This window comes from Pongo pygmaeus, chromosome 11, assembly GCF_028885625.2.
Source record: "Pongo pygmaeus isolate AG05252 chromosome 11, NHGRI_mPonPyg2-v2.0_pri, whole genome shotgun sequence".
NCBI lineage: Eukaryota > Metazoa > Chordata > Mammalia > Primates > Hominidae > Pongo > Pongo pygmaeus.
Window position 1 is genome coordinate 52,349,964 of NC_072384.2, and position 72,089 is coordinate 52,422,052.

Sequence of the window (72,089 nt, forward strand, 5' to 3'; positions counted from 1 at the left end):
GAAGGGAGACGGGAAAATCCTGTGGTGCTGGAGTTGTCCTAGACTCCAGTGTGATTGTAAAGGATGGTCACTGTAAGAGGATTAAACATATGTAAAAATTTATTGAGGTGTATATTTCAGATTTGTACATAATAATGTAAGTTGTACTTTGATTTAAAAAATTGACCATCTTGGGCAGGCGCAGTGGCTCATGCCTGTAATCCCAGCACTTTGAGAGGCTGAGGCAGGCAGATCACGAGGTCAGGAGATTGAAACCATCCTGGCTAACACGGTGAAACCCCATCTCTACTAAAAATACAAAAAATTAGCTGGGCATAGTGGCACATGCCTGTAGTCCCAGCTACTTGGGAGGCTGAGGCAGGAGAATCGCTTGAACCTGGGAGGCAGAGGTTGCAGTGAGCCGAGATTGCACAACTGTACTCTAGCGTGGGCAACAGAGCGAGACTCCGTCTCAAAAAAAAAAAAAAAAAAAAAAAAAAAGCATCTCTCTGATTTCTTAAAAACCTTTTTTTAGTTACAGAGAAGGAGAAAGCAGGCAATAATCAGAGCTTGCCTCCTTGACCATGACTTTGTGGGCCTTGCATATTTCAGGTAAATCAGACTAAGTGACACACCCTCACTACACCGAGTAACTGATTTTTCAGTTAGGAGATAACAAGTGTAATAACTGAATATTTATTGGATTTAAAGTAGTTATTAAAGATAAATTTGATTTACAGAGCCACAGAGGCTTTGAGAGCATTCTGTAAATAATCTTTCTGAATTTGCTGCATAGGCCTTTGACCTTGACCATTTTTATGTCCCTTGATTTGCTCTTTTGGGACCCATGGCCTTATCTAGTCCTACTCTAGGCTTTGCTAGACATCCTTTCATAGGCTTTTTTAATGGCCAGATTTCACCTTCCTTACAGTTTGACCCATGAACTTTGGAAATACACAAGGAGGTAAGACTGTACTTTAGAAAGCACAAGAAATTTAGAATGTCTGGAATTTTAGAAAATGTTAGGGGAAGACCTAATTTTCACAACCGCAGTCCGTTATTTCAATGGACGATGAAGTTTGCATGAGGAACACTCTCTGTTTCCAATGTGGTTGAAGAAATTGAACTTGGTTGTAGCAAAACACACAAGAATGATGAGGAAGAATTTGAAAATAGGAAATGACTTTGGAGATCATCTCACCCTTATGTTTCCAAGAGCATGAGCAACATATAATTTAATTAAGGTTACTGTCTTTGGATCTCTTCATTTATTATGCCTGTTGATATTTAACTGATGGAAGAATAGAAGGCATATGCCCTGGCATCACTAGAAGGATACCAATACTTTTCACCTCTACTGGATTTTTTTTTTTTTTTGAGACGGAGTTTTGCTCTTGTTGCCCATGCTGCAGTGCGATAGCACAATCTTGGCTCACTGCAACCTCCACCTCCTGGGTTCAAGTGATTCTCCTGCCTCAGCCTCCTGAGTAACTGAGATTACAGGGGCCTGTCACCATGCCTAGCTAATTTCTGTATTTTAGTAGAGATGGGGTTTCACCATGTTGGTCAGGCTAGTCTTGAACTCCTGACCTCAGGTGATCCACCCGCCTTGGCCTCCCAAAGTGCTGGGATTACAGGCGTGAGCCACCGTGCCTGGCCTCTACTGGATTTTAGTGTTTATTTGGGCTATGAAATTGTAACAGTGTAGAAGATAGACTCTGGAGTTGGAGTAGAGCGTTCAGGGTCTTCTGTTTACTAGTTCTATGATCACTGACAAGTTACTTAACTTCTCTAAGCTCCAGCTTCTTTATATCTAAAGTGGCGTTTATACTAGTGTCTGACTCATTAGAATGTTAGGATTAAATGAGATGACATGCACAGCACTTACCACTTAGCAGAGCAAAGCCTGATACGTCTTAGGAGCTCGATAACTGTTGCCTAACATCACCATCAAACAATAATACTAATAGAATACTGCTACTAATAATAAATATCTATTTATTAGCTTATATTTATGCAGTTACTCTGGTGAAAATTTCTCCATGTGCAACTGCCAGTGTGTTTAAATGACCAGCACATCCTATCCTTTTTTTTTTTTTATCCCTGAGCCCGCTAACAGTGTTTACCCTCCATGCAGAATTGAGCCAATTTATATAATGGTTTTAGAAGTGAGGTAAATAGGATGAGATTCATTACTGTTGGACTGATTTGTGCCTAGAAACCCCATGGGACATTTTTTGACAGCTAAGCCACCTAGCCCCCATGGCGCCAGTTAATAGAAAAGCTTCATCTATAGTGAATTCATTTGTTATTGCAGTGGGAACATTCAATTTCCTGCTCTTTTTTATCTGCAGTTGCATTAGACTCAGAGTTTCTGAATATTTTTGTTTTAAAGGTATTGTTTAGATTTGAAATTAGTATTCGGAGAAGCAAAGGCTCTTCCTAATTTGGAGGCAGTGTACAGGGTAATACAGACTTTATGGCCCCATTAGAATGTGACAGTGATGCAGCAGTGGGAGCTGGTGGGGCATAAGCCCCTGTCGAGTTGAGCAAAGTACCATGTACCTGAACTTTTGTATATTAAATAGATGGAAGTATCTATCTGTACTAAATTGAGCATTATAATCATCAACAATTGTTCAGTGATATTGAATGAACAAAAGAACCAACTATAATCAATGCCCGAACCTAGCACTGTGTGATTGCAGCTACATGACACCAACCTAAGTAATATATTTAACAAAAATATTAAAAAATATATATATTCATCTCAGATTGTTCCTTGTATTTGATTAAAATTTTTATGTCTCTTATATTTTTTTAGATGGGGTTTCATTTTTTTAGATGGGGTTTCACTCTGTCACACAGATTAGAGTGCAGTGGCATTATCTTGGCTCACTGCAACTTCCACCTCCCAGGCTCAAGCGATCCTTCCACCTCAGCCTCCCTAGTAGCTGGGACTACACAGGTGGTCGCCAACACACTGGCTAATTTTGTCTAATTTTGGTAAAGACAGGGTTTTGCCTTCTTTCCCAGGTTGGTCTGGAACCGCTGAACTCAGGAGGTCCACCCTCTGTGGCCTCCCAAAGTGCTGGGATTACAGGCGTAAGCCACCACACCCAGGCTTTTATATCTTAAATAGTAATTTTGTTATGGAAAAACAATTTAAATATGATTTCCAGCTAAAGTTATAGGTTCAATTTTACAGTCCTAATGTAGAGATAATTCTGTTTTTGGAGAATCATTCTTTGAAATTGAAGAATGGGTTCTTCAATTAGGAGAAATATGAATTACATGGAATATTTAAAGGAATATTCCTAGTGACTTTCACTTACTTTACTTTCATTTATTTTGTGCCAACAAAAAGACATAAGGCTCTGTGGACATGAAACACCTCTGATCATGGATATTAAGATTCTTCAATCTGTGACCTGTTACCTATTCTGTAGCCACTGTTTCCACTAAGACATACTGTATTGTTTGAGTCACTAAGGCATCCATTGACTCAACTCTACTTGTTTTGATACCATACAGATTTTTAAAAAACATCAGAGCTGGAGTGGAGAAAGATGGCCGAGTAGGAAGAGCTCCAGTCTGCAGCTCCCAGCAAGATCAATGCAGAAGGTGGGTGATTTCTGCATTTCTAATAGAGGTACCCAGCTCATCTCATTGGGACTGGTTAGACAGTGGGTGTGGCCCACGGAGGGGGAGCCAAAGCACGGTGGGGCGTTGCCCCACCCAGGAAGCACAAGAGGTTGGGGAACTCCTTCCCCTAGCCAAAGGAAGCAGTGAAGGACTGTGCCATAAGGAATGGTGCATTCCAGCCCAGATACTATGCCTTTCTCATGGTCTTTGCAACCCACAAACCAGGAGATTCCCTTGGGTGCCTATATCACCAGGGCCCTGGGTTTCAAGCACAAAGATGGGCAGCCATTTTGGCAGACACCAAACTAGCTGCAGGAGTTTTTTTCATACCCCAGTGGTGCCTGGAACACCAGTGAAGCAGAACTGTTTACTCCTCTGGAAAGGGGGCTGAAGTCAGGCAGCCAGGTGGTCTAGCTCAGTAGATCCCACCCTCACAAAGCTGAGCAAGCTAAGATCCACTGGCTTGACATTATTGCTGCCAGCAGAGCAGTCTGAAGTCGACCTGGGATGCTTGAGCTTGGTGGGGGGAGGGGCGTCCGCCATTACTGCGGCTTGAGTAGGTGGTTTTCCCCTCACAGTGTAAACAAAGCCATTGGAAAGTTCAAACTGGGCAGGGCCCACTGCAGCTCTGCAAAGCCGCTGTAGCCAGACTGCATCTCTAGATTCTTCCTCTCTGGGCAGGGCATCTCTGAATGAAAGGCAGCAGCCCCAGTCAAGGGATTATAGATAAAACTCCCATCTCCCTGGGACAGAGCACCTGGGGGAAGGGGTGGCTATGGGTCCACCTTCAGCAGACTTAAATGTTCCTGCCTGCTGGCTCTGAAGAGAGCAGCAGATCTCCCAGCACAGCACTTGAGCTCTGCTAAGGTACAGACTGCCTCCTCAAGTGGGTCCGTGACCCCTGTGCCTCCTGACTGGGAGACGATTCCCAGTAGGGGTCGACAGGCATCTCATATAGGAGAGCTCCACTGGTATTTGGCGGGTGCCCCTCTGGGATGAAGCTTCCAGAGGAAGGAACAAGCAGAAATCTTTGCTGTTCTGCAGCCTCTGCTGGTAATACCTAGGCAAACAGGGTCTGGAGTGGACCTCCAGCAAAGTCCAGCAGACCTGCAGCAGAGGGGCTGACTGTTAGAAGGAAAACTAACAAACAGAAAGGAATAGAATCAACATCAACAAAAAGGACGTCCACACAAAAACCCCATCCGAAGGTCACCAATATCAAAGACCAAAGGTAGATAAATCCATGATGATGAGGAAAAACCAGCGCAAAAAGGGTGAAAATCCTAAAAACCAGAACGCCTTTTCTCCAAAGGATCACAACTCCTCACCAGCAAGGAAACAGAATTGGACAGAGAATGAGTTTGATGAGTTGACAGAAGTAGGCTTCAGAAGCTGGGTAACAACAAACTCCTCTGAGCTAAAGGAGCATGTTCTAACCCAATGCAAGGAAGCTAAGAACCTTCAGAAAAGGCTAGAGGAACTGCTAACTAGAATAACCAGTTTAGAGAAGAATGTAAGTGACCTGATGGAGCTGAAAAACACAACATGAGAACTTCATGAAGCATACACAAGTATCAATAGCTGAATCGATCAAACAGAAGAAAGGATATCAGAGATTGAAGATCAACTTAATGAAACAAAGCGTGAAGACAGATTAGAGAAAAAAGAATGAAAAGAAGTGAACAAAGCCTCCAAAAATATGGAACTATGTGAAAAGACCAAGCCTACATTTGATTGGTGTACCTGAAAGTGATGGGGAGAATGGAACCAAGTTGGAAAACACTCTTCAGGTTATTATCCAGGAGAACTTCCCCAATCTAGCAAGACAGGCCAACATTCAAATTCAGGAAAAACAGAGGACATCTCACATGCAAAGACACACATAAGCTCAAAATAAAGGGATGGAGGATTACTTACCAAGCAAATGGAAAGCAAAAAAAAAGCAGGACATGCAATCCTAGCCTCTGATAAAAGAGACTTTAAATCAACAAAGATCAAAAAAGACAAAGAAGAGCATTACATGAAAGTAAAGGGATCAATACAACAAGAAGAGCTAACTATCCTAAATGTATATGCACCCAATACAGGAGCACCCAGATTCACAAAGCATGTTCTTAGAGACCTACAAAGAGACTTAGACTCATGCATAATAATAGTGGAGACTTTAACACCCCACTGTCAATATGAGATCAACACGATAGAAAATTAACAAGGATATTCAGGACTTGAACTCAGCTCTCAACCAAGCGGGCCTAATAGACATCTACAGAATGCTCCACCCCAAATCAACACAATATACATTCTTCTCAGCACCACATCGCACTTATTCTAAAATTGACCACATAATTGGAAGTAAAACACTCCTCAGCAAATGCAAAAGAACAGAAATCATAGCAAACAGTGTCTCAGACCACAGTGCTATCAAATTAGAACTCGGGATTAAGAAACTCACTCAAAACTGCACAACTACATGGAAACTGAACAACCTGCTCCTGAATGACTGCTGGGTAAATAATGAAATGAAGGCAGAAATAAAGATGATCGTTGAAACCAATGAGAACAAAGACACAGCATACCAGAATCTCTGGGACACAGCTAAAGTGTTGTTTAAAGGGAAATTTGTAGCACTAAATGCCTACAGAAGAAAGCAGGAAAGATCTAAAATCGACCCTCTAACATCACAATTAAAAGAACTAGAGAAGCAAGAGCAAACAAATTCAAAAGCTAGCAGAAGACAAGAAAAAACTAAGATCAGAGCACAACAGAAGGAGATAAAGATTAAAAAAAAAACCCTTCAAAAAATCAATGAATCCAGGAGCCAGTCTTTTGAAAAGGCTAACAAAATAGATAGACCACTAGCCAGACTAATAAAGAACAAAAGAGAGAAGAATCAAATAGACACAATAAAAAATGATAAAGGAGATATCAGCACTGATCCCACATAAATACAAACTACCATCAGAGAATACTATAAACACCTTTATGCAAATAAACTAGAAAATCTAGAATAAATAAATAAATTCCTGGACACATACACCCTCCTAAGACTAAAGCAGGAAGAAGTCAAATCCCTGAATAGGCCAGTAACAAGTTCTGAAATTGAGGTAGTAATTAATAGTCTACTAACAAAAAAAGCCCAGGTCCAGATGGATTCACAGCCAAATTCTACCAGAGGTAATAAGAGAAGCTGGTACCATTCCTTCTGAAACTATTCCAAACAACAGAAAGAAAGGGACTCCTCCCTAACTCATTTTATGAGGCCAACATCATCCTGATACCAAAACCCGGCAGAGACACAACAAAAACAGAAAATTTCAGGCCAATATCCCTGATGAACATCGATGCTAAAATCCTCAGTAAAATACTGGCAAACTGAATCCAGCAACACATCAAAAAGCTTATCTATCATGATCAAGTTGGCTTCATCCCTGGGATGCAAGGCTGGTTCAACATATGCAAATCAATAAACGTAATCCTTCACATAAACAGAAGCAATGACAAAAACCACATGATTATCTCAATAGATACAGAAAAGGCCCTTGATAAAATTCTACACCCCTTCATGCTAAAAACTCTCAATAAACTAGGTATTGATGGAATGTATCTCAAAATAATAAGAGCTCTTTATGACAAACCCACAGCCAACATCATAATGAATGAGCAAAAGCTGGAAGCATTCCCTTTGAAAAGCAACACAAAGCAAGGATGCCCTCTTTTACCACTCTTATTCAACATAGTATTGGAAGTTCTGGCCAGGGCAATCAAGCAAGAGAAAGAAATAAAGTGTATTCAAATAGGAAGGGAGGAAGTCAAATTGTCTCTGTTTGCAGATGATATGATTGTATATTTAGAAAACCCCATCATCTCAGCCCCAAATCTGCTTACGCTGATAAGCAACTTCAGCACAGTCTCAGGATACAAAATCAATGTGCAAAAATCCAAGCATTCCTATACACCAATAATAGACAAACAGAGATCCAGATCGTGAGTGAACTCCCATTCACAATTGCTACAAAGGGAATAAAATACCTAGGAATACTACTTACAAGGGATGTGAAGGACCTCTTCAAGGAGAACTACAAACCCCTGCTCAAGGTAGTAAGAGAGGACATAAACTAATGGAAAACATTCCATGCTCATGGATAGGAAGAATCAATATTGTGAAAATGGCCATACTGCCCAAAGTAATTTATAGATTCAATGCTATCCTCATCAAGCTACCATTGACTTCCTCCACTGAATTAGAAAAAACTACTTAAAATTTCACATGGAACCAAAAAAGAGCCCATATAGCCAAGACAATGCTAAGCAAAAAGAACAAAGCTGGAGGCATCATGCTACCTGACTTTAAACTATGCTACAAGGCTACAGTAACCAAAACAGCATGGTACGTGTACCAAAACAGATATATAGACCAATGGAACAGAACAGGAGCCTCAGAAATAACACCACACATCTACAACCATCTGATCTTTGGCAAACCTGACAAAAACAAGCAATGGGGAAAGGATTCCCTATTTAATAAGTGGTGTTGGGAAAACTGGCTAGCCATATGCAGAAAACTGAAACTGGGCCCCTTCCTTACACCTTATACAAAAATTAACTGAAGATGGATTAAAGACTTAAACATAACACCTAAAGCCGTAAAAACCCTAGAAGAAAACCTAGGTAATACCATTCAGGACATAAGCACGGGCAAAGACTTCATGACTAAAACACCAAAAGCATGGCAACAAAAGCCAAAATTGACATATGGGATCTAATTAAACTAAAGAGCTTCTGCACAGCAAAAGAAACTATCATCAAAGTGAAGAGGCAACCTACAGAACGGGAGAAAATTGTTGCAATCTATCCATCTGACAAAGGGCTAATATCCAAAATCTACAAAGAACTTAAACAAATTTACAAGAAAAAAACAACCCCATTGAAAAGTGGGCAAAGGATATGAACAGACACTTCTCAAAAGAAGACATTTATGTGGCCAAAAAACATGAAAAAAAGCTCATTATCACTGGTCATTAGAGAAATGCAAATCAAAACCACAATGAGATACCATCTCACACCAGTTAGAATGGCGATCATTACAAAGTCAGGAAACAACAGATGCTGATGAGGCTGTGGAGAAATCGGAACACTTTTACAGTGTTGGTGGGAGTGTAAATTAGCTCAACCACTGTGGAAGTTCAACCAGTGTGGCGATTTCTCAAGGATCTGGAACCAGAAATATCATTTGACCCAGCATTCCCATTACTGGGTGTATACCCAAAGGATTATAATTCATTCTACTATAAAGACACATGCACATATATGTTTATTGCAGCACTGTTCACAATAGCAAAAACTTGCAACCAACCCAAATGCCCATCAATGATAGACTGGATAAAGAAAATGTGGTACATATACACCATGGAATACTATGTAGCCCTAAAAAAAGATGAGTTCGTGTCCTTTGCAGGGACATGGATGAAGCTGGAAGCCATCATTCTCAGCAAACTAACACAGGAACAGAAAACCAAACACCACATGTTCTCACTCATAAGTGGGAGTTGAGCAATGAGAACACATGGACACAGGGAGGGGAACATCACACACTGGGGCCTATTGGGGAGTGGGGGGCTAGGGGAGGGATAACATTAGGAGAAATACCTAATGTAGCTGATGAGTTGATAGGTGCAGCAAACCAGCATGGCCCATGTATACCTATGTAACAAACCTGCATGTTCTACACATGTATGCCAGAACTTAAAGTATGTATATATAAAAAAAATCAAAGCCAACAGGGAATACAGCTGAAAAATGTGCTGTAAGAAGACAGAGAAAACAAATAGAACTTGGAACTCTGGGAGCTTCGTTCATCTGTATGTATTGGGAGCCAATTAAATAGTGAGAACAAAAGCACAGAGAGCACAAAAGTTGAAAGATTCAACTATAAAGTGTTGTTTTGGGTGAGCAGGGAAATAATCTGTTTATTTTTAAATTAGTATTTTTTCTCTTATTGTCATACTTTGGAGAAATGTTTTTGTAGTGACTCCGAGAAGCAAGGTCCTTTTATAGACATTGGAATGTGTCTGTGATCTAGCAGGGGTATGGTGTGGCCTGAGATCAAGCTAGGAGACTGCTTGTTTCTTCTAGATTTTCAGTCATTGTTAGGACTGTGATGAGAAGCTGTTAGGGAAAGCAGTGTTAAACAAAAGGCAGAAGACACAGGCTAGGCTGTGAACTACAGGTGGTGGGCTCTTTTCCCTGTGTCCCTTCTTCTGGCTATGAGCACCCTGGTCTCTGGTTTTGTCTCTCTAGTTAACAACACAAGTGTAGTCCAGGTTTTTATGGGGCTGACAAGTTATAAACAAAAATTACGAAATGTTAAGTGTCAGTGAAGAAATGAAAGAGAGATGTTTGATAGGACATAAATTTGGGAGAGTACAGTCTTAGGTAAGACGGTCAAGAAAGATTGACCTGGAGTGGGTGACATTTGGTTTGATACTTGAATGGCAAGACAAAGAATATCTGCAAAGGCTCTCAGGTGGGAATGAACTTGAAATTTTCTAGAAGTAGGAAAAAAGGACAAGAGCAAATGGAAAGGTGAGGAAGAGATTAAAGTCATTCAAACTGCGGCATAGCTAACTGACTAACTCCCAACTCCTTGCCTTTCTCCAGTATCCTTGGGGTTAGAGAAACAACAGCCTGCATCAACAAAACATAGTACTCATTCATTCTTTCAAGGGAATAATTTATAACTGCAGCAGATTTTGGTAGAACATGAAATTTATGTTCCTGGAAAATTTCCTATTTTAGAAAATTACATACTAAACATAACAGGGTTGTGAGAATATAGAATTAGGGCAGACCACTTCAAACCAATGTAATTTTGTAACCAGAGCATTAACAAAAATAATGGTATCTGAAGGCATAACAACTGGGGGCTGCCTCATGGAATATTAAAAATGTGTAAGCAAGAGAGAACAGCAGTGAGAGGCTGAGCCCAGAGAGGAAGAACAAAGAACAAAGACAATCGGTAACAGCCTACAACATGGGTCATGAGAAAGCCTACTGAGGAAGACATTCAGCTTCTGGTAAAGGAACTGAACATCTGAAACAATCCATAAGAGTATAAAGAGGCTGACTGATCATGGAATCTGAAGAAAGAGATCATTTATTAAATGTGTCAAAAGTTAAATAGCATTTTCTCAAGTCCAGCTACTCTAGAGAGAGTAAAATCACAGGTGTACATTCTATCAACATGCTTTACTTTCCGCTTTCTAACGAGTAAGGAAGGAGTGAACAGAAAAGGAAAAGGTTCAGGCCTCAAAGTGTCTAGGAATTTCTGCTTTTACTCACCTGGAGCTCTCAGCTGCTGTGTAAGGAGTGTAGCTGCCCTGCCGAATAAACCAGTTATAGAGAGCGGCCCAGGCAGGACCACTGTGTTCTGGCTTTCCCAGCCATGAGTGACTTTGGATTATCCAGCCCCAGTTGAGCCTGCAGATGACTGCAGCTGCCTGAGTAACCTGAAGATGGGTAGAAGAACCACCCAGCTGAGACTATTCCGGAGTGAAGAACTGATGGAAAGCTCAAAATGAAGGCATGTGGTTAAAAATGAAAACAAAATGAACTGGTGTAATAGGATCAGCGAAGCTAAAATTACATATGCATGAGGATTACAGCAAGGTACTCCTCAGGTTAAAGGTAAGGAGAAATGAAATTAGGTAGATTCAAAATGTAATGGATGAGTTCAGCCACATGTGCAAATGTACAACAAAAGAAATTATCTTCAAATATTAACTGACAAATTTGAAAATTTTCCAAAGTCTAATCAGTGTGGCTTGTATTAACTTCAGGGAGGCATGTTAGATGTTGCAAGTAGGAAGATGTTAGGCAGGGGTCAGAAATTCAAATGCCTAAAGAGATCATGCAGATAATATAAATGCAGATAATATGAATATAATCATGCAGATAATATGAAGCTGAGCCTTATAAAAACAACGATAACAACCAATGGAATGGGGGGAATATTTGCAAATCATATATCTGATAAGGGTCTAATATCTAGCATATATAAAGAACTTCTATAGCTCAACAACAAAAACCAAGTAACCCAATTGAAAAACAGGCAAAGGACTTGACAGACATTTCTTTAAAGAAGATATACAAGTGGTCAATAGATATACAAAAAGATACTCAACCTCACTTATTATCAGAGAAATGCAAATCAAACCCACATTTAGATGCTACTTCACACCCATGAAGATGGCTATTATCTTAAAAAAAAAAAACACAGAATAAGTGTTAGTGAGGGTGTGTGGAGAAATTGAAACCCTTGTGCCCTGTTGGTGACAATATAAAATGGCATAGCTGCTATTGGAAAACAGTATAGGGGTACCTCCAAAAATTAAAAGTAGAACTAACTTATATCAACCAGGCACAATGGCTCATGCTTATAATCCCAGTGCTTTGAAAGGCCAAGTTGAGAGGATGGCTTGAGGCCAGGAATTCAAGACCAGCCCGGGCAACATAAGAATAATCCATCTCTACAAAAAATAAAAAAAAATTTAGCCAGGCATGTTGTTGCACACCTGTCGTCCCAGCTACTTGTGAGGCTGAGGTAGGAGGATCGCTTGAGCCCATGAGTTCAAGGTTACAGAGAGCTGTGATCATGCCACTGCACTCCAGCCTGGGTGACAGAGTGAGACCCCATTTCTTTAAAAGAAAAAAAAGAACACCGTATAATCCAGAAATTCCACTTCTAGATATATGCCCCAAAGAATTGAAGAAGAGACTTGAATGTATTTGTAGATCTGCTTTGGCTGCTATAACAAAATACCTTGGACTGGGTAATTTATAAACAACAAAAAGTTATTGCTCACAGTTATTGAGGCTGGGAAGTCCAAAATCAAGATGCAGGCAGATTTAATGTCTGGTGAGGGCCCATGTCCTCACAGTTGGTGCCCTCTATGTGGCCTCACATGACTGAAGGGGCTAACAAGCTCCCGTGGGTCCTTTTTAAATGGCACTAATCCCAATCATGAGGATGGAACTCTCATGATCCGATCACCTCCTAAAGGCCCTACCTCTTAATACTATCACATTGTGGAATAGATTTCAACATACAGATTTTGAGGGGACACACACATTTAGATCATAGCAAGTAGGAAGAATTATTTTGACATTGAATTCTTTCAAGAATACCACATCAATTACCATTTTTCAGAATGAACTGCATGTAAGTTAACTAATCAAAACAAACTGAAAGTTTATTAGTTCATTGGAAATGTCTAAGGGAAAACTGTAAAAGATTATAATTCTATGGTGAGTGCCCATGGAAACTAAATAATAATTATATTATCTGTTTTGTTCAGTGGGAATATCTGCTTCAATCAGAAATACACTTTTCAGGGTAGCTCTTTGGTTTTCTCTGGTGAAGTATTTTCTATGATGTATTCTGAAAAATAGTCACTTTCAGTGGTTGCTAACAAGCATTAAGTAAGTAGAGTCCATAACCAAGTAAGTCTGGGAAGTACTGATTAAGCAGAGTCAAACACATATCTTTACTATTAATGCCTCTAAGAATTTTAATATTTTAACGTGACTTATGAATTTTCCAGAAAAGGATATGGTGTGCATCATTTACCAAAATCATTTGTCCAGAATTCTAGGTGAGACTGGCGTTCTAAAAACTCATTTTGTGAAATTCCAATCTATTTTGCATGACTTGGAAGTAAATATACCATCCTGTCTCCCTCGTTTCTTCCCTCCCTCTCTTCTTCTCTTCCTTTCTTCTTTTCCTTCGCTCCCTCTCTACCTCCCTTGACCATGAGAACAAGTGGAAACAAGCCTATATATTGACATCCTAACTTCAACATGTCATTATCTAAATATTCATGAAACTCACCATGTTTATAGGAAGTATTATGATGTGCAAATCAAGTAGTATGAAAAAACTGCAATTTAAAAAAAATTATGGACGTAACTAAGGCTGAGGTGTCTTGTACAGAGATTACGGGGGACATTATGTCAGAGCGTAGGTACAATTTAGCAGTTTTGTATTCAATATCAGAGTGTTTGGAAAACAGTTACTTGAATGTAATACTGTACTTTCGATTTCCGTCAATGGTCAGTTAACATTTGTGTTCATGCCAAAATCCCATTTTGCCTACTTATTTACTAGTTTCAGTTTTGTGTGTAAAGGTTTTTACCAGTGGCACACTCAATGATGAGAACACTTTTGACAACATGTCACATTATTTTATGCATTTTCGCCAGATTGTATGAGAAAATTGAATCCCAAACTAAGCATGAAATCACCTATCTTAAAAGATCTAAGAGTGAGCTTATTTTAAATTTGAGATATTTATTTGATTTCATTAGATTTTTTCTCTACTGTTGCTTCCTCTAGGAATACACTCCAAATGAAGTTAGCAGTTGGCTAAGGGAATAGCATGTGAGATCAGCAAATTTGTATGGTCTAAAGAACCTTAAAATATTCTGTAGCTTGCCTCAAAATATAATATACATAATTTACGTCTGTGGCCCTGTATACTAATTCTTATTTTTGCCAAAGATTGAGAGTCACTGAGCTATATTAAAGGAAAAAAATAGTAGGACAGACTACAATGCAGATATCTAGGCATTCAAATGAATTGTCTTTAAACTACCTCTTTGATCCCTAGCAGGTGAATAGAAGCTAGGTGGAGAATTCTAAAGCACTAATTTATCTTTAGTTTCTTTCTTCTCATATTACTGTTAAGCTTCTGTAAATTTTATACAAATTAATACATTCATATATTATAGTCGTATCTCATCTTTAGAGATGGTAGTTTCTGTAGCTCAATAGATAAATTAAATGCTGAAACTCCTACTTCAGTGTCCCATAATACTTTGTACGTATCTTTATTATGGCACTTCTCACAATATATTACAATTATGTAATTATATCCTTACCCCATAGGTAAGATATAGGTGTAATTTACTTTATACTACCAGTACCTTGGACAGTGCCTCCAATGTGGTTGATTCTCTTTTTTTGTTGTTGTTGAATTAACAGATCTGTATTTCAGACTTTGTGGATGATGCATGCTTGCCCAATAGATTTTAATTGTTTTTGCATTATTGTTCATATTTTAACCTTAATAAACTATTTTTAGAGCAGTTTTAGTTTCACGGAAATATTGAACAGAAACAAAGAGTTCCCTTAAACATTCTTCCTTTCCCCAAAAACTCCCCCACTAACATCCCTCACCACAGCAGTTCCTTTATTACAACTGATGAACCTTATATTGACACAACGTTATCACCTAGAGTCCATAATTTACATTAGGATTCACTCATGGTTTTTCACATTCTATGGATTTGGATAAATGATGACATGTGTTCATCATTGTAATATCGTGAAGAATAATTTCACTGATCTAAATATCCCCTGTGCTTTGCCTGTTCAACTCTCCCTCTATGCTAACTCCTGGCAGACACCAATATTTTTACTATCTTCATAGTTTTATCATTTCCAGAATGTATAATAATTGGATTATACAGTATGTAGCATTTTTTCAGGTTGGCTTCTTTCACTTAGCAATATGCATTTAAGTTTCCTTCATGGCTTTCCATGGCTTTATAGTTCTTTTATTTTAATAGCGCTGAATAATATTCTATTGTCTGGATGTATGGCAGTTTATCCATTCATCTACTGAAGAACATCTTGGTTGCTTCCAAGTTTGGCAATTTATCAATAAGGATGCTATAAACATTCATGTGCAGGTTTTTGTGTGGGCATAATTTTTCAATTTATTTGGGTAAATGTTAAGGACTTCAATTGCTGAACTGAATGGAAAGATTGTGTTTAGTTTTACAAGAATCTGCCAAACTGTCTTCCAAAATGGTTATAGCATTTTGCATTCTCACCAGCAGTGAATGAGAGTTTGCTCTATATTCTCATCAGCATTTGGTGTTGTCAATGTTTTGAATTGTGGTCATTCTAATAGGTGTGTAGTAGCATTTTGTTGTTATTTTAAATTGCCATTTCTTTCTTTTTCTTCTTCTTTTTTTTTTTAGATGGAGTTTCACTCTTGTTTCCCAGGCTGGAGTACAATGGCACAATCTCAGCTTACTGCAACCTCCACCCCCCAGGTTCAAGGGATTCTCCTGCCTCACCCTCTCGAGTAGTTGGGATTATAGGCATGTGCCACCACATTCAGCTATTTTTTTTTCTATTTTTACTAGAGATGGGGTTTCACCATATTGGCCAGGCTGGTCTTGAACTCCTGACCTCAGGTGATCCGCCCACCTTGCCTTCCCTTAAATTGCAATTTCTTATCAACATATGTATATTTTCATACACTTAATCCTCATCTGTATATCTTCCTTGGTAAGGTTTCTGTTAAGGTCTTTTGACAATTTTTAAATTGGGTTGTTTATTTTCTTATTGTTGAGTTTTGAGAGTTCTTTGTGTATTTTGGATAACTGCCTTTTATTAGCTGTGCCTCTAGCAACTATTTTCTTCCAGTCTCCAGCTTGTTTTCTCATTCTCTTGGCATTATCTTTTATAGATCAGAAGACATAAACATAAGCTAGGATGCAATCTAGCTTATCAATCATTTTTTTCATTATTTATGACTTTTGTGCTATATTTTAAAAGTCTTTGCCATACCCAAGGTCATCTGGATTTTCTTCTATGTTATCTTCTAGGAGTGTTACCGTCTTGCATTTTACATTTATTCTGTTATCTATTTTGAGCTGGTTTTTTTGAATGGTGTAAAGTCTGTATCTACATTCAAATTTTTTGCATGTGTGCATCCAGATGTTCCAGCACCATTCATTGAAATGATTATCTTTGCTCCTTTGTATTGCCTTTGATCCTTTGTCAAAGATCAGTTGACTATATTTATGTGTATCTACTCTCAATTCTCCATTCTGTTCTATTGATTACTTTATTCTTTCACCAATATCACACTATCTTGATTACTGTAACTATACTAAGTCTTGGGGTTGGATAGTTTCAGTCATTCGCTTTGTTCTTCTCCTTCAATATTATATTGGCTATTCTGGCTGTTTTCCCTCTCCACATGATATAGTTTGAATATTTGTTCCCACTAAAATTTCATGTTGAATTTTAATCTCCAGTGTTGGAGGTGGGCCTGGTGGGAGGTCTTTAGATCATGAGGGCAGATCCTGCACGGCTTGGTGCTGCCATCACGATAGCGAATTCTCGTGAGATCTGGTCACTGAAATGTGTGTGGCCCTTCTCACCCCACTCTCTGGCTTGCTCCTGCTTTCACCGTGTGATGTGCTTGTTCCCGCTTTGCCTTCTGCCATGATTATAAGCTTCCTGAGGCCTCCCTAGAAGCTGAGAAAGTGCCAGCACCATGCTTCCTGTAAAGCCTGCAGTGCCATAAGCTAATTAAACCTCTTTTATTTATAAATTACCCAATCTCAGGCATTTCTTCATAGCAATGAGAGAATGGCCTAACACACCACATAAACCTTAGAATCAATTTGTCTATATCCACAAAGTAACTTGCTGGAACTTTGATTGGTACTTCATAGAATTTATAGATCAAATTGGGAAGACCCGATACCTTTACCATATTGTGTCTTTTTATTCATCATAATGGAATATCTCTTGATTTATTGAACTCTTGATTTCATTCATTGGAATTTTGTAGTTTTCTTTGTATAGATCTTATATACATTTTGTTACACTTATAGTTAAGTATTTAATTTTTAAGTGCTAATGTAATTTTAGTATGTTTTAAATTTTAAATTCCACTTGTTTATTGCTAGTATACAGGAAAGCAATGTATTTTTGTATATTAACCTTGTATCCTGCAATTTTCCCGTGATAGCTTATTGTTATAAGAGGTTTTGTCTTGATTCTTTTGAATTTCCTACATAGGCAATCGTCATTGGTAAACAAAAACAGTTTAATTTATTCCTTCTAATCTGTATACCTTTTATTTATTTATTTCATCCCCCCCCACCCCCCAGTTTCATTTGCTAGGACTTTCAGTATGATGTTAAGCAGTGGTTAGAGAGGACGTCCTTGCCTTGTTCCTGATCTTAGGGGAAAGCTTCCAGTTTCTTACTATTAAATATGATGTTGGCTGTAGGCTCTTATAGGTGTTCTCTATGAAGTAGAGGAAGATTCCCTCTATAATTAATATGCTGAAAGTTTTAAATCAGTAATGGGTGTTAGAGTTTGTTAAATGTTTTTTTCCGCATCTATTGATAAAATCATGTGATTTTTCTTCTTTAGCCTGTTGATGGATTACATTAATTGATTTTCAAATGTTGAATCAGTATTCTTGCATACCTGAGATAAATCCCACTTGATAGTGATGTGCAATTTTTTTTTTACTTTTTTTGATTCAATTTGCTAATATTTTGTTGAATATTTTGTTTTTATATTTGCAGAATATATTGGTTTCTAGTTTTCTTTTCTTGTATAATATTTGTCTGGTTTTGGTATTGGGTTAATGCTAAACTTATAGAATGAATTAGGGAGTATTCCCTCTATTTCTATCTTATGGAAGAGATTGTAGAAAATTGGTATAATTTCTTTTTTAACTGTTTGGCAGAATTCATAAGTGAACCCACCTGGGCCTAGAGCCTTCCATTTTAGTAGGTTATTAATTATTTATTTAATTTATTTAATAGGTATAAACCTATTCAGATTGTTTATTTCTCCTTATGTAAGGATTACATACAGATTGTGTTTTTCAAGGAATTAATCCATTTTATCTAGTTTATCAAATTTGTGAGCATAGAATTATTCATAATATTCTTTTTATTATTTTTTTTATATCAATAGGATATGTAGTGGTGTTCCTTTTTATCATTTCTAATACTAGTCATTTGTGTCATCTCTTTCTCTCTTAAAGTAGCCTGGCTAGAGGCTTATCAATTTTCTTTCCTTTTTAAAAAATAAACCTTGAATTTGCTGACATAGAGTCTTTTCAATTTTGTTGATCTTTTTCACAATAGCCACAAAAAGAATAAAATAGCTAGAAATACGGCTAACCAGGGAGGTGAAAAATCTTTACAACAAGAATTACAAAACACTGTTCAATGAAGTTAGAAATGATACAAACAAATGAAAAAACATTCCATGTTCATGGATAGAAAGAATCAAAATTGTTAAAATGGACATACTGCCCAAAGAATTTTAAATATTCAATGCTATTCCTATCAAACTACCAATGACATTCTTCACAGAATTAGAAAAAAAAAACTATTTTAAAATTCACATGTAACAAAAAAAGAGTTCAAATAGCCAAAGCAATTCTAAGCAAAAAAAAATAATAATAATAATAAAGTAAAGCCAGAGACATCACATTGCCTGACTTCAAAGTATACTACAAGGTTGCAGTAACCAAAACAGTACCATATGGTACTGCTCAAAAAACAGACATATAGACCAATGAAACAGAATAGAGAGCCCAGACATAAGGCCACACACCTACAACCATCTAATCTTCAACAAAGTCAACAAAAACAAACAATGGAGAAAGGACTACCTATTCAATAAATGCTGCTGGGATAACTGGCTAGCCATATGCAAAAGTTTGAAATGGGACCCCTTCCTTACATCGTATACAAAAATCAACTCAAGATGGATTAAAGACCTAAATTTAAAACCTAAAACTATATAAACCCTGGAAGTTAACCTAGGAAATACCATTCTGGACATAGGATCTGGTGACGATTTCATGACAGAGATGCCAAAAGCAATTGCAACAATAGTTTTTTTTTTTTTTTTTTTTTTTTTGAGATGGAGTCTCACACTGTCACCTGGGCTGGAGTGCAATGGTACGATCTTGGCTCACTGCAGCCTCCGCTTTACAGGTTCACATGATTCTCCTGCCTCAGCCTCTGGAGTAGCTGGGATTACAGGCACATACCACCACACCCGGCTAATTTTTTGTATTTTTAGTAGAGATGGGGTTTCACTGTGTTGGCCAGACTGGTCTTGAACTCCTGACCTCGTGACCCACCCGCCTCAGCCTCCCAAAGTGCTGGGATTACAGGCATGAACCACTGTGCCCAGCCGCAACAATAGCAAATATTGACAAACGGGATCTAAGTAAACTAAAGAGCCTCTGCACAGCAAAAGAAACTATCAACAAAGTAAACAGACAACCTATAGAATGGGAGAAAATATTTGCATCCTATGCAGCTGACCAAGGTCTAATATCTAGCATCTATAAGGAACTTAAATTAATAAGCAAAAAAAAGCAACCCCATTAAAAAGAGGGCAAAGGACATGAACAGACATTTTTCAAAAGACATACGTAGCCAATAAGTATGTAAAAAAATGCTCAACATCACTAATTATTAGAGAAACGCAAATTGAAACCACAATAAGATACCATCTTATACCAGTCAGAATGGCTATCATAATAAAGTCAAAATATAGCAGATGCTTGTGAGGTTGCACAGAAAAGGGTATGCTTATACACTGCTGGTGGGAAAGTAAATTAGTTCAGCCATTATGGAAAGCAGTTTGGTGATTTCACAAAGAACTCAAAGCAGAATTACCATTTGGCTCAGCAATCCCATTATTGGATTTATACCCAAAGGAAAATAAATTGTTCTACCATAAAGACACATGCATGCATATGTTCCTTACAGCACTATTCACAATAGCAAGGACATGGAATCAACCTAAATGCCCATCAATGATAGACTGGATAAAGAAAATGTGGTACATATACACCATGGAATACTATGCAGCCATAAAAAAACAAGATCATGTCCTTTGCAGCAACATGTATGGAGCCATAGGCCATTATCCTAAGTGAACTAACTTAGGTATGGAAAACCAATACTGCATGTGGGAGGATGCGGTATTTTTTTTCTTTGTGTCCTTATGTACTGAATGTTTAGCTTCCACTTTTGGGAGGTAAAGGAACAACATACACTGGGGCCTACTAGAGGGTGGGGGGAGGGAGGAAGCTGAAGATAAAAAAACTAACTGTTGGGTACTGTGCTTATTACTTGGATGGTGAAATAATCTGTACACCAACCTCACACGACATGTAATTTACCTATATAACAAACCTGCACATGTATCCCTGAGCCTAAAATAAAGACTTTTTTAAAAAAAGAACCAAGTTTTGGTCTCAGTGTTTTTCTCTATTGATTTGTTTTCAGTTTTTTTTTTTTTTTGCTCTAAATTTTGTTATTTCTTTTCTTCAGCTTACTTCGGATTTAATTTTCTTTTCTTGCTTTTAGATTTCTAAAGTAGGAGGTTAGATTATTGATCTTAGGTCTTTCTTCTTTTCAAATACGTGCCTTCGATACTATGAATTTCCTTCTAAGCACTGTATTCACTGCATCCCCCAAATTTTAAGTTTTATTTTTATTTTTACTTAATTCAAAATATTTTTAAATTTGTCTTGATATTCCTTTTTTTCATACATTTGTGATTTAGAAGTGCATTGCTTAATCTCTAAGCATTTTAGGATTTTCCAGCCATCTTTCTGTTATTAATTTCTAGTTTAATTCCATTGTAGTCTGCGAGCAGAAATTCTATAATTTCTATTCTTTAAGCTTGTTAAGATGTGTTTTATGACTTAGAATGTCATCTGTATTGGTGAATGTTCCAAATGAGTTTGAGAAGAGTGTGAATTCTGCTGTTATTAGATGTAATCTGTAGATGTCCATTATATACAGTTAATTGATAGTGTTGTTGAATTCAACTGTGTCCTTACTAATATTCTGCCTACTGGATCAATCCATTTCTAATAGAGGAATACTGAAGTCTCCGACTATAATAGTGGATTACTCTATTTCTCCCTAAAGTTCTAACCATTTTTGTCTCATGTATTTGGATGCTCTTTTGTTAGGCAAATACATGATAATGATTACTACATCTTCTTGGAAAATTGACCCCTTTATTATTATGTAATGTATCTCTTGATTCCTGATAATTGATTTGCTTTGAAGTCTTCTCTGTCCCAAATTAATATAGCAATCCCAGTTTATTTTGATTGTTGTTCACATGATATATCACACTCCATTTATTTACCTTTGATGTATATGTGTCTTTATAGTAAATTTCTTGTAGACAACATATAATTGGGCCTCACTTTTTGATCACTGACAATCTTTGTGTCAAACTTTTGGCCTCAAATGATCCTCTTGCCTTAGCCTCCCAATGTGCTGTAATTACAGGTCACTGTGCCCAGATATTTGTCTTTGAATTGATGCATTTAGACCATTCATATTCAAAGTGATTACTGATATAATTGGATTAATATCTACCTTTTTTTTATTGTTTTCTATCTGTTGCCCTTGTTCTTGGTCCTATTTTTATCCTCTACTTTTTTTCTGCCTTTTGTGGTTTTAATTGAGCATTTAATATACTTTTCTCTCCTTTGTTAGCATATCAATTATATTTCTTGTTTTATTTTCTTTATTGGTTGCCCTAAAGTTTGCAATATACCTTTACAACTAATTTAAGCTAACTTTTAAATAACTCTATACAACTTCACAGGTAGTGAAAGTGCTTTGTAATGACAAGATAATCCTAATTCCTTCTTCCTGTCCCTTGCATTATTGCTGTCACTCATTTTACTTATACATGTAGATTTGAATAAGTTGTTGATACTATTTTGAACAAAATGTTATCTGTTAGATCAATTGAGAATAAGAAATATAAAAGTTTTTATTTTACCTTTACTTTTCCTTCTCTGATGCTCTTCCCTTCTTTTCATAGACCTGAGTTTCTGACCAACATTATTTTACTTTTCTCTAAATAACTTCTCTTAACATTTCTCACAAGGCATGTCCACAGGCAATAAAGTCCGTCAATATTTGTTTGCCTGAAAAAGACTATTTCTTCTTTATTTTTGAAGGATAATTTTTCGGGCACAGAATTCAAAGTTGTTGTTAGTTTTTTTCTCAACATTTAAGTCCCTTAAATATTTCACTCCACTCTCTTCTTGCTTGCATGGTTTCTGAGAAGAAGTTGGATGTAATTCTTATCTTTGCCATTCTATAGATGAGGTATTTTTTCCTCTCTAGCTTCCTTCAGGATTTCTTTTTTCCTTATTTTGATTTTTTGTATTTTGAAAATGTTATGCCTAGGTGTAATTTTTCTGGCTTTTAACCTGCTTGGTGTTCTCTGAACTTCCTGGATCCGTGTTTTGGTATCTCATATTAATTTGGGTAAATTCTCAGTCATAATTGCTTCAAATATTACCTCTATTCCTTTCTCTCTTTCTGTCATTCCCATTACACATGTTACATCTTTTTTAGCTGTCCCACAGTTCATACATATATATATATATACACACACACACACACACAGACACACACACATACATTTTTTAAATCTGTTTTTTCTCTCTCTCTCTTTTTTTTTAGTTTTGGAGGTTTCTACTGAGATATTCACAAGCTTGGAGGTTCTTTCCTCAGCTGTGTCCAGCCTACTGAAAGCCCTTCAAAGGCATTTTTCATTCTGTTGCAGTGCTTTTGATCTCTAGCATTTCTTTTTGTTTCCTTTTTAGAATTTTTATCTCTCTCCTTACATTGTCCATCAGTTCTCACATGCTGTCTACTCTATCCATTAGAGTCCTTAGCATATTAATCATGGTTGTTTTAAATTACTGGTCTGATAAATCCAACATCCATACCATGTCAGGTCTGGTTGTGATGCTTGCTCTGTCTCTTCAAAGTGTGTGTGTTTTTTATTTTAGTATGTATTGTATTTTTTTCTTAATAGCTAGACATGATTTATTGGGTAAAAGGAAGTGTAAATAAGCCTTTAGTAAGATGGTTATAAGGTGTAGGGGAGGGAAAGAATTCTATAGTCCTATGATTAGGTCTTTATTAATTCTGTACATCTGGACTGTGAACTTCACACACGATTCTCAGTATTTCCCCTTCTTCCCCACTTAGGTGGGACAGGATCGAGTGGACTGGTGTTGAGTATTCCCTTCCTCTATGTGGAGGGCGAGAGTCAGCTAAAGTTCCTTATTTTCCTTTCCCCAGCTCAGTTACACTCAGATGAAATCCCAGCAAGTCAGACTTTGGTTAAAAATTTCTCCTGAGGGGCAGACCTTGTAAAGAAGAGAATTCTCTGAGGTATTCAAAATGGTTCTTTTCCTCTCCCCCTGCTGGAGGAATGAGGGAATTTTAATCTGATATTCAGTGGGAGGACCTGGTAGAACTCCTTGAGGTAAATCTCAGAGAAGTGTGGGGGTCCCACTATGACTAGGTCACCCCTTCCTCCCCTACCCCGGAGTTTTTAACTCTCAGATTGTCTACTCCAAGTTTCCAGCAATATACCAATTATAGTTAAGGCTTTCCTAGCCCTGCACTGGTTCCTGCCAAGCTCTGGTATGCTAAGTTGTGATGCTCTGTATCCACCTGTCTGTCTCTTCAATTTTGAGGGCGCTGGTTTGCCCTGTGACCTCACTTCTCTGACGCATCTAAGAAGAACTGTTCATTTTTCAGTTAGTTCAGTTTTTTGATTCTTGTGAGGATGAAGTGGTGACTTCTAAGCTCCTTACATGCTAGGCTGGCGTTCTTTTATTTCTTATTGTTTATTTTTAAAGGCATATGTAATCCCCAGTTTCTATTCCTTCTGAGCTCCTAATTATTGACGTGGAATAATTGTTGAGGAGTTGTGAATGACTTTGCTATGGTCTGAAATTCACATGCTGGAACTTAATTCCCAATGTGATCTATTAAGAAGCGGGGCCTTTGGGAAGTGATTAAGTCATGGAGGCAGAGCCCTCACGATGGGATTAATGCTCTTATAAAAAGGGTTGAGGGAACTTGCTGGCCTTTGGTGCCATGTGAGGACACCGTGTTCCTCCTTTTTGCCATGTGACTATGCAGCAACAAGGTGCCATTTTGGAAGCAGAGACGGGACTCTTACCAGACACCAAATCTGCTGGCTCTTTGATCTTGGACCTTCCAGCTCCTATTACTGTAAGCAATAAATTTCTATTACTTATGAGTTACCCTGTATTGGGTATTTTTTTTTGTTATAGCAGCCTGAATGGACTGAAACAGAAATTGGTATGTAGAAGGGGGTGCTGATGTAACAAATACCATGAAGGCTTTTCTAATGAGAGCTCAGAAGAGGAGAGCTATAGAGAAAGCTTCAATCTCCCTAGAGATTACCAAAGTGTTTGTGACCAGAATGTTGGTAGAAATATGAATATTAGTGGCCATTCTGATGAGGTTTCAGATGGAAGAGAGGAATATGTCATTAGATAATGGAGGAAAGGCCATTCTTGTCATAAAGTGGCAAAGAACTGGGCTGAAATTGTGTTCATTTCCTAGTGCTTTGTAAAAAGTAGAATTTGCAAGTGATGCAATAGGATATTTGGTCAAATAAATTTCTAAGCAAAGTGTTGGTGGTGTGGCATGGCTTCTCTTGGCTGCTTAAAGTGCAAGAAGAGACATGTAAGTTAATTTAATTTATAAAAATTAATTAATATAATAATAAATATGATCAAAAGGGAAGCAGAATTTAAAGATTTGGAAAATTTTCAGCCTACCCATGTTGTAAAGATAAAAAAAGCATGTTTGGGAGAAAGCAATAGGGTTTGGCCAAGCAAACATTTGATAAGATTAGTGTGGATATAAGGAAGACAGATGCTATTAATCAAGACAATGGAAGAATGACCCCAAAGGCATTTTGGAGAATGTTGGGGCTGCCATTCCCATCATAGGTCCAGAGTTACAGGGCCTTGAGGGCAGAACAGTTTCAAAGCAGATGCCCAGGGGACATCATGACTCACTGTTCAGTGCCATCTCAAGTCTCTGCTCTCTCTATCCAGATGCAGTGCTCTTTGGCTGCCCCACATGTGGCTCCAGTGGGCCCAGATGCAATGTGGGCTATAGTAGTCTTCCTTCTGGAGGCCACACACAAGTGGTAAACCACAGCAGCATTCACATGGTGGTGCATTGTCTGCAGGTGCACAGAATGTAAGGTCTGTGGGTGGATGTAGACCTCCACCTAAATGTCAGAGGATACCATAGAGAGCCCCAAAGCCCTGACAGAGAGCTGAAACATGGGTGAGGCCACCAAGAGATCTCTCACCTGGGCAATGCCTAGTGGAGCCATGGGGTTGAGGCCACAGCAGTGAGTCCCAATTAGGGCAATGTTCAATGGAGTTGTCAGGGGAAGGTTGCTTCTGAGACTCCAGCCTGGTAGGGCCATTAGTGTGTAACTTCAGCCTGGGAGAGCTGCAGGTATTTGACTCCAGTGCATGAGAACTGAAGCATGGGCTGTGCCCAGCAAAGCCATGGGGGCAGGGCTGTTTGAATCCTTGGGAGCCCAATCTCCCTCCTCATTGTGTCTGGAAAATAGGACATAGAGTCAAGGAAGGTTATTCTGAAACCTTAGGATTTCATGTTTGCCTTTTTGGGCTTTGGACTTATTTGGGACCAGTTACACCTTTCTTTCTATTTCTCACTTTTGGAATGGAAATGTCTATCCTATCCCTGCCCATCATTGTATTTTAGAAGCACATAATTTGTTTGATTTCACAAGTTCACAGGTGGAGAGAAGTTTGCCTACAGATAAATTGTACCTTGAGCGTCACCCATATCCGATTTAGATGATATTTAGATGAGATGCTGGACTTCAGATTTTAAGTTGTGACACTTGGAGCTATTCAGATGGAATAAATATATTTTGCACGTGAAAATAACTTGCAATTTGGGGGGCCAGCGCAGAATGCTATAGTCTGAATGTTTGTTTGCCCCCACCCCAAATTTATATGTTTGAAATTAATCCCCAACATGATGTATTAAGAAGTGGGGCCTTTGAAAGGTGATTAGGTCATGAGGGTGGAGCGCCCATGAATGACATTAGTGCCCTTATTAAAGGATTTGAGAAGCTTGCTTCACCCTTCTGCCCCTTCTGCCATGTGAGGACACAGCTACAAGGTGTCATCTGGGAAGCAGAGACTGGGTGCCCTGCAGAATTGTGAGCCAAAAATTTCTATTGTTTCTAAATTACCCAGTCTAAGGTGTTTTTTTTTCTTCACATCAACAAAGCAAAGGCAAATAGTCTAAGGTATTTTTGTTATAGCAGCCCAAATGAATGGAGACAAAGTTTATACATATATCTTATAACACATTGCTTTTCACTAAGTTTATTTCCATATTTTCACAATGTTAAGCTTAACCTATAAAATTTTAGATGATTTAGACTTCATTTATATTAGTATCTGCCCATGATAAAGACAGCAGATGGCTGACAAACTTCAAATCTGACCTTTTAAAGCCAAAATCAGAAAATGAACTGATCAGAATGTTTTGCACTGCTACTTTTATTTTCCGAAGTCTGAAACTCACATTTCTTCTTAATGTCTTTGTTTTTTAGAAACTAAAAAAAAAAATTACCTTTTTCTTTAAATTTGAAAAGTAGTTGGATTGCCTATAATAAAATCAATCCTTTGACAAACTACGTTCCTTTTCTCCTTACAACAGGGTAACCTTTTAAAGAAATGAGTGTGTAGGAGCTAGAAGTGGTCAGTTCCTATAAGCACATTATAGTTCCTGTCTTAGCTTGGACTAGAAAGTTGAGCATAAAATTCTCACAAACGTTCTTTAGGAAAAGGGCTTTACAATAACTGCTTTATAGCCATATCCTAATGGAATACTGAGACATTTCTGTTTTCCTGGGTTCTGTGATCACATATCCAAGCTTTCCAGAACAATTCTGTTTTTGTATAGTTTTGTTCTTTCTCAGTAAAAGCAGTGCATTAAGGGTTAACAAAAGTGCTCTAAAACTATACCTTTGCATATTGTAAATAAAAATGAATTCAAACATCAGGATAACATATATTGATATCTGGTTTTTCCTTTAAAAAGTAAAAGTGGTAAAGTCTTTTACTGTGCAATATTAGGAATATTGTGTTTCTTGTATTCCCTCCCCTCCCCTCCCTTCTGCTCCCTCTCTTCCTTTCTTCCTCTCTCTCTCTCTCCTTCTTGCTTTTGTTATTCCTATCAATAGCTATTTATTAATATATATGCCAGGTGCCTACAAAATGTGGGTCTTGTTTGTTTATTTTTCAAATTCACTTTTGTTGTATATTAAGGAAATATGGGGGAGGATTAAGAAGCAGAAGCAGTGAAGAACAAAGCAGGCAATAAATTCAGGTGAGGAGACCATGTCTGGTTGTTTCTCTCCGAGCCTTTCTAAGGAGTGAACTATGAACTCTAACTCCAGCACACATTTCCACCCCATACAGATCTTTCTGGTGCTCCCTGGGAGGGCTTTGAATCTCTGGTCATTGGAGTGTCTCAGTTAATCTCTACCAAGTTAAAGATCTGGATTCTGCAACTTTCCCTATCAAATTATCTAATCTAGTTCAGGTTTGGGTTCCTGTTCTTGAATTTTTCTTTTCATAGACTCTCCATTTCTAATTGCAATAATAAATGGTATTTCTCTGCCCCCAGACATCTGCTGTATGAGTCTTGCTTGTAAAGTCTCCCAGGTGAATTCTGACAATAAATGACTCGGTAGCATTACATTTCTCCAGAATGCTTTCAGGTTGAGAAGGAGAGCTCTAGGAAGCTGTTTCTGGTTTGCTTCTGCTGGCTTTGCTTGGATAGAAAATAAAGTAAGTGGATCTCTAACTTCTGCTCCTTATCTGCCACTTTTTCTCAAAAGGACAATGTGCCTTTTAGGTGAGGGCTTCTCTAATTTGTTTTTTGGAGACTTTAATATGCTCAGGGCAGGAGTGGTGCCTCTGTGTTCTGCACAGTGTCTGGCTGCCAAGGTGATGCTGAAGCTCCTTTCACCACTGCTCCTTATTTAGTGCTGTGCTGCTAGCTTTTCCACTCATCCCATATGACTCATGGGTGAGCCATAGCACCATGCCTTCCATGGTGTACCAGCCTTTGCTTTGATTCATTCTGTGCAGGTTACATAGGGTGTTCTAAGCTCTCCTTGTCCTTTGAGTCTGAGCCTTATTTTTCCTTGCCTGATGAACATTTGGACTGTAACACTCATGCTGAGGAAATTGGCCACATTAAGCTAAGTTACTGTCTTTGTTTGTTTGGGCTGCTAGAACAAAATGTCATAGACTGGGTGACTTCTAAACAACAGAAATTGGAAGTCCAAGATCAGGGTGCTGGCAAGACTTGCTGTCTGGTGGGGGCCTACTTCCTGGTTTACAGACAGCTGTCTTTTCCCTGCAACTTCACATGGTAGAAGGGGCAAGGGATCTCTCTTGAGCCTCTTTTATAAGGATACTAATCCCATTCATGAGGGCACCACTGTCATGATCTGATCACCTCCCAAAGCCCCCACCTCCTAATACCATCACACTGGGGATTAGGTTTCAACATAATTTTGAGGGGACATAAACATCATACCATAGCAGTTGGAGAAGGAGAGTAAGATATAGAGATACAGAAATAAAGGTGATAATCTGGACTGGGGCTGTGGATCTAAATAGAAGAAAAATGTACTCGACTAAAATTAACAAAAAGGGCAAAATAATAATAATAATAACAACAACAAAAAGCCTTATCATGGCAAAATGCAATCTGGCATTTCTTATGATCAATCAAGGATGCCTTATATAGTTAAGGTAAGAATAGAAAGCAGTCAGAAGCATTAGTGTTTTATGATGATACAAGGGAAGAAACCCGAGAAGGCCTTCTATCAAAATAGAATATCCAAAGACATCTTTCATGTACAGATAGGGAGTCCTTTTGCTGTCAGTCAGTGCTTAGCAGAGTTCCTGGCTAGGTCCAAGCTGCGGTTCATGTGTCTGGGAATGTTTAGTCACCTGGTAAGAGAATGGAGGGTGGGTGTGCTTGAATGAACTGACTTCAAGGGTTTTGCTCCATGAAGAAAGGAGAAAACTTTCCTTAAGGCATTAGAGTAGGAGTGGAGGACAGTATAGTATTTGCCTCAGCTGTGGTCCTCATACTGGTTTGAAGGACTTGAGTTTGAACCCTGTGGAGAGATGGGCTATAGGCAGTAGCGGAAAGATTATTTTCCAGAGAGACTTGAGAGTCAAGGGTCACTTCCATCACCGCATCAGAGGGGAGAGGAGTGCGCACTGAGACTCCAGGGACATCCTGGCTTCTTGCTACAGATTTGGAAATCCAAGAGGCAGTTTCTTTGACCCTGCCATTTGTAATATAACAGCCAGTATCCACAGGCCGCTGAGATCTGGGAAGCTTCCCTTAAACTGTATGCCATTGTTGGTGCGTAGAGAGATGCTGGGGGTAGAAGTCATGGTGTGCAAAAGAAGCACAGGCCACTCAGTGACTTCATGAAAACAGAAACATCCCAGAAATTCACAGAAATCTTAGAACAGGTATTGGGATTTTTACAATTTGAGGCATGGAGCTTAGAGTCTATTTTATTTAGATCTAAAGATGATACTTGGGTTCCTTCCTTCCTCCTTCCCTCCATGTGTCGCTCCTTTCCTCCATCTCTCCTCTCATTCCATCCTCCCTCCATCCCATTCTTCTTTCCATGATATTAAAAATAAAGTAGACTATAGTTATTTTTTCTTTACTTCATCTTCAATTTATTTTTTGTTACATTTTTTGTGTTATTGAATGGGCCTCAGGGATTGACTAGACAGTGCCTGAGAACTCTGTCGGCTGCATCCTTAAATCAGCCATCCAAGAACTAGGCATATATTGAATTTTTTTGCTTATATTTACCTTCCCTTCCCCTTCCCCTTCTCCTCCCTGCCCCTTCCCTTCCCCTTCCCCTTCCTTTTCCCTTCCCCTTCCCCTCCCCTACCCCTCCCCTTCCCTTCCTTTCCCTTCCCTTCCTTTCCCTTCCCTTCCTTCCCCTTCCCTTCCTTCCTTCTGTCCATCTTTCCATATTTTCTTTTCTCTCTCCTTCCTTCCTTCCTTCTTTCCTTCCTTCCTTCCTTCCTTCCTTCGTTCCCTCTCTCTCCCTCCCTCCCTCCCTTTCTCTCTCCCTTCCCTTCCCTTCGCTTTTCATTCCTTTCCGTTCCTCTCTTTCCTTCCTCTCTACAGGGTCTTTTTCTGTCACCCAGGCTGGAGTGCAGTGGTGTGATCATGGCTCACTGCAGCATCTGCCTCTCAGGCTCAAGTGATCCTCCCACCTCAGCCTCCAGAGTAGCTGGAACTACAGGTGCGTGCCATCATACCTGGCATTTTTTTTTTTTAAAGTGGAGATGGGGTCTCAGTCTGTTGCTCAGGCTGGTCTTGAACTCTTGGGCTCAAGAAATACTCCCTCCTCAACCTCCCAAAGTGCTGGGATTACAGGCATAAGCCACCATGCCTGGCCCATTCCCTGGGTTTTCTTTGTGCAGCTACCCTGTCATCACTCTAAGTCCAAGTCATGGAGGGTGAGGCTGGCCCTGACCTTGGTTCCCAGGATTCTCATATGGCACAGGATTTGGCCATGAGAAACTTATTGCCTTATGCTTTTGATGAAGGTGAGAAAGAGGTATGCTCTCTTTTGCTGGGACTCCTAACTGGGCAGAATGGAGCTGGAGCTGCTAGTAGCTAATTTTGCCACCACACTGGAAGAAACTGCCTGAAAAGGAAGCCCAGCCGAGGAGAGCAGATCTGAGAGGTGAAGAGCCAGATTCCTGACTACAGTGTTGGACTTTTGGACCCAGCTGTGCCAGATGCACTTCAGATTTGTAAGTCCGCATAGACCTTTTCTTCATAACGAGTTTGAGCTAAGTTTCTGCTGCTTGAAGTTTTCTGCCAAACATAGCACCTAAGTCACAGCTCCTGGTGGTGTATTGGGAAGATGATTAGTTGAAGAGCGAATGCCAAGGGATTAATGTCTATAAAATGGGCATCCTAAAATAAACCTAAGAACTAACGTGATCTGGCCTTATTAAATTTGGGGTTGATGCCAGGAAGTACCATGGTGCCTCTGGTCATTAATATCCCTCTCCTCATGCATCAAGTCCTCTCTCTCTGTCTCTCTCTTTTAAGTTTACATATTGGTTCAAGACAGAAATTCGGGGGTTTAACACTTTGAGCTTGTGAGAGGGCCACTTCGAGATGTTTTAGCACACCGTGAGTGCCTGGTTGCTCATTGGCAGGTCCTATGCTAATAAGCACACCTGCCTGAAGTGTGCTTATACCTTGGCTCAGCCAGATTGTCTTGTTATTTAGATGATGGCTAAAAAGTAGGAGGGGGTGGAACAGTAGCTCCCATGATAGGAAAATGAAAGCCTTTCTGTATTTTTCTGTCTCTTCCAAGAGAACTATTTTTAGGAAGTGTGAAATTGGCAGGTATGTGCTGTCTTCCATTCTTTATACCTGACGGCTTCAAGGATACAGGCCAAACTGCAAAGTGTTTAGGAAGAAAAATGCAAATATATGCCTTAAAAAATTAGTCAGATAGGGGAGAGATTTGGAGATTCAAATGTGTGACTCTTGCCTTGTTAAATGTAAATATGAAACATGATTACTAGCTATAACCGATTGGAAAGGTGTGGCTTCCCAGAAGTTCAAGCAGCAACTCATGGCCACAGTTGCGGGAAATGAGGCAGGAGTGTTGTGTAAGGAGGCTGGCTGGCACACCACCTGGCAACCACTGCCAAACATTAGAAATTGGCTCTTGAAATTAAACCTGTTTGAATCACTGGCCTGAGTCAGCCTTGTACACTGCAGCCTTGTCAAGGGGGCCAATACTGGGGTTCAGATTTTCCATGTTTGGGATCATCCTCCTTGCATTGTCATATTGTTCTCTTTCAGGTGCTAAAAGCATCTTTCAAGTTATCAACATGTTCTTCCTTTAGTGCTTCAGTTTGGGGAACAAAATTTTTAAAGGTAATGTTGCAGACCTGCAATCTGGGTCATTAACCTCTCTTGGAGACTGGGTGTGTCTCGCTGTGGCTCCTATGGCACACTTATGTTTAGCATGCCAAAATGTTAAAGAAGATAGATATATATTTACTTTAGGTGCCCAGAATTGGATTATAGTTCTTTGTTTATGATACATTCTCGATATTAGTTCATGCATGGACCATTTTTATTTCTTTTCTTAGTGTGGCTATTCATCAAACATCTCTGGCCCTTGGCCCTCTGGGCATGTGGCTGGACTGCATTTCCCTATACACTCTGAAATTTGGCATGATCATGTGACTTGCTTGGGCTGAAAAAATGTAAGCAGAAGTGATGTGTATCATTTCTGAGCAGAAGCACCGAAGCAAGTGTATGATCCGCCATACACCCTTCCCCCTGTTACGGTGATCATGGAAACATTTTCCAGCCTGGGTCCTTGAGTGACTATGATGAACAGAGTCCTCCGGCTGATCTGCACTGGACATGTAGTATGGGCAGGAAATGCACTTTTGTTGCGTTTGAGATTTTGAATTGTTGGACAGCATAACCTCGCCTACCTGCTTGTGCCAGTTAATAAGCTATTGTTTCTCAGTGCCTAACCCACCCTTCCCTAATCCTGTGTGTCTGGAGCTGGGATTTTGCTCCTCACGTGCCTCCTTGGCCAGCTGCTCCTGTTATGTTTCGCCAGTAGGGGGCAGCACACACAGAGAGACCAGAAGGCAGGAATAGGGCAAAGGGAGGGGCTCTTGGCTCTTCCCTGTTCTGCTTGCTGTTCCTGTCAGCATTGCTTCATCCATGGCTTCTCACCCTGACAATGTCAGTTGGTTCCAGTTTCCAGCTTCTTCTGGCACTTTCAGGACTAGTTTTATTGTTCCCTGCCAGAGGCACCAGCGCAAGATGGGTAGGCTGCCCCTCTCAGACTCCATGAGGTTGCTTGTCTGAATTTCCAGTTTCTGATAATCCTGACCTTTTTCATTTTTCTAGCCCTAAGAGTGGTAGCTGATTCTTGTTACCATGTATATGCTACCTTCGTGTTCCTTTTTTTGCTTTTGAATTCCTCAAAGACTTATTTAACCCATTCCCTATGTTATCTCTGTTAAAATAATTAGTGTGGTTTCTGAATTCTTGCATAGATCCTAGCTGATACACAGATTGATATAATGATCTTTTTTTAAACATTTTTTAAAAAATTTATTATTGATTTATTTTTATGCAATAGAGATAGAATCTCACTGTGTTGCCCAAGCTGGTCTCGAACTCCTGGGCTCATGTGATCCTCCTCCCTTGGCCTCCCAAAGTGCTGGGATTATGGCCATAAGCCACTGCACCTGGTCTATATAATTATTTTTAATAATGTAAGAAGCACTTATGAATTTGCTACCCTAAAATCAGGTCTAAAGGCAGGTCCTTGTAAATGACCTTTATTTAACCATATAGCCTTTACTCCCTATTCCATTTTCCAGCCTCTTCCCACAAATGCTAATTGGTGGCCTTGATCCTATGTTTATTACTCCCTATCTGTCCCTTTTATGTAGTTTTTATTATATTTATAGGCATGCCTAACCCTAAAAATTATATATTTTAATTATAGTTGTTTTAGTTTTATGAAAAGGATATGGTATGTAATATTTTTACTTTTTAACTTCATTGCTAGAATTTATCTATTATATATTGTTGTTTATTGCTTTATTTGTTTTTGAATTACTGTGTAATGTTCCATTGGGTTAATAGCCTAAAGTATATAATTTGAAGTAAATTAGGAAAAGCAAACTCTAGGCTTCATATGATTTCACTAGCAAGTCATGGAAACCAAGTAAATTAGGGAAAGCAAATGCTGGATTTTGTGTGATTTGAATACCAAAAGTTGATACTGAAAAGCAGTCCTACTGGTCTTTCTGATACAGCTGATGAGCGTATACTCTGGACTCATAGATCAAGCAGCGAGTGAAGAAAGAGTACACATCTCACTAAACATTTACATTTGCTAATGGGGTTTTTGTCTTTATACAATTTAACTTTTTATTTAATTAAAAACTAATCCAAGTGTGGAAAGAGAGTCAACACAGAAGGAAGATTAGATGGACCAGATAATCAGATGCCTCACTTTTTAAAGTTGTCTCTATGAATCAATGTCATCCTTAAAAGAAAAGTCATTTTCACTGAAGTTTGATGGCACATCATTTTCTGTGGGTTAGATGGGTACAAGGAGTTCATAAACTATAAAGCACTGGAAGTTACTAATAATTACAATTAATGGTAGTTACTATTCATTACAATTAATAGTAATTACAAAAACAGTTAACAAAAGAACTGAAAGGTAGTCATTCTCAGAGCAATTCTAAAGCCTTCCCAGTTTGTCTGAAGGCACTTCTGTGGCTAGAGCTTCCTTGCCCAGTACCAGCCAGTGAATTCTAGTGTTCTGAGAGAGAACTTGCGAAGAGATACTGAGCAAACAGTGAATAATAAAAATAACAGAAGCTAACATTTATTGAGTACCTATTGGGAACCTGGACCTGCTAAATGATTTATGTGCATCATTTTGTTTTATCCACATAACAAGGTAGGTACTATCATTGTCTCCATTTTTACAGATGAGGAAATCAAAATCAAGAGAGTGTAAGCCACTTGTTCAAAGTCATGCAGCTATTAAATGGTGAAGCTGGAATGTAAACCTGGGTCTATTGTTCTCTGGAGCCTGAGTTCCTAATCTCATAATTCTTAACAAACTTTGGCCACACATAAGCTCTATATTTTTGTTGTATTTGATACATATTTTTTGTAGTCATGTCAACTTCAAATTGTCTTTCTCAAATACTAGAGAGAGGTAGGGAGTAGAGCTTATGTAGACAGGACCACAAAATGCAAAGCTGTCTGAATTTTAAGCTTATTTCTATATTTCTATATTCAGTTATTTATTCATTCACACAATTATTCGTTCAACATTTAATGATGTGCCAGAAACTGTGCAGCTCCAAAAGAAAAAAGATTTGTTCCTTTCAGGTGCCCTTAAGGATCAAAGTTGAGCCATACCTTTTCTTACTCTTAGGATACCTTTCCTCATTTGACTATGTCTTTACTTTTGATTTATTTTGGGTTAATGGAGAGACACTGAATAGTTTTATGAAGGAAAATAGCACAATCAATGTTATATTTTCACTTTTTTAGAGATTGCTTCTCTAGCATCTGTCTAGAGGATGGGTAAAAGAATCATGAACTTAAGGCAAGGGGCTCTTAAAGAGCTACTGAAATTAAAGGGGTCCAGTAAAAGATGATGAGGGCCCACATTAAGATGGAGCAATGAGGACAGCTCAGAGATAGTCTTATGCAGTGGTAGAGAGAAGGGAGTCAAGGATGACTCTCAGGCTCTTGACTTGGATAAGTAAACAATAGTGACAATGAATCAATTACTGAGATAGGGAGTATACAGCAAAATAGATTATAGGGGGAGAAAGAATTTAATAAGCAGTTTGGAATGTGTTGAGTTTGAGATACCTAAGTCCATCTAGATATATGTGTCCATGAGACAACTGGTTATGTTATCTGATACACTTATATATTATACATAATATATATGATGTATGATATATAATTATATATATTATGTATTACATATTACATATAAATTATATATTATATAATATACTTATATAATATATAATATATATTATACATTATAATATATAATATATTATATATTGTAACATTATTATAATATGTATTATAATACGTATTACATATTACGTATTATAATACGTATTACATATTACGTATTATAATACGTAATACGTATTATGTATTATGTAATACATATTATGTATTATATGTATTACATATTATAATACATAATATATATAGAACTTTAATGACTTTTGAAGAATAAGTGATTGATAAGAGCATGTAAAATGAGAAGGCCAGGAGTCCAAGGAAGAAACACTGGGGAGAACCAAGATTTAAGAATGAATTACTGAGCAGTGGTTCAATAACTAATTTTTTGACTGGATTCAGCCTAAAGTTTATCTTGTCATCTGAATTCTTTCCTTGATATATTATATATATAATTAAATGCTAGAAATTATATGTATATAATATATAAATGAATGCTAGATATATAATATATATAAATGCTAGAAATATATATGTAATTTCTAGCATTTATAATTGACTTTTTAACATACCAACCTGTTTTGTTTCAAATGTACCTATATTTGTTCCATAATCCCCTGTTTTGATAAATAAGAAATTTTCCTTCTTTTAGCAGCTTGAGGATATTAAAATGCTTATTTTAAAAACCTTTCACATTTCTTTATCGTTTGCATCTCCTTAGAAATCAACTCTTCTTATTGTTGAGTTTCATTTAATGGATTACCTGTCTTTGTAAGACTTTAAATTTTGACTTGCAAGCTCATCTTAAGTAAGAGATTTTCGTCTCTCTCCTGATGTAATCCTTAGTGATTTGGCAGTTGCTTTGCTTTGGATTCTCAGAGTTCCCAGTTCAGAATGATGTCTTATATTGGCTTGGGGATATTGCACATCCAATGTTGGAAGCCTTTGTTGTTTCTTGTTATCCAAGCCCAACAGCCTTTTATTTTAGCCTCTGTTCACAGAGAGAGATAGGTTTGTTCCAGCTCATATTTTTCAACATTGAACCTCAGTGTAGGCTCCTATGTGCATGGGGTGCTTTTGTCCTTACTTTCTTGCAGCAGCTGACTTTCCAGTGACCTACACTTGTTTTTTGTCTTGGAGCATAGGATGCTTAGAGCTACAACCTACTTTTTATTATTATGTTTTTTTTTTTAATTTTATTATTATTATACTTTAAGATTTAGGGTACATGTGCACAACGTGCAGGTTTGTTACATATGTATACATGTGCCATTTTGGTGTGCCATATCTGAACCACAAAGGTATTTGTACATTTTTTATTACAGCTGTGTCTTATAAAGACATTTAAAAAATTTAAGCTATTATTGTAAAGTGTTCAGAGTGAAGAAGAGATGGGGATTTCCAAGTGAATCCACTCTATTTACTTGATTGTTTTTCTTTTTTCCTTTTGTTTTTCAGGATAGGATAGGAGATATGAGCATAATCATAGGCACACAGATACTGCGGCCAATGAAAGGTGAGTGTGTAAGAGTATAGACACATCTGTCTCCACGATGTGAAGATAAGGTCATGTTGTAAGAGAAAATAATATAAACTCTTTGTGCATGTACTTTTTCTCTAACGAGTTTTCTAAAAAACTGCTTGATGAATATGGTCTTGGTAAGAAGGGCCATTTTGAGGCCAGGCATGGTGGCTCAAACCTGTACTCCCAGCACTTTGGGAGGCCGAGGAGGGTGGATCACAAGGTCAGGAGTTCAAGACCAGCCTGGCCAAGATGGTGAAACCCTGTCTCTACTAGAAATACAAAAATTAGCCAGGCATGGTGGTGGGCGCCTGTAATCCCAGCTACTCGGGAGACTGAGGCAGAGAATTGCTTGAACCCAGGATGTGGAGGTTGCAGTGAGCCAAGATCATGCCACTGCACTCCAGCCTGGACGACAGAGCAAGACAGCATCTCAAAAATAAGGGCCATTTTGAGAAGTTGTGACCAAACAAATCCTGTGCTTATTTAACACTTTTGTTTTTCAACTTCTCAAAGGGTGGTTGTTTTGGGGGAAAAGGAGGCAATATGCTGATGTACTTGTTGGGGGTTGGTAGGACCAGAGAGAAAACAGAAAAAAAGGGGATTGTTCATGGTTATAAATCCATGCTTTTCTTATCTGCAGTAAATTTATTTCTTCCATTGACATGATTTTCTCCCAATAGAAAAATTACTTTGATACTTTTATTTCCTTTATCAAAAACATATTTCCTCTGAATGTTAAAAAAAAAAAAACTTTGTCTGCACTCCATTTTGTGCCTTTGTGATGTCCTAATCTAAATGCAATCTTTTTGTGTACTGCCATTAATCTTTACAGAGGCACTCTCTTCCCCTTGATTATAATGTAATACTTTTTCTATGTAGCCAAAAACGGTGGTGTTCTTTTTGTGAATATTAAATTGCATTGTAGGCCTGTTTTTCCTGTCCCTCGATAATAGGAGTCTATCTTTCTTTAATGTCAGACTTCAGGGGGACACATTTATCTTTTTTTTTTAAACTGTATCTTTGAATGCAACACACATATAGAAACGTACGTAAGTCCTAAGCTTGGTAATTTTTCATGGAGTGAATACACTGTGTAACTGTAACCCAGATCAAGAAAAGAAAATTACCAGCTCCTTAGAGACCCTTCTCTTGTTCTCTCCTAGTCACTCATTATCTTTCTCAGTGGTAACAAAGTGACTTCTATCACTGTCTATAAGTTTTATCGATTCTTAACTTATATAAATGGAATTATACAATATGTACACCCTTTTGGCTGTCTTCTTTCACTTAACAGTATGTTTGTAAAACTCTCCCATGTCGTTATTGTGGCAGTAATTTATTCATTTCCATTGCTGTTTAATATTCCATTGTATGACTATAACATGATTAATCCATCTAATTTATTGTGGATGTTTGTGTTTCCAATTTTTGGCTATTATGAAGACTACTGCTATGAACATTCATGGATGTTCACATAAGGCATTCTTATATGTCTTTTGTTGAATATCTATGCGCATGTAACTAAAGATGGAATTGCTAGGCCATAAGGAATACGTATGTTCAATTTTTGTAGATTATCACTGAATGGTTTTTCAAAATTGTTTTACCAATTTACTTCCTCGTCAGCAGCATATGTGTGTTCTGATTGCTTCTCATTCTTGCCAACACTTGTCATTTACCATTAGCTATTCTGGTGTATAATAAAATGACACTGTGGTTTTAACTTACACTTTCCTGAAGACTACTCTCAGTTACATTTCCTTGGACTAACTTACATTTCCCTGAAGGCAAATGAAGTTGAGAAAATTTCCATGTGTTTATTAGCCATTTGCAGAACCTTTTTTTGTCAGTTAACTGTTCTAATAGGTTTTGTAGTAGGCTGTTATTGATTTGTAGAAATTCTTTTAAATTCTGGATTTGAGTTGTCCGATAGATACACAATTGCAAATTTCTCACCACATTTTGTTGCTTGATTTTTTTTTACTCTCGTAATGGTATCTTTGGATGTAGAGAATTTTACTATTTTAGTGTAGTCTAATTTATCTTTTAATTTATGATTAGTGCTTTTTATGTCTTATATAAGAAATATTTGTTTATCACAGTTTCACAAGGATTTTAAAAAATTTGTTTTCTATAAGTTGTATTCTTTGATATTTTAAATTTAGATCTACGGTTTATTCAGAACGGATATTTGTGTATGAAGTGAGATGGAATCAAGAATTATTTAATTACTAGATAGGTATCTAATTAACAGAGCACCATTATTTAAGAAAACACTTCTTTCTATACCACAGTGTCTCCTTATAAAAAAATGGCCCTACTTGGGCACAGTGGCTCCCACATGATATCTCAGCTACTCGAGAGGCCAAGGCAGGAGGATCGCTTGAGGCAAGGTGTTCAAGATCAGCCTGGGCAGCGTAGCAAGATCATGTTTCTACAAAAAGTAAAAAAAATTAGCCAGGTGAGGTGGTGTGCATCTGTAGTCCTAGCTACTCAGGAGACTGAGACAGGAGGATCACTTGAGTCCAGGAATTCAGGGCTACAGTGAACTATGACTGCACCACTGCACTCCAGCATGGGCGACAGAGTGAGACCCCATCTCAAACCAAAACCAAAACCAAAACCAAAACAAAACAAAATAAAATCAATCCAGAAGTGGCTGTATATGTGTGGGTATTTTTTTGGACTCTATTCTGTTCTCTTGGCCTATCTATGTTCCAAATACTGTATCTTAATTCCTGGAAGTTTCTATCTGTAGTCTTAATGATGATATTGTTAGTTCTCCAGCTCTGTTTTTCTTCAATATTCTTGAAGAAAAGACTTTAGTTGTTTGTTTCCATTTCTATATAAATTTTAAAAATCATCTTGTTTCTTGCTTCCTCCTTAAAGCACTCTGGAATTTTGATTGACATAGCATTTAGTTTAAGTATCAATTTTGAGAGAAACAACAATTTAACAGCATTGAGTCTTCAAATCTATGAACATGGTATTTTTCTTTACTTATATAGATCTTCTTTAATTTATCCTCATAATGTTTTTGTGTTTAGGATTTGCATATATATTGTTGAATTTATTCCTATGTTTTAGGTGCTTTACAAAATGATATTTTTAAAAATTTTTCATAGTTTATTGTTAGCATATAGAGGTAGATTTATTTTTACATGTTGATCTTATACAGATTCATTGCTAAATCCCCTTATTAATTCTGATAGGTATCTGAACATTCTGTTGGATTTTCTATGTATGCAGTTATATCATCTATATCATTTATTCAAATGAAAAATTTATTTTTCTTTTTCAGTATTTGTAACATATTAAAATTATAAATATATGTGTGTATATGTGCACAGATATATGTTCTTTTTTTTTCAATTGCAAGATTTATAATGTTGAATGAAAATGACAATAGCATCTATTATTGTCTTATTCCTAATATCTAGGGTAGGGGTGGGAAGGAAATCTTTCAAATTTCAACATTAAATATTATGTTCTCAATAGATTCTTATAAATATCTTTTATTTGATTAGATAAGTTCCTATCTATTCCTAGTTTGCCAAGAGCCTATCAAAAAATCATAAGTGGATGTTGAACTTTATTAAATACCTTTACCTGTATGTATGTATGTGATTTTATGATTTTTCTCCTTCACTTCGTTGAAGTGGTAAATTATGCTGATTAATTTGGGATTGTATTCTTTGAATAAATCTCAATTGGTCATGATGTGTTCTCTTTTATATACTACTGGATTTATTTCCTAATATTTTGTTTAGAATTATTTTTGCCTGTTTTCATGAGGGAAATTGGCCTATACATTTTCTTCCTGAATTGCATTTGTCAGGTTTCAGTAATGCTGGCTTTATAAAATGAATTGGGAAGTGTTCTTTTTTTCCTGTTATCTAGAAGAATTTATGTAGAATTCATATTATATCTTTTTAAGTGTTTGGAGGAATTCACCGGTAAAGCCATCTAGGTCTGGAGATTTTTTTTTGTGGTAAACTTTTGATTACAGATTCCATTTCTTTTCTAGTATAGCAATCTTCTAATTTTCTATTTCTTTTGTGTTACTTTTGTAAGTTGTAGTTATCTAGAGATTTATTAATTTTATATGCATTTTCAAATTTACTGGCAAACATTTATAGTATTTTCTAATTTTTCTTTTTAATGTCCATAATGTCTATAGTGATATCCTCCTTTGTTTGCCTGACATTGGTCATTTGTGCCTTTTTTTTTTTTTTTTTTTTTGTGGCTTTTCTTGTTAGCGGTTATAATTTTATTAGTTTTCTTAAAAATTAAATTTTGGATTTGTTAATTTTCTCTACGGTGCATATTTTTTACTTCATCTGTTTCTACTCTTTATAACTTTTCCCATCTACTTTTCTTTGAATTTAATTTGCTGTTGTTTTCTAACTCCTTGAGATAGACATTCAGATAATTGCTTTTCAGTCTGTATTTTTGTTTAAAATATTCATTTTAGGCTAAAATGCCTCCTATAATTATAGTTTTAGCTGAACTCCATAAGATTGATTATATTTTAGTCATAATTAAATTTAAAATATTTTCTAATTTCCATTGTAGTTATTTCTTTGACTCCTAAGTTGTTTAGTTTCCAAGTACTTGGGGATTTTAAAATTATCTTTTTTTGTTACCAATCTCTAGGTTAATTTATCTCAATGATTCTAATTTTTTGACGTTAGTTGAGATTTGCTTTATGGCCCATCATATAGTAAATTTTGGTAAGTATTTCTGTGCATGTGAAAAATGTTTATTCTGTTGTTTTGGCTCAAATATTCATGAAAATAAGGTAAATCAGTTATTTGTATCATTAAGATTTTTATTGCATATTCTATATACTCCTGAGATAGCTGTCTTAAATTTTCCCACTATGATTATGGGTGCATCTATTCCTCTCTTTAGTTCTGTTAAATATTACTTTATATATTTCAAAGCTGTACTATTAGGAAGATACAAGTGTAAAATTGTTGTATCTCTGTTTTCACCATTATGAAAATCATTCTTTACCTCTTATTATGTATCCTCTTTTACCATTATGGGAATCCTTTTTTACTTGTTGGCATCTTGTATCTTGCCTTAGAATATATTTTTATGATAGTATGACTGTAACAGGTTTTTTAAAGATTAGTTTTTGCATATTATATAATTTTTCCATCATTTTATTTATGTGTTTTTATATTTAAGTTGTGGTTCTTATAAGCAGAATATACATTTTAATTTTTTATTTCTAATTTTTGTGGGTACATAGTGGTGTATATACTTACGGGGTACATGGGATGTTTTGATACAGGCATGTAATGTGAAAGAAGCACATCATGGAGAATGGGGTATCCATCCTCTCAAGCATTTAATTCTTTGAGCATTTAACTCTTTAAGTTATGTTAAATAACTTAAAGCGCATTTAACTCTTTAAGTTATTTGCTCATAATTTAACTCATAATTTAACTCTTTAAGTTATGTTAAATAATTCTTTGAGCATTTAACTCTTTAAGTTATGTTAAATGTACAGTTATTACTGACTATAGTTACTCTGTTGTGCTATGAAATTGTAGGTCTTATTCATCCTTTCTATATTTTGGTACCCATTAATCATCTCCACTGCCCCCCCACCCCCAACTCTCCCACTACCCTTCCAAGCCTCTGGTAACTATATCCATGAGTTCAATTGTTGTGAATTTTAGATTCCATAAACAAGTGAGTATATGCAATCATTGTCTGTCTGTGCCTGGCTTGTTTCACTTAACCTAACGATCTCCAATTCTATCCATGTTGTTGCAAATGACTGGATCTCATTTTTTTTTATGGCTGAATAGTACTCCATTGTGTATATGTACCACATTTTCTTTATCAACTCATCTGTTGATGCACACTTACGTTGCCTCCAAATCTTAGCTATTGTAAACAGTGCTGCAACAAACATAGGAGTGTGGCTATTTCTTTGATAAACTGATTTCCTTTCTTTTGGGCATATACCTAGATGTAGGATTGCTGGATCATATGACAGCTCAATTTTTAGCTTTTTGAGAAACCTCCAAAGTGTTTTCCATAGTGGTTGTATTGATTTAAATTCCCACCAATATGGTACAAGGGTTTTCTTTTCTCCACATCCTCGCTAGCATTTGCTATTGCCTGTCTTTTGGATGTAAGCCCCATTTCAACTGTGGTGAGATGATATTTCATTGTAGTTTTGAATTACATTTTGCTGATAACCATTGATGTTGAGCACCTTTTCATATGCCTGTTTTCCATTTGCAGATCTTCTTTTGAGAAATGTCCATTCATATCTTTTGCCCAGTTTTGATTGGATTATTAGATTTTTTTTCCTATAGAGTTGAAGACATTGTTGCCCAGATCTATGTCCTGGAGATTTTCCATAATGCTTTATTGTAGTAGTTTCATACTTTGAGGTCTTAGATTTAGATCTAATCCATTTTGATATGATTTTTTGTATATGGGTCTAATTTTATTCTTCTGTATATGAATATTCAGTTTCCCAGCACCATTTATAGAAAAGATCATCTTTTCCCCAGTATATGTTCTTGGCACCTTTGTCAAAAATGAGTTCACTGTAGGTGTGTGGATTTGTTTCTGGGTTCTCTATTTCATTACATTTGTCTATGTGTTTTTATGCCAGTGCCATGCTGTTTTGGTGACTATAGCTCTGCAGTATAATTTGGAGTTTTGTCATGTAATTCCTCCAGTTTTTTTCTTTTTGACTAGGATAGCTTTGGCTATTCTGTTTTTTTTTTTTTTTTTTTTGTGGTTATACATTTTAGGATTTTTTTTCTATTTCTGTGAAGAATGTCATTGGTATTTTGATGAGGATTGCATTGAATCTGTAGATTGCTTTGAGTAGTATGAACATTTTAACAATATTGATTCTTGTAATCCACAAACATGGAATATTTTTCCATTTTTTGGTGTCCTCTTTAATTTCTTTCATCAGTGTTTTATAGTTTTCATGGTAGACATCTTTTACTTCTTTTGTTAATTACTTAGGTATATAATTTTTTTGTGTGGCTGTTGTAAATGGGATTACTTTTTGTTTTTCCTGTTGTGTTCACTGTTGGCATATAGGAATGCTACTGATTTTTGTATGTTAATTTTGTATTCTGCAACTTTACTGAATTTGTTTATCAGTTCTAGTAGTTTTTTTGTGCAGTCTTTAGGTTTTTCCAAATATAAGATCATCATCAGCAAACAAGGATAATTTGACTTCTTCCTTTCAATTTGGATGCCCTCTATTTCTTTCTCTTGTCTGATTGCTCTAGCTAAGATTTCCAGTGTTATGTTGAATAACCATCATGACAGTGGACATCGGATATGGTTTGGCTGTGTCCCCACCTAAATCTCATCTTGAATTGTAGCTCCCATAATCCCCACATGTCATGGGAGGGACCTGGTGGGAGGTAATTGAATCATGGGAGTGGCTTTTTCCTGTGCTGTTCTCGTGATAGTGAATAAGTCTCACAAGATATGATGGTTTTATAAAGGGCAGTTTCCCTGCACATGTGCTCTTGCCTGCCATCATGTAAGACATGCCTTTGGCCCTCCTTCACCCTCCGCCATGACTGTGAAGTCTCCCCAGCCATGTGAACTGTGAGTCCATCAAGCTTCTTTTTCTTTAAAAATTATCCAGTCTTGGGTATTTCTTCATAGCAGTATGAAAATGGACTAATACAGCATCCTTGTTGTGTTCCAGATCTTAGAGGAAATGCTTTCAGTTTTTCCCCATTCAGTATGATACTAGCTGTGGAACTGTCATATATAGCTTTTATTATGTTCCTTCTATCTTTGACTTTTAATTTGATATGAAAAGTACATGGTATTTAATCCATACATACTCACTGTAATAACATAGTAATACGTTTAAACCTACCAGTTTACTATTTGGTTTTCACTTGTTTTACCTGTTCTATGCTCCCTTTTCTCTCTGTTTTTTCTTTTTCTTTTCTTTTCTTTTTTTTTTTTTTTTTTTGAGATGGGGTCTCATTCTATCAGCCAGGTTGGAGTGCAATGGCTGATCTTGGCTCACTGCAACCTGTTGGACCCCTTCCTTACACCATACACAAAAATCAACTCAAGATGGATTAAAGACTTAAATGTAAAACCCAAAACTATACAAACCCCTGAAAGACAACCTAGGCAATACCATCCTGGATATAGGAACGGGAAAAGATTTTATGACAAAGACATTAAAAGCAATCTCAACAAAAGCCAAAATTGACAAGTGGAATCTAATTAAACTTTAGAGGTTCTGCACAGCAGAAGAAACTATCAACAGTGTAAACAGACAGCCTACAGAATGGGAGAAAATATTTACAACCTATGCATTTGACAAAGGTTTAATATCCAGCATCTATGAGGATTGTAAATTTACAAGAAAAAAACAACCCCGTTAAAAAGTGGGTAAAGGACATAAACACATCTTTTTTTTTTTTTTTTTTTTTTTTTGCGAGAAGACATACATGCAGCCAACAGGCATATGAAAATATGCTGAATATAACGAATCATTAGAGAAATGCAAATCAAAACCACAATGAGATGCCATCTCATGCCAGTCAGAATGGCTATTACTAAAAAGTCAAAAAACAATAGATGCTGGTGAGATTGCAGAGAAAAGGGAATGCTTGTACACTGTTGGTGGAGTGTAAATTAGTTCAACCATTATGGAAAGCAGTATTACAATTCCTCAAATAGCTAAAAGTGGAACTACCATTAGACCTAGTGATCCCACTACTGAGTATATATGCAGAGGAATATAAAGCATTCTACCATAAAGATACTTGCACATGAATGTTCACTGCAGCACTATTCACAATAGCAGAGATATGGAATCAACCTAAATGCCCATCAAAGACAGAATGGATAATGAAAATGTGGTTCATATACACTATGGAATATTATGCAGCCATAAAAAAGAATGAGAGATCATGTTTTTTTGCAGGAACATAGATAGAGTTGGAGGCTGTCATCCCTAGCAGACTAATGTAGGAAGAGAAAACCAAATACCACACATTTTCACTTATAAGTTGGGAGCTAAATGATGAGTACTTCTGAACACAAAGAAGGAAACAACAGACACTGTGGTCTACTTGAGGAGGGAGAGTGGAAGGAAGGAGAGGAAAAGAAAAGACAACAGTTGGGTACTGGGTCTAATACCTGGATGATGAAATAATATATACAACAAACCCCCATGACATGTGTTTACCTATGTAACAAGCCTTCACAGGTACCCCCAAACCTAAAATAAAAGTTAAAAGAAAACCCAAAAACCCTTTTGGTTTTGAAATAATTTCAGACTAACAGAAAAGTTGCAATAATAATATAAGAAGTTTCTGTGTATCCTTTAGTAAGATTTTCTAAATATTAACATTTCACCAATTTTTACTTATATTCATCCTCTCTGATGCATAGGTAAATGCATTTGTTTTTCTTTTAAACTGTTTTAGAGTAAATTATAATTAAAATTCTCTTAAACTTTTACTTCATTGCCATTTGCTAAAATTTAGGTATTGTATCTTTGTCTTGGAATGTTATTTTCTCTGGATGTATAATTCTAGGGTGGATTAAAAAGAAATCTTTCAGCAGTTATTCTATTGTTTTCTAGCTTGTATCACTTCTGTGAAGAACTTAGTGTTTGACGGCTCCTTTGAAGCTAATGTAATCATCTCCTTTAGATGATTTTTAATATTTTTTCCTTTATCATTATCCTTTTTCAGGAGTTTTGGCCATAATATGCTCAGACGTGCTTTTTTTTAATTTAATCTCTTTTGGCTTCTTAGAACTTTATAAATCTATAGATTAAGTTTTTATACAAGTCTTAAAACATTTTCAACCATACTTCTTCAAATGTTGCTTTGGCCTGATTCTCTTGTCTCCTTTGTCCCAGATGGCCAATTTATGAATGTATGACTTTTTCCTTATGTCCGTGTCTCTTAAACCCTTTTTGTATTTCCTTCCTTCCTTCCTTCCCTTCCTTCCTTCCCTCCCTCCCTCCCTCCCTCCCTCCTCCCCCCTCCCTCCCTCCCTCCCTCCCTCCCTTCCTCCTTCCTTTGTCTTGCTCCGTCACCCAGGCTGGAGTGCAGAGGCGCTATCTCGGCTCACTGTAAGCTCCACCTCTCGGGTTCACGCCATTCTCCTGCTTCAGCCTCTCGAGTAGCTGGGACTACAGGTGCCCGCAACCATGCCCGGCTAATTTTTGGTATTTTTAGTGGAGACGGGATTTCACCATGTTAGCCAGGATAGTCTTGATCACCTGACCTCATGATCCACCTGCCTTGGCTTCCCAAAGTGCTGGGATTACAGGCGTGAGCCACTGCGCCGGGCCCTCTTGTTGTATTTTCTGTCATTTTTCTTCCTGTGCTTGGGTTTGAGTATTTTATTTTCTTGTTCACTATTCCTCTACCTGCATTCATTTTGTATTGAAATAATAATTGCCTTCTTAATGTTGATTTTTGTACTTTCCAGACCTACAGTTGAAATTTGATTGTTTTTATAGACTTTAATTCTCAGGCAAAATTCTCCAACTTGTCATTTATTATCTTAAACATAATTTATACATAATTTATACAGATGATAAGTGGATCATCTATGAATGTGTTTTTCTTTCTGCCTTTCTCCTGGTTCTGTTTCTTTGTATGCCTAGAAATTGTTTTTAATTGAATGCTGACATTGTATATGAAAAATTGTAGAGGCTCTGTAGGATGTTATCTTCCTCCAGAGAGGATCCACCTTATCCTCTGTCAGGCACCTAGGGGAGGAGCAGGCTCCTTAATCTAGGTAGGATCAAGGTGACTCTAGGCTATGTTTGTGACTTTTGAAGTCTAGATCTCAGGTTTTATTCCCATCTCAGAAGACAGCACTCAAAAGAACCCTCAAGAGAACCTAGGATAGTTACCAGGGCCTTCAGGACTTAGCAGGTCCTGAACTCTAATTTTAGCATTCCAATCATTAGCCTGAACTCTAATCATCAGCACTATGAGACAGTGGAAAACCTCTACTGAGATTTCCTGCAGCTTTTTGCTCAGCTTCTTATCCTTGTATAATTTAAGAATTGGTCAGTGCCATGAGAGGAAAACTCATGAGTTTGGGCTTACTTCTCTGTGCTTTTTCTCTGTCCATGGTCTTGGCAAACCTAGATCTTCTGGCTGCCTTAGTGGGCCCAAAGTACAATATTTTTCTTCTTATCTCTATGAGACAGCTCAGTTGGCTCCTTTGATTCTTAGAATTTGCATTCTGCGAAACTTTTTAGCCTCTGCCTTCAACCTCTCCCTTCTTACTTCAGACTCAGCAAATGCCCCAAGGGGAAAAACTGTCTGCAGAATATTGGGCTCACCTCAAAGAATTTCCCTCCTCTCAGAGATCTTGGCCCCTCCATTCCCAAATGTCCCCAGAACTCTTCATGCAACCCTTAAAGACTATTTTATACAGCTTTTGTAGTTACATTTGGGGAGAGTGTTGGTTTATTAAAACTATTCTATTGCTATAAGCAGAATTTCCATATTCATTTTTGATATATGAATTCTTTTGAAAACAAAATTTTAAAACTACTAAGTGTATGGAAGTCTTAATAATTCACGTGATTGGAGGCTATTTGAAAAAATATATACTGATTCTTTAATAATGTTTTTTCATGATTGACCCCTGCCTTTCTTACAATGTATGCACTCTAATAAACACTTGGCATCTCCATCAGCTAAAATAGACAAAAGTTGTTTGTAGAAGGAGACTTTCTCTAGACATTTGCTTGATTGAAGTTTTCATGTTGAATACTGTTCACTACCTATAAATGGGACACTCAAGAACAACACCTTCTCCCTGAGCAAGTGCCGCAGATGAAGCAGACTGTCAGGAACATTAATGATAACTGACAGCTCTAGAGAAAGGAAGCAGGTCTATAAATGTACTGGTGCCCTTGTAGAGTAAATTCAGTCAGCAGGCACTTGGAGAAGATGTTATCTCAGCCTTAAAGTGAAAGATAGGCTTGGCAACCAAGTAAAGGGTTTTATATTTTGAAAATTGCCGTAATTTTTCTTCTCTTTGTCATCTCAAGTAAGTAACATGTAAGTAGCTTAGAAATGATCCTGCACGTCTGAAGCCAGTGTAATAGGTAGGTTGTCCTTTCAAGGTCTCTTTCAATTCAGTTTCCATGTTATTATTAAAACAAAAGTTAATATGGTCTCATGCAGAATTAGGCAATAGTGTATACTTTTCAGATACATTAAATGCTGTTCTTGAAAATTTTCATTTCCATTTCGCTGGTCATGTTTTTACCAAGAATGGACTCTGTTCTCCTCTTTGCAGTTTACTTTGAGAGGTACCTTGAATTCATCATCTTGAGGAAGCCATCCCTGGTTTTCACATCCAGTCTGATTATGCCTTCACTCATATTTATTAATATTTGTCATGTGCCAAATATTGGAGACAAATGGCCAAACTGAATGATCACATTTAATAATAAAAATACACAATTAAAGAGGTTACCATTTTTAAAGTGCAGACTATAAGTTCAGAGAAGCTAAGAAATTTACTCAGTCACACAGTTAGTGAATAACATTGCTTTTTTGGAAAACTCTGTTACATTTCCAATTGGTAATATATAGATATTAAATGCTGTTTGTTTTTGCTCACCTGTGTCTTTTAAATACAGCCTTATACAACCCATTGTTCTTCCTTCCTGTGCTTATAGAAGACTATGGAAATAAGGGCTTATGGACGTCTCTTGAATTAACTATTTGAAATATAAAAGAATCATCATTGTGCTAGAAGGATCATCAAGAGCTCTGCTTTGTTTCACATCCTGATAAGCAGAGAGACCAAGATCTATTGCCACATAGATAACACTCGAGATACAGTATTTTAAAACATGATCCAAACCTGAACACTGCAGGGTGGAGGGTCAGATTAAAATTAAGTAGACTCTGACAATCACTAAGAATACTTCTGGAGACCTAAGCAATCAGTATAGGTTCATTCCAGTGAGCTTGCATCTGAGGGTGATGTCAACCAACTCCTGCTTTTATAACTAACACGAGCATGTTTCTTTATCCAACATGAGTCACCTTCTAAGATTGATGTAGTTACAGATTGCCTCTGTAACTAACACAATGTCCCTGCTCTCCAATCCTCCTTTATTAAAATTCTATGTAATATCAGCAGTTTGCTTGGTTCTGTGAGACTTTGCCCAATCAGTAATGCTCTCCATTCTTAAAGAGAACAATAAATTAACCTTTGCAGCTTTTATTTTTGTTTCAGAGTTTGAATGGTGGTCTCACCTCTTGATAGATAACAGTATACGTCAACACCATTTTTTTTTAGTGAGAGTAACAAATTTGTTCAACTTCTCAAATCAATTATTTGTTGGGAATAAATTCACATACCAAAGGGTGGGTTTATTACATAACTAAACCCTTCTTACCAAAAATAAGTTTCACTGGATTGTCACATTAATAAACAGTGAGAAATTTAAACCTTTATTCTCTTTGTAACAGCATGGAATGTGTTTCATTGATGTATAACATCCATTTTATATAGTTTACATGTGACATCAGCCTCTTGAAGTAGAACACTAACAAATCTGACATGTTTGAAGTGTGAAGAGCTAGGGACTTAAAAATAAAACTTCCTGAGAAATTTCTAGGAGTAAGCTAAGAGTTGATGAGAGATGGATAGTGAATAGCAAATAGGTCTGTTGGATAGTCTCCAATATGAGACTACACTGGGCCATTTCTATACCTTTCTCTATATATCCTAATAAGCCTAGCAACAGAAAGTGGATTGGAAGGGTATGTCTATAAGGGAAACTAATTTGGTGATGGGTTCTCCAATAAGCCACAGAGTGAAGCTTTTGATGGTGGTGATGGAGCTGGCAGGGAAGTGGCTTGGTACCAGCCAGGACTGCATTGGGATTATATTGCTAGTGGAGATGGGATCATGATAGACTGGAAGAAATGTAAAAGACTTGGTGATTACAGGTCTTTATACAGGTTGGGTGCAGTGGCTCATGCCTGTAATCCCAGCACTTTGGGAGGTTGAGGTAGTTGTGTCACTTGAGGTCAGGAGCTTGAGACCGGCCTGGCCAACATGGTGAAACCATATCTCTGCTAAAAATATAATAGTTAGCCGGGTGTGGTGGTGCATGCCTATAACCCCAGCTATTCAGGAGGATGAGGCACGAGAATCACTTGAACCCAGGAAGCAGAGGTTGCAGTGAGCCAAGATCATGCCACTGCACTCCATCCTGGGTGACAAAGTGAGACTCTATCTCCAAAAAAAAAAAAAGATGAAGAAAAAAAGTTTTTATAAGAATCAAGTGCCGATGTGATTGGAGGGGAGAAGAAAGACAAATGGCCAGATTGTGATCAGGAAGGAGAGAATGCTAAGGTAAGGATCTCAGATATATTACCTTCAAGTCAAAAATATTTTTTGAAACTTAGTGGTGTATTATGTGATGGTCATTTTGCCAGATGCTGTGGGCAGTACAAAAATGAGTAAGATGCAGCTTCTGCTCTCATGGAACTTACAGTCTTGTGGGCCTTTATAGGCTTCATGATGGGCTTTATGATGAGGATGTTCAGAGGTGTTTGTGGCTGGTTTGTGAAGGAGGCCATCAAAGCCAAGAGGAAGTACATATTGTGAGGTCTATAAACCAGATGGGCATTAACATAAATGCTAAAGGCTAAAGAAAGGCAGGGAATGGGAACTAAAGAGAAATGGAAATGCCATACAGCACCAAAATATAGAAGACAGTTATGACTTGCTTTTTTCTTTTATTTTCTCTCTTTAGGATTATTTAGTAGGGGACAGGAAGTGGGGAACCATATGGGAACCCACATCAGATGACAGAAAATTTTTAGAGAAATCAGATATACTTTTGATATATTTTGGATATTTGTTCCCTGCAAATGTTGTGTTGAAATGTGATCCCAATGTTGGAGGTGTGGCCTGGTGGGAGGTATTTGGGTCATGGAGGAGGATCCTTTATGAATGGCTTGGTGCCCTCCTTGGGTTAATGAGTGAGTTATTGCTTTATTAATTCAGGTGAGAGCTAGTTGTTTAAAAAAGCCTGTTACACCTTCCCTTCCTCACTCCCTCTCTTGCCATGTGATGGCCTGCTCCCCCTTCGCCTTCTGCTGTGATTGGAAGCTTCCTGAGGCCCTCCCAGAAGCAGATGCCAGTGCTACACTCCTTGTACAGCCTGCAGAACCCAAGTATACCTCTTCTCCTTGTAAATTACCTAGCCACAGATATTCCTTTATAGCAACCCAAAATGGATTCAGACAAAATTTATGAGGAGAGGTGGGTCTGGCTAATTATTATATAATTACATTGTTACTCAAGATATTAAAGGCCACATAAATTGCCTGAAAATGTGAATTCACACTTGAAAATTTGAGGCTTTCTTTTAGAGTGAATGCATATGTATCAAAAAATTGTTAGCAGCTGCCCAATATCTTCTGATCATTTTTCAGTATCTCATGCCAAGCCTAAGCACAAAATGTCTGGAGAATAATGCAGTATTAAATGATGATTATTTGGTGTATGGATCAACTCAAGAAAAAAATATAATTTTGGAGAGGTTAGATGATAATATTAAAGATAAATCAGTGAAATCAAGACCAAAAGCCTGACCTTGGACTGAATTTGGGGGTAAAGTTGTAAAATTCAAGATTTCTTGTTGTGCTTAATCCTCTTAAGCCAAACGATTACACTTTGTAACCAGAATCATCAGTAATTTATCCACAGTATCCTCGTGGCTCTAATTAATGCTGCAGACCTCATCTGCACTGCTTGGTTTGGTTTTAACAAAATGCCTTTTTTTCCAATGTACATAGTTAGGTTTTATATGATTATTATAGGGAAGCTTGTTAGCAGCAAGGGAGTGCAGAGATGAAAGCATGTGTTCTCAGATGGGCTGTCTTTCTGAATGCTGTTTGCTGGAAGGTAGCAGTTATCAAAGGAAACGATGGCTGCTGCTAAAGAGTCTGAAGGGGTCTGAGGGCTTTTCAGAGCACATGCTGATGGGCATGGAGTGAATAGTTGTCGGTGGGTTTAATCCTAATTTGTCACCAGCTCAGAGCCTGGATAGCTCACAATAGGAGATGACAGGTGTGTTAAAGCATGAGGCAAGTGTGTAACTTGGCTTTGTACAGAGGCCACAAAGTGCTGGTTAACTTGGATATTGCTATGCCCTTCCTTTTACCTGAACACCTGCTTTCCTTCACAAGGTAACCAGCCTCATGGGGTTTCAGTCCTCGGTGAAATTTTTTTAAGGGGCATATTTACATCATTCCTTTGTACTTAACTTGGGTCATGTGTGGTGGCATCTGTTGGATGCATTTGTGATGGGGCCGAGTGGGAGACAGTATCCCCACAGTTTTCTCATTTAATTATAAGGGAAAAAGCAGATTATCCTTGTATCACATGTTTTGGTATCAGGGCATTTCTAGCATCCAGCACTGTGTGTGATGCAGTTAGGCTCATATGGATACGTGGCAGGAGGAAGATGCCCAAGGCAGATAGAAATTGAAAACAAGATTACAGGCAGAGCCAAGCCAGTGGCACATCATTTTTGGAAACACTGAAATATTAAACAGAGATTTCACTTGGGCAGCAGGTTGGCTGTGCATGGTCTTTTCTGATGGCTTATGTATCAGTTAAAGAAAGAAGAAAAAGTAGAAAACATATTGAGTAAGTGACATAAATAAAGGATAAGAATTAGCTAAGAAAGGAGGTGACATTACATGTATTTGCTTACTTGTCCAAGGGTGTTTGGAAGCACATCTTGACTTTAATTGGGATACCTATACCATCACTTACTTAAAGCTTAGATTGCCTGTGCCAAATCCTAGGACTGCATAGGCATTCTTCTGCTTTCACTGTGAGTAGGTTTATAAGATATGTTGACTGCACCTAGAGGAGGTATAAAACTAAGTGAAGATAAATGACTTGATTAGATACAAACAAATATATGTTGCATGCTCTTGGAAAAGCACACAATTCCATTTCAAGAGGGACATCATGGAAAGGAGAGGGGTTTGAAAAGTAATTTGGGGTTTGAGTAATTTGCTTTATTTTACATAGTACTCCTCAAAGCCCACCTGGACCAAAAATAAAGAGGTGCTTTTTCTTTTAATTTCCTCTAAAGTGTTGATGACATGAGGGTGCAGGCTTTCATCAACATAACCTGTTCCCTAATTTTTACCCATTGCTTTTCACTGGAGAAACATCAACAGAAAAACAAACAATTTTGTATTTTCTCCTTAGAATATTCTGTGAGAACTAAGACCATTCCAGTTTTCTTCCCTCTGACATCTCTTATTTTGTACATGCTCTAGCTAATCCACTATTAAGTTTAGCAAGGAAACGGCATTAAGGTATTTATTTATTTATTTATTCTGAAGAATAGAGTGAGATATCACACATTTACTTTTCAAACTACAAAGGGATTAAAAAATGGATAAATCTTCTTGGAATTAGGTCTTTCAGTAAGGTAAGAGCTTTCATTAAATACTGACATATACTGAAGTGCAGCGGCTCCCAACCTTTTTGGCATCAGGGACCGGTTTTGTGGAAGACAATTTTTCCACAGACTGGCTGGTGGGGGATGGTTTCAGGATGAAACTGTTCCACCTCAGATCATCAGGCATTAGTTAATTCTCATAAGGAGTGTGCAACCTGGATCCCTCGCATGCACAGTTCACAATAGGGTTTGTATTCCTGTGAGAATCTAATGCCACTGCTGATTTGACAGGAGGCAGATGGAGCTCAGGCAGTAATGCTCACTCCCCTACAGCTCACCTCCTGCTGTGCAGCCTGGTTCCTAACAGGCCACAGACCAGTACCAGTCCGTGACCTGGAAGTTGGGGACCCCTGCTATAGTGTATGCTCTCTTGAATGTTCCGGGGAGTTTCCAGAATTAGGCTTGTGAAACTTGTATTTATCTGTCTTCTTGTGCCACAATGAGTTCTTTTTTTAAAATTCATGACACTTTATCTTTTAGTCAAAGAGAAACTGGGATGTACAGTGATTTTTCTATCTCTAAATGACAAATCAGACATAAAATTAGTAATTTTAAAAAATGATGTTCAGATGCAATAATATTTATTCTTCCTTTTAAACAATTTTCTCTCTCACATAAATTGATTTGTTGTATAATCTAATAGTCTACAGTTAAAAAGTCTATATGGTCTAATGTACCAATTTTGGCAGTCTTCTAAGTCAGACATGAAGAAATTAGGGGGAAAAGAAGAGAGGGGGAGGGAACTCATATTTATTGAGCACTGTGTTAATCAGGACTCTGGGTTGCAGATGTTAAATCCAAGTCAAAATACACACACACACACACACACACACACACACACACTTTGTATGTGTACACAGTATATACATTCGTCCTTCAGTATCCATGGGGGGTTGATTCTAGGACTCCACACTGGTACTGAAATTCATGGATCCTCGAGTCCCTCATATAAAATGGTGTAGTGTTTGCATATAACCCATGCAAATCTTCCTTTATATTTTAAATAGTTTCTAGGTTACTTATAATGCCTAATACAATGCAAATGCTATGTAAATATTTGTTATATTGTATTGTTTAGGGAATAATGACAGGACAAAAAGTCTGTACATGTTCAGTACAGATGCAACCATTCTTTTTTTTTAAACTATTTTTGATCCATAGTTGGTGGAACCCAAGGATGCAAAACCCATGGATATAGAGTACTCACTATACATGTAAACTAGTTAATCAAGACTTAGTTAACCAAGAAATTCAAAAGGAGAATCTGGCATCAAGCATGCTGTATATAGAAGTATAACTAACATCATGAAGGATCTGAGTCTTTTGTTCTGTCTTCTGAGTCTGCTTTTCTTTGATCCAACTTCATTCATAGGTAGGGTCTTCCAATGTAGAGGTGAGGCTGGCCACCAGCCTCTCTAGACATACATTATTCTTAAAACTATCATCTCTTTCCTTGTAGCTCAGCCAAGGCCTTGCCAATGACCTTAATTGGACTGACTTGGATTACATAGTCATTCCTGACTCAATTCCTGTGGCCAGGCCTGAATTATATGCCCATACCTAGGGGTATCAGGACCAAGGACAGCAGCGTTGCTTTTTCCAAAGAGATTCTGATTCTAGCCAAACATAAACCCATGTCCACTAAAGTTCCTATATATATCATGCCTGTAACAGTAGCTTGCAACTTTCTAGAAACTGTAGGTGGAACATAAAACAAGTTTGTTTTTTGGTCCTACATATAGATGGAATCATGGATCTAATGTTTTAAAACTACAGTGTAATGATTTCAGCAAATCTTTACAGGGCTGATGCTTTATTTAGCTATTCATTTAGAAGTCTAATGCTTCTCAAAGGATTTTAATCTGCAAAAATTAGATTAGATGAGGAAACAAAGAGAAGACACAGGCAAATTTATTACTTTTTTTCTGGGCTTCCCCAACCCCCTTCCACTTGAAGGTTGAAGTGCTGCTTCAAATAGGTATTTGTGTGGCCATCTATAAAGCAGCAACCTTTCGGATTGGCAATAGACATGACAAAGTAGCATAAACGACTTATCTGCCAACTATTGATTGATAGATATTTGCTTATTTGTATAATTTAGTTATATAAATGTATTCAAAGTTATGATTTGACATTCTGCAATTCCAATCTATGGGTTCTGTTTAGGGATTCTACTCTTATTCATCACCAATTCTAGTACATCTGAGTATAAATTGAATTACGTTTGCTACTTTCTGGGCTTTGTTTATACTTCTAATGTTATAGTTACTCTATAATAATTTTAATTTAGTGACTCAGGTTCTTTTGGAGACAAAATAGAGTCTAAATGTATCAACTGTTATTATTTGTTTATGGGTTTGTTCAACCACTAAACTTGAGCTTCAGGAGAGAAGATCCTGGGACTTTCTCATCTTTTTTAAACCCATGCTCATTAGAATAGTTGGCACAAGGTAGGAAATCAACACATGCTGGCTGAGTCACTGATTTCAAAGCCCTTAGAGAATTTGCTACTGAAAGAAACATTGGAAAAAAGTTTCAGTGAGTCTTTGAATGATCATTCTCTAAGTAATCTGTTTTTAAAAACTTGAGTATTTATTAACTGGATTCCTTTAAAGTAAGGTTTATACCCCACCACACAGCTAAAATTCTGTTAGAGCCTTTTTATTAATTGTTTACATGCAAAGTTGGATGAATTCTAACAAATGTTCAGAAATTACCGTATATATAGGAAGATGAGTTAAGAGAACCCCAAATGTATGAAATTTCACTAAGAGTGGACAAGATCAGATATTGTAGTAAAAATTGCATGTATTAACTGCTCATTTGGAGTCCCCCTTTATCTACTGAAACAAAAAAAAAAAGAGAAAAGGAAAAAGTATCCCACTCTCCTGATGGAAAAATCCAGGTTCTGAAAGCGATAAATAGACTGCAGGACATCAGCTTTCTCAAGAAACAGAGACATACTTTGGTGAAATTTAAAACAAGGATCAGATGTGTTACTTCAGTAGCGTAGGAAACTGATATGCTCAAGATTTTAGATGTCTTTAAAACAAAAACCTTACCATGCCAATAGAGGCATTATATACGATAGTAGGTAACTTTCAATTCCAAACTGAGATGGCTTAAATAATTTCCTGTGCATAAAATGTACATAATTATGCTCAAATAGCCACAACTACCTTTTCTTTTATGAGACAGAGGTTCACTCTTGTTGTCCAGGCTGGAGTGCCATGGTGCAATGTCAGCTCACTGCAACCTCTGCCTCCCAGGGTTCAAGCGATTCTCTTGCCTCAGCCTCCTGAGTAGCTGGGATTACAGGGGCTAATTTTTTTGTATTTTTAGTAGAGACGGTGTTTCACCATGTTGGCCAGGCTGGTCTCGAACTCCTGACCTCAAGCAACCCACCTGCCTCAGTATCTGAAATTGCTGGGATTACAGGTGTGAGCCACCATGCCAGCCTACCTCTTGAATTACATTATGGACATTTAGAAATGAGGCTCTATGTGCATTTTATATACTAATGCTATGATTCTTAAAACTCAAATTTACTGTATTTATGTAGCTCATTGGACGTTGAAAGGTTGACATGGTGAAACAGTTCTGATGGTCTCCAAGAAGCATATACAATCTAAAAAAGCATAGGGAAGATTTCACTTAAATGCGGATCACAGTTGCCTCAGACCAACTCCTCACACAGGCTACATCTGCACGGCCTGTAATAAAGTATAGTAATAATCGTACTTTATATCATAGTTAATAAGGAAATGGCAAACATGTATCATAACATTAAGTGGGAGATGAAAGAATAGTTAAAAAGTTAAGAATGCATTTTTAGTTGATTCCAATTCTAAAGTGATGTTTTCATTGTTATCAACAAACAGATCCCCCAGATTTTGTCAGCCCCATACTGTGTTTTGCTGAGTCTTGTCTGAGCCTTATGGAAGCTTCTTTTGTCTTTATCTTGGACAACAAACAGAGGTGGTTATAGCTTCATGTTATAACTTTTTAAATGAGCAGAAAGTATATTTTTCCCTTTGTTTATCTGGATTGTAATCAGAAAGTAGCCTATACATTTACTTCTACGTGATGATAGATTATCATTTGTTTCATTGACCAGTGTGGAGTGTATCTGCATCTTCATATCAAAAGTGTTGGTTTGCTTAGACAGTGTGACTTCTGTGAAGGAACCAGACCGAGGCATTTAGCAGCTTCATATCCTCAGATTTTTTTAATATGCCCTGGGATTTGTACTTTGACAGATATTAAACTCCATAATAATCCTTCAGAAGTATTGTTATATTTTTTATAATAAAAAAGGTAAAATAAATTGGCATGCTTTATGATCCAGAGCCAATAAGACCCTTTGAAATTAAAGGCATTTTCTCTTGGTTTGTCATTTTCCTAGGAAAGCTTGAAGAAAGGTACCAATTATTTCTGACAGGCAGCAAGGGAATTTTGAGCAGCATTCTATTAACATGTTTTTGGTCATTTGTCAGCTTATCTGTATGGTCTGCTAATGCTCAGTACTAATTAACAAAACTCTGAAGAAGGTGAAAAAAAGAATCACATAAGCTCAATCAAACTAGAATAAAACTGAAAGAAGCTGAGAAAGACCTTGCTCTCCCAGAGACAAATCCCTGCAAGAAAGCCCCAGAGATTGGAGTTGTAGGCAGAATTATAAACATGTTTGAGTTTTTTCCTTAATCCTTATGTGCTCTGGCCTGTTAGAATATGCTATAGATTGAAAAGTAGAATGAATCTAAGATAAAGTTGATGAATGCATTTAATATGTTTATTTTTGTGTCTAAACTATGGTACTCACCACATTCAGTATTTAATCATATCATCACATATTGAGTTTTTTATTAACCTGTGTATTAGTCTATTCTCATGCTTCTGTGAAGAAATACCTGAGACTGTGTAATTTATAAAGAAAAGAGGTTTAATTGACTCACAGTTCTACCAGGCTGGGGATGCCTCAGGAAATCATCGTGAAAGGCATCTCTTCACAGGGTGGCAGGAGAGAGAAGTGCAGAGTGAAAGGGGGAAAAGACCCTTATAAAACTGTCAGATCTTGGGAGAACTTACTATCACGAGAATAACATGGGGGAACCGGCCTCATGATCTAATCTCCTCCCTCCCCCAACATGGGGATTGCAATTCAGATTGCAATTCAAGATAAGATTTGTGTGGGGACACAGAGCTAGACCCAACTTGCTTTCCCATAGTTTTTTCCAACTTCTTTAGTACGTGTTAAAGGCACTTGTCTGGGAGTTGGCAAGTATTGTAAATTTTGTTGTAAATTTTTACAGAGCAACCTTGACATGAAGAATGCTCTCACACTCTCCATTACCACCCTAAAACATACTTGGCAGTGTATGTGTGTGTGTGTGAGTGGCGGGGGGGGGGCACATGTACATATAAGTGTGAGAGGGAGCATTATTTACCTTTAAGTATTATATAAATACCCAAATAAAATTTACTAATGTACAATCTCCTTTGGTTAAGCACTTGGCTAAGATATATCATGCTGAAAGGGAATTTTTGTCACTATTGTTACAAATGGCAGAATTCCAGGAGGTTATAATGAGGCTGTCTACTCAACCTGAGTTACCTTATTATGACTCCAATTCTAGAATACTTCTCTTAGTTGGAGTCTGTTTTTATCTGAGCAAACTCTGCTGCTGTGTTTAATTGGGCTCCATTCTAGGTCATAGCAGTGGTTCATTTTTAGTGCTGTGGTGTAGCCTCTGATATTTACAAAGGCTAATTTAAAGGAGTAATAAATGATACAGATTTAACCTTGGTGACACTCTGCTTTCACATCTGTTAAGAGATAAAATATTGATATGTTAGAAGAAATCAATTTAGAAAGCCAGTGGACTTTTGGTATTCACCTCTTTCATGTGTGGCTCATAGGTGGTCAGCCTGGCTCACTGGATAGAAGAACACATAGAGCTCTGGGGCCTCAGCCCCAGTGATGAGTGAAGGGTTCATTTCCCTTCTCAGTGCAAGGGTTCATTTCCCTTCTCAGTGCAGAAGATACGCATTGGAAATCTGAAGGACAATAGGTAAATGGTCGATGGTCATGGATTTGGGACCCCTATCAGATCTATATCAGAGACTTGGTGAACACATGCATCCTCTGAGTCTAGGTGAATCTAATTTTTGGTGATATGATAAATACTTTTTTAAGATTAAGAGAATGGGGGGACAGGTGCAGTGGCTCATGCCTGTAATCCCAGGGCTTTGGGAGCCCAAGGTGGGTGGATCACTTGAGGTCAGGAGTTTGAGACCAGCCTGGCCAACATGACAAAACCCCATCTCTACTAAAAAAAAAAAAAAAAAAAAAAAATTAGCTGGGTGTGGTTGGTGCATGCCTGTAATCCTAGCTACTCAGGAGGCTGAGGCACAGGAATTGCTTGAACTCCGGGAGGCAGAAGTTGCAGTGAGCCGAGATGACACCACTGCATTCCAGCCTGGGTGACAGAGTTAAGACTCTGACTCAAAAAAAAAAAAAAAAGAGAACTGGAATGTTTCTAGTCACTAGCCCCTATGTAATTTCTACATTTTTTGGCCTGTTTCTGGATTTGAATCCCCATATTTTGATGCCTTCCTTATGAACTTTTTTGTAGAATAGAATAGCTTATTATAAATTTTGATTGGGAGGGTAGTATGTGATATGTATTGCAAAACTTTTTACTGTGCTTCCTGTAATAATGTTATTGAGAACATTGTCTTCTATCTGTGGTCTCCAGGAATACTTGGGCTGCTTCTGAGAAGCTGTTATAATTTCTTTTTATGCCTACCGTGAGTAATATAACAAATTGTGCTTTCCTTTTTGAACTGACCTCTGTAAAATTGAATTTGTGGCCCATATAAAAGAAGAGGAAATTTCAGGGATGTGTTTCATGAGTATATGAGCTCAATCCAGTTTTATCTTTTTTTTTTCCTACTTACATTTAATCTATTGCCCTAAAACTTCACCTGCTAGTTTTAATAATGTTAATTGGAATATGTCTCTGAGAACTTTCTTAAATTATTTTTGGAAAAAGGTGATTATAAAAAAGCCAATTTTAAAAGCTATATTATTCCTTAATTCTCATGAGTAGTTGTCCCTTGTTTTCTAAAATTTCATCTGTTTAGAGGATAACAGAGAGCAGCTAGAGTAACAGGGCCAACCTTGTGAATAGATAAGGAGAAAGATGTGGCAATGCATGGAAATTCCTAGTATCTCTTCCCTTTGCTCTCTTGTAAAAGTCCCAGGAAAGGCAATTGCATTCATTCCTGTGGAAGGATGGAAGTTCTGAGAGTGTGGAGAAGGAGTGAGAACACTGGAGAAGGAAGATGAGTAATAATTAAAAAGGGACATCAGAAAGCAGAATGTGAAGGATGTTAAGGGCCAAGACTGTTAGTATCCTTCTTGCTGCTCTTAGAACACATCCAGATGCTTCTTTGACCCCTGCTCTTGGCACAATTGGACAGTGATTAATGGGTGATAAATTAATATCCCCAAATATCTTCTATTTTCTTCATTATTCACATGATTGCTGAAATCAAACAAGCAAACCAACAAGAAAACTTCTTCAAACCCCAATTTTGTTGCTTAATGATACCATTTTCTTTATTCTAAATTTCAAAAAGATACAGAAGTTTTACATTTATTTCTAAATGAAAGTATATTTTCACTTTTTGGAATCATAACAATAGCTTTGGAAGCAGTTTTTGTACTTTCATTGTTATCATCTGTGTAATATTTGCCATAGCTGGAGTAGGGAAGACTTAGAAGGCATGCCTTTCTTCATGTTGATTGTTTTAGGCTGTAACCTTCATTTTTGATTTCCATAATCACTGCTAGGTATTGTTGTCTTTCAGGCTTATGTCCCAATGGGACATGTATGAAAGCCATCAGAAATATATTTCACACACTCTGAAATTGTGTTTTCACAAAAACATAACTATAAAAATAAAATTTGTGAAGATGAACACCATCCATGTTGATATGTAACGTTAAGATCAGTTTATAGCCAGCTTAAAAAAATAACTATCAGAACTTGGAAGAGGAGAATTATTTTAAGTTTTTAAATCAATATTTAATTTAACTGCAATAGGGCGTCCTTCTTGCCTAGCAAGTACTTAAAATGAAGCCTCCACCATGCTTCTGTGTTTGTGTAACCACTGAAAACAGCTTGGCAGATTCTCCTCGGCCCTACCTATATGAGACTATGGATGTCGGAACTCACCACGAAGCTAGTTACTGCAGGCTCACAAAGTTGTGATAACTCATTATGTGAAATTGCTCTCAGTTGCTCTCATTTTCTGCTCAAGGAATGTTCTTCCTTGTTCAAAACCTTGAGTTTCTCTCAGTTGTACCGGCAAAAAATTCCTGCCATATCAAGCAGATTTTAATCTGAGCTAAAGCTTGCAGGGAAACACAACCAACCACTGTGCATGACGCTGAGGGCAGCATCATCAGCAGAGTGAGAACATGAACTCTTAGCCTACTGTCTGCGTTCAAATACTGTTCCACAGTATTCACCTCTCCAAGGTGTTTTGTATGCCTCATTTTCCTTATCTGTAGATGGGAATATATTGCTACCAACCTCGAAGAATTTTTATGTGGAATAAGTGAGTTTAAACACATGTAAACTGCTAGGACAGTGCCTATATCTGGTGTGTACATGTATTTTTCATACGAATTAACAAAAGATGTTTAGGTGCTGTTCATCCATTCTCTCTCTTCTTAAAACTTGGAAGCTGTTTTTTATCTGCCATCCCTGCCACAGCCTGTCGAAAGATTAATAGAGAGTCGTTATTCAAAAAAACCTCCCAATCTCAAATGAACTATTTTATTATATTTTCTGTTTCAGTAGTGAGACCTTGGAAAGAATACTTTGACTATAATCAAACATTTATTCCAGGATCCTAATCTCTCATAGTTTAGAGCACTATCAGCACACTATGGCCTGTGGGCCCAATGCAGCAGCCACCACCAATTTTTTTTTTTTTTTTTTGAAGCAGAATCTCACTCTGTCACCCAGGTTGGAGTACAGTGGTGCAACCTCAGCTCACTGCAACCTCCGCCTCTTGGGTTCAAGCGATTCTCCTGCCTCAGCCTCCTGAGCAGGTGGGATTACAGGCATGCACCACCACACCCAGCTAATTTTTGTATTTTTAATAGAGATGGGGTTTCACCGTGTTGGTCAGGCTGGTCTTGAACCCCTAACCTCAGGTGATCTGCTGACCTAGGCTTCCCAAAACGCTAGGATTACAGGCATGAGCCACTGTGCCCAGCCCATCACCCATTTTTATAAATAAAGCTTCTATTGGAACATAGCCATGTTCATCTACATATTATCTATTGCTGAGTTGAGTCATTGGGACAGAGACTATATGTTCTGCAAACCTAAAATATTAACTATCTGTCTAACAGAAAAAAGTTTGCTGACGTCTGGTTAGGAGTATCAGTACAGTATTAGAGTCCTTCCCAAACTAAATCTTTTAGTATATTTCTTGATTTTTGCCACATCTGCTTACTGCCCATTTCATATTTTCTTTAAATAGAGCCTTCATTTTTTTGGTTAAGAATATTTTATAAAAGAAGCTTTACGTTATCCTAAAAGAAAAATTAGTAAAACATGACAGGAATAGAAAATATTTAAGAAAGCAAATTGCTTAAAACAAAGCAACTTGTTATTAAATTTTAGTGGAATACTACTCCCTGTAGTCTGAGACCTGCTCTCCTAGGTGATGAAGGAGGTTTTCAATTGTCAGATAGATGACAAAGACATTTGTGGCATCAAATTGAAACTTTAATCTTGCCATAGTCAGAGTACTAAATGAAAATTCAAAAAGGAAGGTATAATTTTCTCATTATATGTGATTCGTGCCATTTAATGACACCTACAGGTATACCCTACAATAGTTTTGAATATCACCCCTAATCTTGTATATCTGCAGTGATACACTTTCTGCACTTTCAGAAAAACTGGAAAAACAGTGACAACGATAATGCCAGCTAATGCCAATTCATATGTATTTAGACATTCTTTGCCAGGTGCTATTCTAGGAACTCTGAATGTGCGAACTTAGCTCTCACAACAACCTCTGAAATAGGTTCTACTCTCTTCCCTTTGTACAGATGTGACAGCTAAGACAGACAGAAGCTGGTAACTTGCTCAAGGTTCAGAGCTAATAAACAGCAGCGCTGGCAATGAGGCAGTGATTGAGGGTGAGCAGTACAGGATTAGCCACCAATTGTGTGTAGAAAACTTGAGATCATTTGTGACTTCTCACCTGTGTTCTCTGTATTGTAGATATTTTCATGGGAAATTGGGAGAAGTTTTATTAGAAACTACTAGCTTATTAAGGAACTACTTTATTATTTTATCTTTCTGAAATGGTAGTTTCTCTTTTCTTCTTTGAGAGTGTTGAGAATGGATATTAATGAATAAAAAGTCGGCCAGGCATGGTGGCTCATGCCTGTAATCCCAGTACTCTAGGAGGCCAAGGAGGGTGGATTGCTTGATTCCAGGAGTTTGAGACCAGCCTGGCCAACATGGTGAAACCCCATATCTACCGAAAATACAAAAAATTAACTGGGCATAGTGGCATAGGCCTGTAATCCTAGCTGCTTGGGAGGCTGAGGTGGGAGAATCATTTGAGCCCAGGAGGTTGAGGCTGCAGTGAGCTGAGGTCACACCACTACACTCCAGCCTGGATAACCAGAGTGAAACCCTGTCTCAAACAAACAAACAAAACAAAACAAAACAACAACAAAAAAGGAAAGAATGATAACTAGATGCCTTTATTTTCTGCTAAAATGGTGAAGTTTTTAAAAAACTGCAAAATGTTGAATTTTGTAAAGATACAATAAAATTCTTGAGATTATATATTACATTCATAAGCTTATGGTGGCAATGTAATTTGATAGGACTTCTTTTGTTAAATAATTTTAAAATGTGTTTTAAAGACCACAAAAACCAGGAAATAAGGAGTTTATTTCCTTAAACTCCAAAATCAACTTTGGGGACTCTATTGTGAGGATGCAATGCTAATGATGTTAAAAATGAAGATATTTTGGAAACAAACAGAAATCAATACAAGCTTTGAAATTGAATAGACTCTGGAATGTGTCTGTTGCCTGATTCAAGTGAAACATCAACAGGTTGAATGCATAGCATCTGAACCAAAGGGTAGAGGAATTGGTGTTTTTACTTAGAGGGAGGTAATTATGTGGGTCAGTGAGCATTCCCACCTCAGTTTAGGCTTTCCAGTTTTCAGTGGTAGCACGTTTGTAAGAACTGTAGCAGTGTATGACAGAGCCAGGCTACATTTGATTCCTAGCTCTGCCTCTGAATGGTTTTAGGAGCCTCAGTTTCTAATCATTAAGCAGAGATAAAAATGCCTTTCTTTTTAGGAGTATTAAAATAAGACAATGTAGGCCGGGCTTGGTGCCTCACGTCTGTAAACCCAGCACTTTGGGAGGCCGAGGCAGGCAGATCACTTGAGGTCAGGAGTTTGAGACCAGCCTGGCCAACATGGTGAAACCCTATCTCTACTAAAAATACAAAAATTAGCCGGGCGTGGTAGTGCACATCTATAATCCCAGTTACTCTGGAGGCTGAGGCACAAGAATCGCTTGAACCTGGGAAGTGGATGTTGCAGTGAGCTGAGATTGCACTATTGTGCTCCAGCCTGGGTGACAGAGCGAGAATTGGCCTTAAAAAAAAAAAAAAAAAAGGAATGTGTATAAAGGGTCTCAAGAACATGGTTCTTTCCAGAAATGTTAGCTATTATTCATCTCTGGTTTGGCTTTCTTTGACATCTAATGGGGTAAGGAAGACCAAAGTATTTGGGGCTGAGTAACACAGGTGGGAGTGTTTGTCTTGCCTTTAGTGTGACAGTTCTCTTTGTGATGTGGAAAAAGTATTTTTGACTTTCTGCCACCAAACATTAAATTTGATTTAAATTTCAAGTGCAGTGACAAATAATCTTCAGTTATATGCAAACAACAAATAACTCAATTTGAGATTCTGTTTGGTCCTTAGGAACAAAACTAATTGAAACCAGGTTCTGACATTTACTTGCCCTGAGACTTTGAGTAAGTTAAACTTTCTATACTTCAGTTTCCTCATCCTTAAAATGGGGATAATAAGAGTATATCACTCAGAGAACTAGGAAAATTTAATTATTAATTTTATAGATTTATAACACTGTCTGAAACATATAAGCACTCTATATGTATTGATTGTTGCATAAAATACTTACATGCATCTTAAAAATGTGAATGAATGAAGCAATAATTTTTACACTTCTTGAAGCTATTGGTAAATGTTTTATCATCATGCCACAAATTTTCCATATTTGAGTTCTTAAATGGTGAGAAGGGCTAGATTAGACTTTCCTGCCTTTAGTTCTTGGTCTTCATGAAGTACATAATATGTTATCTTGTTGTCAAGGTAACAGGATTCAAGATGGTTTTATAAAATGAGAATGGGCTCATTTAAAAAAATGTCAGGAAATGCTTTAGAAAAGGAAGTGTCTTAATAACAGGCTTTATTGAAGCAAAAGTGTCTAAATCTCGTTGAAGGCAGAGAATCGATTGCAGTTTCATTGCCTTATTGAAAGCAGCCTGTATTTTCAAACAAGAGCTTGGCATTTAATATCCCCACAATAAGGGGGCAGAACTTTTGAGAGTGTGAACTGTGAGGAGCTGGTAAAGATTTTTTTCCCTGGAAAAAGACATAAAATAGCAGTAGATTTCAGTGACTTATGATGGTAGGGGGAGTGATTCGTGAAGAGATTTGACAGAATGAGTCTTAGCAGTATGAGGAGTGTATCCATATAGCCATTTTCACCTAGCTTCATTATGTGAATTCTGGAACCAACTACTCGTGTTCTAAGTCGAAGATTAATGATAATAAAACAAATTTCAGGAAATCTAATTTGGAAACATATAACCTCATTTACATGTCACCCAATTTAAATTGGTCAGAAGAAGGATCTCTGCTATTTTGGCTTTGTACCAGGCATCCATTAGTTATAAGAAAAATTATATGTATTCTCTTTTTATGATCCCAAGAAAAGAGAAGTGTATGAGAAAAGAGGTAAGATATATGAGGGTTTTACAGCTTTATTGTTTGTATTTTTAATCTTCATTTAGTACATATACTTTTTAGTTAATCTGATAACTGTACACTAAAACCAAAAAACATTGGCTTGTCCTAATTGTGAGTGGAACAGTTAGAGTTTTGATTGTAAGAAATAGAAATTAAAATTAAGAAATTTTAATTAATTAATTTTTGGTTTTTTTTGAGACAGAGTCTTGCTGTCTCGTCTAGGCTGGAACGCAGTGGTGCAATCTCGGCTCACTGTAACCTTCTCCTCCCGGGATCAAGTGATTCTCCTGCCTCAGTAGCTGGGACTACAGGTGTTTGCCACCATGCCCAGTTAATTTTTTTTTTTTTTTTTTTTTTTTTAGTAGACACAGGATTTCACCATGTTGGCCAGGCTGGTCTTGAACTCCTGACCTCAGGTGATCTGCCCACCTAGGCCTCTCAAAGTGTTGGTATTGCAGGCGTGAGCCACTGTGCCTGGCCCAATTTTTAACTAATTAAATGCTAAAAAGAAGTCAGCCCTGCTGGAGACCAGCACTGGACTTTGTGCTGATGACAGATGCCTCTTCAAATGATTCTAGCCATTATCTTTTTTGTATTATTTGCTCCAGAGGTGGGAGGCAACCAATCAGAGGCTGAAGTGAAGTTACAAAGTTACACCCTATGCAAATGAAGACTTGGCTTGTGACCAGTCTAATTGATTGTGGGAGGGGACCAGTCAGATGTACTTGACATTTTTCATCTGTGACACAGTGGAAAGGGGATTGTTGCAAAGAGTGTAGCCTCTGATCCTTTTGTGAGTTGGGTGTGGAGAAGTGCAGTTTTTCTTCTGATTCAGTTCTAGGAAGTCAGCATGAATCAGCCTTAGGTTCCTTGCCTCCAGACCCTATTCTCCTGCCTCATTTCCCCGTGAGAGATGTGATCCCCATAAATCTTTATGGGAGGCAGAGGGACCGATGTTTTTCTTCTGTAACTGCTTCATGCTGACTTGAAGTGCAGTCCCTACCTACTGGGAATCATGGAATTCTTTCCCTGTTCTGTCTAGTGGAGACAGGGTAGCTTCCTGATGGCTGTGATGGTGCCTTCACCAGGAACTGGCTGGAAACCTGTCACATGATCATCTGAAGCTTGATGATCTGAAGCTTGATGGTCTCTAGGTGAGAGAGAATAAATTTGATTAACAACAAACATGTAACACTGTTTCACTGTTTCATGCTTGATCCCGGGAGGAGAAGGTTACAGTGATTAAGAACAAACATGGTCCAAAGACCAAGGCATGCATAATTATTAATAATTGGCTGGCTAGAGGAAGGAGCTATGAACCCAACTTAGCATTTTTGATCAGGAGCCCATGACTCAGACAGCTGTTGTATCTTAGAGTCCCAATCAGCTAGTTTTCGGACAGTATCTCTACTAATCCTAATTGGTTGACCTATAAACAGCATTCTTACTCTAGAAAAAGACATAAGCACCCCTTTTCAGCAGCCAGGAGATCTGGTTCACTTCTATTTTGCAGTAACTGCTGCTAAGGAGTCTATTTTATTTTGTATGGTGACAATACTTTGGGCCGTGTCATTCAAGCTTTCCATAAAATCCTTGGACAAATGTTGGCAATAGGATAAGGAAGTTGCAAGTCTGCTAACTCTCCTAGTCCTACCAAACGGAGTATGAGTTGGATGGCACATTTGTGTCTGGTAGTTGAAGTTAAAGGCATAATGAGGGATTGGTTGTTGGGAGCTATATTAATTTCAGAGGCTAAATAAACAAGTGTACAGGTTCCAGGTTAATTGGCTGGTAAACATAAGTAGGAACTGCTCCTGCACAGGAAAAAGACTCCTTGTTTTTCGACAAAAATTGTTTCTTATGGTGAACATATGGGATAGATTGTTTTCACTTTCCCAAGTGGTTAAGGTCCCTGCTAAGGTAGCCCTGGTTAAAGACTGGAAAGGACTTTGGGAAGTATCCTGAGTTGCCCCAGCAGTTCTATTTTCCCAGTAGAAGTCGTTACACTTAGAGTCCACTAACAACCACCCAGAGGTATTTTCATACTGGGGAACCAAAAGGCAACTGATGTCTCAGAATTAGTGCAGTCTTCCCAAGGCAAAATGTGAATGTAGATAGTGGGCTTACTTTGACAGTACTTATACTGTATATCCTTTAAAGTGCCCTTATCTAGGAATGGTTTCCGTGAAAACCATACAGGTTTTCTAAATGATGCAGTTTGGGTAACTGCATAGCTTACATGATTATGTGAGGGATTAATCTCTAGGGTGCAGTTACATTGATGACTTTTCAAGTTTCCCAGGGCCTAACCAGAAATGTGGCTTCTCTTAATACAAAGTGGTGCCTGGAATTTTAGCTCTGTGTGCATTGATATTGGGCCCCAAATGGGTTTCTGTAGGGATGCATTCCCAGAAAGATTGCTCTGATAGGACTGGAGAAGGTGCTAGTCCTGTCATTGTAGCCCTTGTCCTTTCCATAATTTTGAAGTCATATAAGTCATCCAGGTTTATTAACTTGAAGGGAGTTCCTCCCTTGTAGTTAGGGTGAAAGGTTATTTTTTCAAGGGCCCAAGATTGGGCTGGGATTGGGATGGCAGTGTATTTGGATGATTATGGAGATAAAGAAAGCTGAGAGTCCTTTTTCAGAGCTGAGCTGGTGGTATTGAATAGTCTTTGTGTTGAATTTAAAGTTCTTAATAATTACCCAGAATCCAATAATAGCTGGAGGGGTAAAGTGAAGCTCTGTTGTAAAATAAGGCTGATTCCCAGTATGCGTGTTCTCAGTATACACAGGCTGTGGGTGACCATGATAGAACAAAAAAATACTTGTATGTTATTTTGTTCTATAGAATGGGAACTTCAGGGGGTGGATACCTATGCTGTCAGGAATTCTTGTTATAAAAATGGATTAAAACTCCTTGCTTAATTATTACAAAGGAAGTGATTCCATCCACTTGGAAGAAGGCAATTAAATTGCAAAAATATAAAAATGGCTACTATTATACAGCCTGCAGTAACTATGCAACAGAGACACCAAGGAAGTTTGTAGGCATTTACTTATTTTTTGGCTGTCTTTTAAAGAGGCACTTGAGGTCTTTCACAGGTTCACAGGTGTAGTGGCTGATGGGAGCTTCAGATTCCAGGTCCAAGGCTTCAGGTATCGCAGGCTTGACTCTGGAAAGATGTATCCAACTATCTAATCTTAGCACTTTGACCACAGAGGGCGTGGCCAGTACTACTGAAAACAGTCCCTTCCATTACAACCCTTGCATGGGTTGTAATTGTTGAGCAGGTGAACCCTCCTTCCATGTTTTAATAAGTACCTTATCCCCTGGCCTCATTTGGGATTGCTGGTTAGTTCCCAGTATGGGGAGCCTTAGAGTTCCAAACTTTTGTAAAACCTGCTGAAATTGTCCCAGGTTAACTAGGTATTTTACTAAACTGGCAGTATCTGGATCAATAATTATATCATTTGTTAAAAATGGCCTCCCATATAACATTTAATATGGGCTCATATTAACTTTTGCTCTAGGGGAATTATGGATCCTTAAAGAGGGCTATGAGCAGCAAGTTGACCCAAATTTCTGATGTTTCCTTACATAGCTTAGCTAACACCCATTTTAGAGTTTGATTAGGCCTTTCTACTTTCCCAGAAGATGGAGGACTCCATGCTGAATGTAAATAGTATTTGATCCCTAAAGCCTTAGAAACCGCTTGAGTTATTTGGGGGATAAAGGACAGGCCATTATCACTTGGAGGCTACGAGGTAACCCAAACCAGGGTATTATTTCTTTTAAGAGGACCTTCACAACTTCGTTGGCCTTTTCTGGTAGGGTAAGCTACGACTCAACCAGTAAAGGCATCTATTAGTACTAAGAAAAACTTGTATCTTCTACAGGCTGGCATATGGG